Source organism: Quercus robur, chromosome 8, assembly GCF_932294415.1.
Source record: "Quercus robur chromosome 8, dhQueRobu3.1, whole genome shotgun sequence".
In the NCBI taxonomy this organism is placed as follows: Eukaryota; Viridiplantae; Streptophyta; class Magnoliopsida; order Fagales; family Fagaceae; genus Quercus; species Quercus robur.
Genome location: NC_065541.1, coordinates 3,281,897 through 3,353,985, shown reverse-complemented (window position 1 = coordinate 3,353,985; position 72,089 = coordinate 3,281,897). Strand labels below are relative to the sequence as shown.

Below are 72,089 nucleotides of genomic sequence, written 5' to 3'. Positions count from 1 at the left end.
ATTTATAAATGGTCCATTAAAAGTTCCTCAAGTCTTTTTTTTTTTTTTTTGAGAGAGAGTTTCAACCTATGGCGTCTGCTCCTGATGATAACTCTTTATCATCAGACCAGGACACCAATCAGTTTTTTGATGTAAACAGAAATTGAACTTTAGATCTCTTATTCAACCATAAAAGATTTTACCAGTTGAACTGGCTGGAACCCACTTCCTCAAGTCTTTTTAATATGATACATCTTAGGATTAATGAGGCACACACAGGACAGAAATTATATTTTGAAGATGGAGGCTTTCTAAAATTTATGTGCTTAGGCTTCAAAATTTGAGAGGGTTGAATATGTTGATAAGACTATTATCAATGTATGTACAGTTAAAACCCTTCAGCGATCAAGGTTTTTTTTTTTTTTTTTTTTTTGATAGGATCAGCGATTAAGTTTTACTTTTACACAATGCACAATTCTTTCGATTTTTAAAATTTGGTAATGCACATAATTTTTCTTTTATGTTGCAAGTGTTAGACTCCTATTAAGGATTTTCAAGTGCCAAATCAAGCAAGATTCAACATTTTTTTTTGTCAGTCATTCAGAACATTTGCGCTTAGAATTCTCCCCAGATTCACAATCTTGAGCATTCGAACCTAGGGATGCAAAAAAAAAAAAATCTATTTTACATCCTCAAAACCTACTTTATCTATTTTTTCATCTTATTTTACAACTTATCCAACATTTCATTTTCTATTTTTACATACAACTCATTAAAATAATATAAATTATACCAACAAATAATATATGTTTATTAATGGAATAAATGCACTTTCCGTTCCTACATTTTGGGTAATTTCTAAATGCACTTTTGGTCTCTACATATTGGGTCATTTCTCGATTTGGTCCCTAAATTGTTTTTGCTCCTAGGTCAATCCCTAAAATTAGAAAATCGATTCTATTTTAGTCCATACTGTCAATCCACTAACAGAAAATATATATGTGGCAGACAAAATACACTGTTGGCTGATGTGACTAATAAAATAAAAAATATATATATATTTAGCATTTTCTAAATGCCACGTCACATTTAAATTAATAAAAAAAATGCCAGCTCAGAAAATTAAAACCAAAAAAAAAATCTAATTTAAAGTAAAATCATTTCTTAAAAAACGAAAATCATTATCTTGGTCTTTTTCTTTTTCTTCTTATTTCTTTAACCTCATCAGCATTTATTAATATCAAATTCTCTCTTTTAAAAATTCTTTTTCTTTTTCTTCTTATTTCTTTAACCTTATCTTTTTAAGGGCGATTTTGGCCCATTAGCATTGATTTTTAAAATATTTAGGCCCGAAACACTGTTTGGAAAATATATAGCAATATACCACTTTTTTAGGTACTCGAGCTTGCCAAGCTCGAGTACCATGTTTTTTTAATCCACTATCGCCCCATATTCAAGGAGCCCTATAGTGGCGTTTTTAAGCCCTATAATGACGTTTTCGGGTCAAAAAACGCCACTATAGGGCCCCTTGAACCTGTTATGGGAACTTATAAAAAAATTTGCAGGAAAACGCCGCTATAGGGCCCAAAAACGTCACTATAGGGATTAAAAACGCCACTATAGGGCCCCTTGAACCTGTTATGGGGACTAAAAAATTTTGCAGGAAAACGCCGCTATAGGGCTCGAAAACGTCACTATAGGGATTAAAAACGCCACTATAGGGCCCCTTGAACCTGTTATGGGGATTAAAAAAAAATTTTGCAGAAAAACGCCGCTATAGGGCCCGAAAACATCACTATAGGGCTTAAAAACGCTACTATAGGGCTCCTTGAATATGGGGCGATTATGGATTAAAAAAACATGGTACTCGAGCTTGCCAAGCTCGAGTACCTAAAAAGTGGTATATTCCTATATATTTCCCAAACAGTGTTTCGGGCCTAAATATTTTAAAAATCAATGCTAATGGGCCAAAATCGCCCTTTTTAAGTCTATTTCTTTTTCTAATCTCAAATATTCTCTCTCTTCACTGTCCATGGACGGAATCTCTCTCCATTGTAACTCCATGGCTGGAGCTCACAAGCTTGATGCAGAGAAAACGATCTGCCATGGACAGTATCTTGATGCGGTCTCGGGTCTTGGTTCGGTGGAGTTTCCCTTGAGGGTTTTCACATGGGAGGCTCGTTGGTGGAGGTAGCAACACAGCTATTCCTGATCTGCCATGGACGAGGCACCCCAAGCCTTATCTCCTCCGCCTACGGCTTCACATGTGGTCCGATTTTCCTCTCATTTTTCAATTGCAAAACTTTGTTCCTCTTGTTCTAGGTTTGTTTTTGTTTTTTGGAGAGAATGTGGAGTAGTTTGATTTTATGGGTTTTTTGTGTGTTTTTTTCCCAAGAAAATTCCTGGGTTTATGGGTTGTTAGAGATTGGGTTGGTTACTGTGTTTATGGGTTTGTTTCTTGAGTTTATTTATGGTTTGGTTTCTTGGATTTTTTATTTTTATTTTTATTTTTTAATTTTTTTTTATGGAGATTGGATTTGGTTATTGGATTTGGATTTGGGGTTTGTTAGAGATAGGTTTGGTTGCTTCTTGGACTTGGGAAGAACACAAAGAATATTTCCTATGAGTATTTAATTTAATTTTTTCTTCTTTTCATTTGTGTTCTTCTGATATGGGTTTGAGTTCTTGGTAGCTGGGTTTGTGTTATTGTGATTTGCGTTCTTGTGATGGGTGAGTTCTTGGTTTGTGTTCTTGGTTGCTGGGTTTGGTTTGTGAAGAACAAGCTGAAGAACATGAACAATATTATGAAAAAAAAAATTTAATTAAAATTTTTTAATTAAATTAAATTTAAGGTTTTTCTTTTAAATTTTTTTAAAATTTTCTGAGTTGGTTTTTAAAAAAAATTAAAATGCTGATGTGGCATTTAAAAAAGGCCAAATAAAATATTTTATTATTATTTTAATAGTTAGGCCAGTATTTAATGTGCCAACAAGGCATTTCGTTTGTCACATCAGATTTTTCTGTTAGTAGGTTGACGGTAAGGACTAAAATAAAATCGATTTTCTGATTTCAGGAACTAGGAGCAAAATCAGTTTAGAAACCAATTTGAGAAATTGCCCAAAATGTAGGGATAAATAGTGCATTCAGGCTTTTATTAATTCTACAGTGATGTAACAAAAAAGAGAGGAGAGACAATATTTGAGAATAAAATTTTTTTACAACCTAGCTACAGTGAGTACTCACTGTAGCTAGGTTGTAAAAATTTTTGAGTTTACACAACTAGGTAAAGCATGTTTTTGGTGAGTGAGAGTATAAAATAGCAACTTAGGGGGTTTTACACCCCAATTCTAATGCTGGTATGTGATGGGAAGTACGTAGACAATTTTTTGTATGGTCTTAACGGAAAAGGTAAAAAGTAATTAGAAATCAAAGATTTTTTTTTCTTGGTCTCTCAAAAAAAAAAAAAAAAAAATTCTCCAGCAATGTGGCCCCTGAAACTCGAAAGCTGTTTGTGAGATATTGGGACTTGGTAAGTATTCAAGGTCTCTCATACTCTAGGCTGGGCAAAGTGTTGGATGTGATTAATAGACAGATTATGTGGGCTCTAATTGCGGGAAAAAATAACAATAATTGAGCAATACCCTCTCCATCTCCATTTCACTGGTGGAGATAATTCACTTTTATTTTTTTGAATTTGACCGTGTTGGGTAATTTAAAATTTTTAATGACATGAAAATTGATATATTTTTATATTTATAATATTTAATTTGAATAATAAAATGGATTCATTTCAAATTAATAAACTTACTTGGATGATATTAAAAGTTGATAGATCAAAGTAAAGAAGCCAGGCATGGGTCTTTATTTAGCTAAACCTAGAAAACTTCCTTCCATGTAGTGCTACAAATTTGCATACAGGCCCATTGTTTAGATTTAATGGGTTGCACTTCTGGATGGGCCTAAAAGATAATGGGTCCTTTTTAATAAGGGATATTAAATGGGCAATGAGGAAGGGCTTTTTAGTAAAATTTTGGGCTGACTTTTTGGGCCTTGGATTGGCCTATTAGGATTTATTTTGAACCTTGCCGCTGGTAGTGTTTTCACGTAGAAACTTCGTTGTTCTTTTTCTTATGGCTTTGTTGACTCAAACTCAATAATAGTATTCTAGTGAGAGATATTCTAAATAGTATGACCAAGCAACCAGCAGGTTCGGTTGGACTAGACGACAAGTGGCAATAGCCAATAGATTCTTGTGACTTCAATGGTGGCAGTGTTATTTTCTCTAGGCTAATAGGTTTAAGAGAAAGAGGCTGCGCCAATTTGCTTCATCACTACGTGTACTTCTACCATATGAATAAGAATATACACACCACCCAAAACACGAAGCCAAATACTCTTTGGTAACTCTTTGTTCAAAAAACATGGCAACTCTGTTGATATTTTTTGGGATATTTTTTGGATTCGATATAGTGCAAAAGATTTGAGCTTTATTAGACCCAACCAATGATCTGTTATGTTTCGCTCCCTTTAATGGTGCCTTTTTCTCCATTATGATGTGGTGTTGTGTTTGCTTCACCCCACCCTATATATATTGAAAAGGTTTGTGTTGAGTCGGTGGCTTGCTCGGGCAATTGATGTATGACACAATCCTAGTTAAACCAGGACTCTAGGAGATTGTTTTATCCTTGGTTTTGGTTTCGTGGACCGCAATATAGGAATCCAATTCCTATGTGGTTTTGACTTACGGGTAACAACACTTCGGTTGGATTATACAGCACTGAGGATGAGCGAATTGTCCATTGGGTAGAAATCTTTTCTAAACATTGCACCTCTTCAGCAATTATGTAACTAGTATTCCTTTTCCTAATTGGTAAATGTTGCTTCCAATTTTTGCACATGGAATTATTTTATTATTTTCCATAACCTAGACAATAATTAATTGAATGCACTTGAGGTAGATGCCACCACAGTTTTACATGGTTGATAGTTCCGTCCCTTTAGCACTTGAAAGAAAGTCATATAATTCCTAGCTATTTGGCCCAAAAATAGTGGGCATGATAAGTAATATAAGGTATGGTCATGTGCTAAAACTATGATGTAGCTAAGACAGTAGAGTTTAGATGATGAGAGATAGTAGAGTTTGAACTTTGAATCAAATTAGTGTCATAATTGTGAATTGTTCTCGAACATTCAAATTTAAAATTTACCCTATACAAAGACCCACACCATCGGTTTAGTGTATATGTAACAGGGACATCTATTTTTCCTTTATTTCTTCTTATGTCATGCCCTCCTAATAATACAATCTATTCGATCTTCACATCTTGTAGTTTCAAAAGGTGGAAGATGAAATAGACAATTGTATATAATCCAAGATAAATGGACAAAATATATGATGTATCCATGACTCCATGGTCCATACCAGTCCACTTTCTAGTGGAAAATACTTATAAATGTGTCCATCCCAAATTATTTCTTTAGTACATGAATTGGCAGTGGGGCATTACTTGATACAGATCTAAGATATTCTACAACAAACCAAATGAATTTCCCATTTGAAATAACAAATGTTGTCCATTCAAACTATATATGGGGAGGGGTGAAGATCCAAATACAATAATCAAATGTCAAAAAATAAAACTTCACTATTACCCACCAAAATATAACTTGCATGTACTTCACAAAAGAATTGAATACAAGTATTCAAAAAGAATACTTGAATATTACTTTCAACAGCTGCACCTCAAATACCAAAGGATCGTTTGCATGCGATAAAAGGCAACGTCAAGGACCAAACTGCAACCATGAACCAAAAATCATATATGTTTCAGTCTTAATTTAATCAATGTACAAAACAAACTCTCCCCTCTCCCCTCTCCCCATGTGTGTGTTAAAGTACTTTAGTAGTCTGAACAAAAAAAAAAAAAAAAAATGTACAACACAAACTCTTTATCCTAATTACTTTTTCATATTGTGAGTGAAAACTAAAAAATGCAATAGGGAGAGTGATTTCCATTAAAGAGATGGCAACAAATGATAAACAAAATAGTCATTTTAACAAAAAAAAAAAAAAAAGGTTATGAGAGTACAAATACTAGAATAATAAACAAACAAGTTAAAATGTAACCTCTTCAGGGATTGGCTATAAGTTTTCGTCTATGTATCCCAAAGAAAGAGGTTTTAAAGCTATTCTTTTTCCTGGAAATGTTAGCAATTTCTTTACGTTTACGGAATTGACAGCAATACACTACATCAAAAAATGTCTATTACATCAATTGTTAATACAACGAAATATGTATATAGTAGTTTTAGACAAAATATCGCATCTACAAGTTAAAATGGTTCCAATAGTAACTTAAAAGTGTTAAATTATTGCATCAACAATAATAAATTGTAATAACTTAAATTTTCAGTCGCAATAGAAGCTTTAATATATAAGGAAATTTTTTTGAAATAAATTAAAATAAAAGAATCGTTGCAATAAATTGATACCAATTGTTTTTGCAATCTATTGCAACGAAAATTCCGAATTAATAGCTATTGCATCGAAGTTAACATTGTAATAATTTGATATTAATTCTTCTACAATCTATTACAGTGACAAACACGTAACTGCAATGAATATATCATTGCAATAATTTGGTATCAATTATTTCATAGTCAATCGCTGTGACAAAATGAATTAATTATCTATTACAATGAAGATATAATTGCAATAATTTAATCCGACTTATTTTGTTCAATTATTTGCAATCTATTACAACAAGTTTCGTGAAATAATAGCCTATACTTACAAGATATTCAAAATAGTAAATTGTTTATTGCAACAATATATATATATATATATTTATATATATATCATTGCATCAAAGTTTTTATTAAAATATTTGGAGTTTATTGTACAAAAATTTTTGTTGCATAAACCTATTACCTTAAATTTTATTGCAACATCTTGTATGAACTATTGTAATGACTCTAATGTTATTGCAATGATTTTTTTTCATTGCAATAAACATTTTTTCTTGTAGTGTACTACAACAAAATGTATTTTTAGCAACGAAAATTAGTGAGGAAATATTTTTCATCACTAAAAATACAGCTTTAGCGACGAAATATGAATTTTGTCACTAATAATGAAAAAAATTATAACATTTAAAGACGAACAATAAATTTCGTCCCTATTGTGATTTGAAAAATGGGCGCCAACATAAAGAAACTTTGGCACGAGCTTAATTAATCTATAGCGACGAAATATTTCGTCGCTAAAAGTTGAAATTTTTAGTGATGTATTATTTTGTCACTATATATGTATGGATTTTCTTAAAAATAGTTTTAGTGACAAACTTTTTCTTAACTATATGTACCCGAACATAGTTTTAGTGACGAAATTATTTGTCACTAAATATGATTTAATAAACTAAAGTGTTTTTAGTGACGAAATATTTTCGTCACTGAATAGTGTTTTTAGCAAGGAAAATATTTAGCGACGAAATGTTTTTGTCGTTAAAATTAAAAAAAAAAAAAAATCAAATTGGACTTTTAGTGATGGGTAAAGTTTCAGGATGAGATTAAAGATTTTTCAGCCAAGGTTTCGGATCAGAAGAAGAAGAGGAAGGATGAGGATTATCTGAATTTGGAATTAGAGTTTAAAGAGGTGAAGTCATGTGCTGATGGTGAGGGATTGTTGGCTTTGGATTCAAAGAAGAATGTTGAGAAAATTAGTGATAGTAAGAAAGGGGTGATTGTGTTGGATGGGGACATGAATGGTGTTGGCGATGAGGATGAGAAAAAGGCATGTATTGATTTGAGTGAGTGTGTAGTGAATTTACAAGACAATGGAAAATTATTTGACAATGACGAGATTGAGGGCGTGGTGACGCATTTGGATGGAGGCAGTAAATGTGATGATGTAGTGATTTTGGACGCGACTAATGAGGAGGAGGAGAGTTTTTGTCGTAAGAGGAAGCGGGAGTCTTTATGTGGATTGCTAAACTGGGTTGTGGGGGTGGCAAAGGATCCTTGTGATCCAGTTGTTGGTTCAGTACCGGAATGGTCTGTGTGGAAGTCTCATGGGAAGGAGGAGATGTGGAAGCAGGTTTTGTTGGCTCGAGAGGCCATCTTCCTAAAAAGACAAGTGGAATCAAATGCCGACCAATGGCAGGTATATGCTACAACACATTGTGTGCTCTAAATAGGAAAATCAGTTGGAAGCATATTCTAGTCTTACATGTGTTAGATATTATATTCTAGTCTTACGTCGAAGTAGATGAGATAAACATCTCAAGGCATGACAAACAGCCTTCCACTACAAGAAAAAATGTTTATTGCAACGAAAAAAATCATTGCAATAACATTAGAGTCATTGCAATAGTTGATACAAGATGTTGCAATAAAATTTAAGGTAATAGGTTTATACAACAAAAATTTTTGTTGCAATAAACTCCAAATATTTTAATAAAAACTTTGATGCAATGACATATATATTGTTGTAATAAACAATTTACTATTTCGAATATCTTATAAGTATAGGCTATTACTTCACGAAACTTGTTGTAATAGTTTGTAAATAATTGAACAAAATAAGTCGAATTAAATTACTACAATTATATCTTCATTATAAAAGATAATTAATTCATTTTGTCATTGCGATTGACTATGAAATAATTGATACTAAGTTATTGCAACGATATATTCATTGCATTTACATGTTTGTCATTGCAATAGATTGTAAAAGAATTAATATCAAATTATTACAATGGTAACTTCAATGCAATAGCTATTAATTCGAAATTTTCGTTGCAATAGATTTTGGTAAAAGATAGCTAGGATGCACGAACACTTCAATTAAAGTTATTTTTATTCGATTTACTTTGCTAGAATAAAAAAAAAAAGAACAAAACCATATATTCTTGCACAATTTATGTTATGATATACACTTTTTTTTTTTAATCGAGACGTATCCATCTCATTTAAATAACTAAGAAAGCATTTTTTTTTAGTTATTTAAATAAATCCTCTTTCTCCAATCTCATTAGTCTCCTTGGCCAAAGCATGTCCAGATCCCACATATATATACATACACACTATTACTTATAGTCTAATCCATTAATACTTACACACTATTCCCCAAACCCCAATATAACTAAACACGTTTACAAAATACCCAAAACCCATAATTCAAAAAGGAAAAAAAAAAATCTCATAATTGAGAAATGAGAGGGATAGCTTATACACTGAAAGTTCCCGAAACGGTGTCGTTTGCGGACCTGACTGCAGATTCGAGATCGAAACCCAAACCCAAACTAGAGCTCTCCTTCGGAGATTGAGCAGCCACGTAAGAATTCCAATCTGCTAACAGAGATGAAGAAGGCTTTTGTTGCTGCTCTTCACTGTTACTATTGCTGCTGTTCCCAGATAACCATCCTTGCACCATTTTCTCCATTGGTCTCGGGTTTCTTTTTCTTTTCCCTTTTTTTTTTCTTTTTTTGGGATCCCAAACAAGTGTATAGCTTTTATGGGAAAGTTTTGGTTTTTTGAAATAAAAATGAAAACGTTTTTGTTTTGGTGTTTTAAAGCATCAAAATTGTGGTTTTCTGAGATTTTTGCTTTGAAAGCAAAATGATGTTGCGGGTGAGAATAATTGTTGTAACATTGTGTAATTTGACTTCGGAATTAAGCAAAAGCAATGTTGTTCTTACCTCAAACAACACCGTTTTGTTTGGGTGCAAATTTTTTTTCCTTTTTCGCTTATACTAGAAGATCCTGAATTTTATTTTTTTTAAATAAAAAAGATCCTTGATATATTAATATAACGAGTTTATACATAAAACTCCTTCATGGATGATGTTACTGATTTATTTATTTATTAATAAAAAAAGATCCTTGATATATTAATATAACACGTTTATACATAAAACTCCTTCATGGATGATGTTACAAAGAAATGGGAAAAGCTTTTCTTTTGATCCTTTCTCTCCCTCTGACTGATATTAAGGGCGATGAGTGTGCTCTTACGAATTGTGATAGATGACTCCTTTGCATTAGTGGCCAAGTTCTTTACATTAGGGCTTTTCGAAAAGTCCTTGTAAAGAAACTTGGCCACTAATGCAAAGAAGTTATCAATTATTACTTCAATTTCTCTCAAGTATGAGTGGTTTGAGTGTAGGGGTGGAAATAAGATGAAATTTTATTTACATGGAATAAAAGATATAATAGAGAAGTTGTTGGAACTGGTAAGATGTATTTGCAAAAACAGTTATTTAGAAGAACAACAATCACGTTCGGGACACATTTTTGCTTTACAACTTATAGGTGTCAAGTCATAAGTGATGCACCATCACTTTGACATGATTCTTACACAACATATGAGTAATCTAAAATTACTGGAAAAAAATTATCTGGCTTCAATAATCATGTTATAGGTTTAGTATTACCTAACTTAATAAGACTTTTTATGCGAAATGCATAAGCTAACAATGGGAATAATGAATTAATCTAAATTTACAAGTCTACAATAATATGCACCCAATCCATTATAGCCAACGCCCTGTCCAGCCTAAGTTGAGTCCTCCCCTCTCGGTTCTATGATTGCACCAAGTGGATGATGCATTTGGTTTGAGTAAGATGAAAAGAAACAATACAATTAGGCTTTTGGTTTCCTCCAATGTCTCACACTATAGTTTTCCTTTGTTATAAATTTCCTCAAGAGAAGAATTGTAATCATATTATCAATTATTACTTCAATTTCTCTCAAGTATGAGTGGTTTGAGTGTAGGGGATGGAAATAAGATGAAATTTTATTTACATGGAATGGAATAAAAGATATAATAGAAAAGTTGTTGGAACTGGTAAGATGCATTTGCAAAGGCGATTATTTAGAAGAACAACAATCACATTAGGGACACATTTTTGCTTCACAACTTATAGGTGTCAAGTCATAAGTAATGGACCATCACTTTTACATGATTCTAACACAACATACGATTTTTATTTATGCATTATTTACAGCATTTTACTTGAATTTGTTTGAGGAGAACCAAATTTATATTATTCAAAGTAATTTAAAATTACTAGAAGGAAATTATCTAGCTTCAAGGATCATGTTATAGGTTTAGTACTACCTAACTTAATAAGACTTTTTTATGCAAAGTGCATAAGCTAACAATGGGAATAATGAATTAATCTAAATTTACAAGTCTACAATAATATGCATGTCCGAAGTGAAACAACATACTTAGTGATAATAAACTATTAGGGACTTAACTTGGTTGACTCATATTCTTTTGGTAGTCTCACTTACTGTGTCATAGCTTGAGACTCCTAAGACCAATTATTCTATCCCAATGTTAGCTATCAAAGGATATTTCTCTACAAGCGGGAAGGTAGCAGAAATGAGGCATTTCTCTGTCATCTTGAGTTCTAGCTTCTTAGCCTAGAGATCTTGAGTGCAAAGATATAAATCCAGGTTGACTTTGGAAAACTTTTCTTCGGGTGAAAGGGATTTACAAGTGGTATGACTATTTTGACAGCGAAAGCAATACCTCTATCATTTCATATCCAATCAATTGAACTCGCACAATTTATTAATGAAACTTAAACTCTTGGTCACTTAGTAATTGAGGATCCAAAACACACTTGGGTAGGATGTTTTGTACGTGGTTGAGAATTATGCGCATGGTCATGTGTGGAAAAATGAATGCTTCAAGGGTTTGAAATTATTAGGGAAAATGTCTATATGTGATCCGCATGCCACTACTTTGTGAATGGTCACCTTACTTGGTCATCTCATTTTCTACAATTGGAGTCTTGGTATTGACTTGTCCCTCTTAGGAATGCATGATTTAAATAAATAAATAAAATGATTTCCATGATTTGGCTCTCTCTATTTTTTGAAAAAAAAAAAAAAAAATTCCCCCTTTTTTTATTATCAAAAAAATTTATTTGAAAATCTTTGACTAGGTTGCAACAAACCTACCTAATTTTGGAAGGAATGAAAATATGAAATTTTGAGAGGATAAAAAGGAATAAGTATTCTCTCCTACTCATTCCATTCTCTCATATTTAAACTCTCAAATAAGAGAATGAAAGGAATACTAAAAAACAATTCATTAAATTTCATTCATTTCCATTCTTTTCTCTCCTCCTAAATGGATTAGCTAGAGTTAGTTTTGATAGTATTTGTAATTTGTCATTTTAAATAAAATTTTTATTTAACCTTTGCATCTAGTGTACATACTGCTTATTTTATTCAAGGTACATAATCAATCCAAAAAAAAAAAAATATATATATATATATATAGAGGGAGTTCTTTTATACAAAACCTCTAATTTGTTTTTTTTAATTAATTAAAAATGGTATAATAATAGAGTTCTCATATGTCCTAACATTTAATAATAATAAAACTGTAACCAAAATAGTGTTTTAAATAATTTTAGTAATGGAGTTTTCGAAGCAAATTTTAGTAATGGAGTTTAATCTATAATAGAATTGGATAAATAAAATACATAGTTGTTTCAAATCACTACATAACTCTACAACAAATTGATACACCTTCATTAATGATTAATTACTATGATCATTTTATTTAGCCAAAAAACTTTATTAACTAAGTTTCAAGAAATTGAAATTTTATGACCAAAAATCTCAATAAATTTAATATTTATTTTAAAAAATTTAATCATCTATCACAATTTTATATTTTTAAATATATTTGCAAGCAACATATTGTCTCTACATGGCTCAATATATATATATGTGTGTGTGTGTGTTTTAAAGGACTCATGTATTATTATAACAATTACAAACTTACAATAATATTATAACTTTTTTTCCTTTGGCATAAAATTTTAAGTTAATCTATATCGCAAAGGCTAGTAGGTAATATTTTTGGGAGTCAAAATCAATAGGAAATATGTGTTGGTAGTATATCGATTTAGAACATAAAACTTCGAGCATTTCTAGAAAGTCTTCTTGACTGCTGCTACAAATCAAAATCAAATTCTCCAAATATGTGTGTCCAGGATACAACCAAGATGTTGGGTTGTATCCTGGAGACAAATTTGCGTTAACCCTTTAGCAACAAAAATGTGGGGGGCAAATGTTGTCTAAGGAAAACGATATAGTGCCTCCAAGTTATATATTTTTGTTTGTCTTTTGTGTTAACCTTATTCTTCCATTATTATTTTGTGTAATATCCCCAACAAAATACTATTTTCATTTTTTAACCAATCGCACATACTGCTGGCATCCAAAAGGTTGGAAATACAAATGGATATGTACTATTTTGTAGTAAAACATCTGTAATGATCATTTATGTCAATTAATTTGTTATTCTTGGGCAAATTGAATAACAATAGTATGTAGGTAGACCTATTCTTTAGATGCCATGTACAGTAAAGTTGGTTAGATTCTTCAAATATAATTACATAAAAAGCATAACAGGACTTGTCTTGATCAACTCGAAGACACAAACATCTCCGAAATATTGAGACCCTCATGAGCAAAACAGGACTATGCAGTCAATTAATTGTGTCTCCAGTCGAAGACATAAACATCTTCTTCTTCTAAATGATTTTCTGTTGAAAATGCAGCCCATCCTTTCCCCATTCTCATGGTTGAAGATGTACCAGAATGGCAAAAGCACCGGACACGCCATTGTTTTTCTCCACAAGTCTAAAGATCCACAAATTGATTCCAAGCAATATGCTTGTCAGCAAATTCCTTAGGCACATACTGCACAAGAAAGAACAATTACAATAGTCAAGCACATATATTTTCAAGGCCGTATTTAAAGAAATTCATAATGAAAATCATGTGTATATATACAAGACTTACCCTATATATTATACGATTGCATGACAGCCATGAAAGAACGATCTTTAGGCCCACATTTTGGATTTCGATTGCTCTCTCTCTTCCTCTTGAAGAAGTGTCTGAAGGCTGTTTGTCATGCCTTGAGATGTTTATCTCATCTAATTCGGTTTGGTTAAGTCCACAATATCTTTCAAATTAACATTATTGTCCGAAAACTACATCAAAAAATGTCTATTACATCAAGTGTTAATACAACGAAATATGTATATAATAGTTTTAAACAAAATATCGTATCTACAAGTTAAAATGGTTGCAATAGTAACTTAAAAGTGTTAAATTATTGCATCAACAATAATAAGTTGTAATAACTTATAATTTTCAGCTGCAATAGAAGTTTTAATATATAAGGAAAATTTTTTGAAATAACTTAAAATGAAAGAATTGTTGATACCAATTATTTTTGCAATCTATTGAATATTGGGATGTTACTGGAGATGATGTTATTAATATTATTTTAAATGTGCTAAATTCAAATGTATTAGTAGAAGCCCTTAACCAAACAAATATAGCCCTTATCCCAAAAACAAAATGCCAATCCAAGATGAGTGAATTCAGGCCTACAAGCCTTTTTAATGCGTCCTACAAAATCATATCCAAAGTTCTTCCAAATAGGCTAAAACCCATCCTCCCCACCATTATATCGGAAAACCAAAGTGCATTTCTTCCAAGATTCATAAGAGCATTCTCATCAAATGTGCTAAAAATGCTAAATGCTATTTTTTAGCATTTTTAATACCTCAAATCATAAAAACACACCTACATCAAAGATGCTAAATGTTAAAAATTTTAGCATTGAGCTACAGTGAGCTGTTATCAATAACAGCTCACTGTAGTTGGATTGTAAAAAAAAAAAAAAAATTGTATTTTATTCAGCCAATGTCTCTTTTTTCTCGCTATGTCTTCTCTTTCCTCTCTCACTTCTCATTTCTCTCTTCTCTTCTCTCTCCCGTGGTTCGGTGATTGTTGTCCACCGGTGGTCGTGGTTCGCCGATGGTCATGGTCCAGCGATTGTGGGTCGCCGATGGTTGTGGGTCACAGTTCCTGGTTGTGGGTCATCGTTGGTTGTGGTCGTGGGTCGCAGTTCCTGGGTCGCGGTTCCTGGTTGTGTTCCTAGGTCGTGTAGGTGGATTTGGCTGGTGGTTGGTGGCGGCGATGGTGGGTGGATGTGGTATGGGTGGATGTGGATGTGGTGGGTGGATGTGGAATTTTTTTTTTTCTCTACTGTTGTTTATGGTTGCGGTGGATCTGGCTGGTGGCGGCGATGGTGGGTGGATGTGATGGTTGTGGTATGGGTGGGTGGATGTGGTGGCCGGCGGTGTTGGGTTAAGAGAGAGAGAGAGAGAGAGAGAGAGAGAGAGAGAGAATAAATAATGAATAAAAAATGATAAAGAAAGAATATTTAAATGCTTTATATTTTTGTCTAAATATCTCATATTTTGTATTGGTATTTTAAATTTTTATACTACCTTTTCTTTTTACATTATCCTCTATTTTAAGTTGTACGAGAATAACTAGTAGGAAAGCCATTTTCGATTAGGATTATAAATCCATATTATCTATATCTATATTTATACTATATATAAGAGGATTCCTCTCTTTCAACTAGACTTTTATGTGGTTCAAAAATACCCTCATTAATGATGGGTAACTTAATTTAGAAATAGAATTATAAATGTCAAATAATAAATTCATTTTGAATTCAAAAAGAAAACTCCTAAAATTTAGGATTTTTTTACTTTCATGTTTAAAAAAGAAATTATAGTTACTGTATATCTCTAAAGTTTATCTTTTTTATTTATTTAAAAATAAATAAATAAATAAATATATATATATTTCTAAATTATAATAAATGTAAATTATTAACCTTTATCCAAAAAAATAGAAGAGCATCTTAGCATGAGCATGAGTACGTGTTTAGAGGCTAGTTATATATAATAGGTTTCCTCTCTTTCAATTGGACTTTTATGTGGTTCAAAAATACCCTCATTAATGAAGGGTAACTTCATATAGAAATAGGGTCATAAATGTCAAATAAAAATAAAAATTTTGAATTAAAAAAAAAAAAAGAATTCCTAAAATTTAGGATTTTTTTTTCCTTTCACGTTCAAAAAAGAAATTACAGTTATTGTTTATCTCTAAAGTTTATCATTTTTACTTGTTTGATATATATATATATATATATATATATATATCTAAATTATAATAGATGCAAATTATTAAATTTTACCCAAAAAAATAGAAGAGTCTTTGAGCACACACAACGTGCGTGCTTAGAGGCTAGTGTTATTATATGTGTAACATATAACTTATTAATTTATAAATATAAGTGAGTTTCAGTTAGCTCAAATGGTAAAAATTTTTATGGTTAAATAAGAGATTTGAGATTCAATTTCTACCTACATAAAAAACCGATTGGTGTCTTGATTTGATGATAATAATAATAAGTTATCATCAGGAGCAAACGCCTTAAGTCGAAATTATCTCCAAAAAAAAAAAAATTACAAACATAAAATCATTTAATTTTAAAGCTATAGTTACAAACATTATGTTAAGGTACGTTTCTATCTAGTAAAACCATTGGTTTCTGGAAATAACTAAAGGCAATAACGAATTAGTATATTATTTATATATTGTCTTCTAAATTTAGTATTTTTGTCACTCCATTTTGTACTTCTTTTAAAGATTTTAATTAAAAAGAGTGAAGTAATTGACTTTTCTTTTTTTATTCCTTAGAGCATTCACAGCAAAAGAATTAAAAAATTTAGCTTTTAGTATCTTACTTTACAATATACCCAATATCTAAGATTCTATTTTATAGAATATAATAGATTAAAATAATATAAACAATACAATAAAATAATCTCTTTACTACACTAACAATAAAAAATTAGGGACCGTAACATGTCCATGAACTCACGAATTTGGACTTCATATGTGCCAACCCTTGTATTTAGTACATGTAAGTTTTATTTAATTCAATAAAGTAATGTTCAAGAGTTATTATTATTATTTTTTAATTCGAAAGATAATGTATGCTCCTTGTTAACTTGTTTGTGATTGTGGAGCTAGAAATTGGTACTAAATTATAATCGATCCCATTAAAAAGTGAATTTGCTTTTGTAATAAGTATTGACTCTGTTGAGACGTATGCTATAACGAAATATATGGTTGATCTTGTAAAAAAAAAAAAAAAATTTACAAAGTAAATACGTATGATGATAAGAGCAATCATTATGAGGTATATTAATATTATTACATATATGATTGTTGTTGTAGTTTGGGCTTGGTTGTATCATTTTATGCAAATTTGGCTTTGTTCCCATCATTTAAAAAAAAAAAAAAAAAAACCAAAACTTGAATCTTCACAAAAGAATTGAATACAAGTATTCAAGAACTCATATTACTTTTAACAGTTGCACCTCAAATGACAAAGCTTTTTTTTTTTTGGTTTGAGAAAGTGATTCAAGTTTTGGTTTGATGGGTGATAATAAAGGTTTTTTTTCTGCACTTGATTATTGTATTTGGATCTCCTCCCTCCCATAAATAGTTTGAATTGACAACGTGTGTCATTTCAAATGGGAAATTTAATTGAAATGTTGTGTAATAATATCTTAGATTTGAATCTGAGTAAGATGCCACTGCCAATTCATGTACTTAAAAAATAATTTGGGACGGACACATTCATAGATAGGAATGGCATGGACTATAAGTCCTGGTAAAAGTAAATGGATTTCTGTAATGTAAAAGGTTGATTTTTATGCTAAAGCATGCATTAAAAACAAGGACCTTGCACTTCAAGACTTTAGGCAAAAGGGAGGTTTGGTATGTATAGATCGGTTTAGCTCCATGGCTGGAAGATGTCATTTAAATTCACTGGTCATTGAGTTTTAATTGTTGAAGTGATAGTTCAAAGATAATGACATACTTTTTTTTTTTTTTTTAGAAAGGATAATGACATACTTTGTAGTGTTTTAAATCTATGGTTTAAACTTGACATTTTCTTTGTTCACTATCTACTTATGGCTCGAGAAAAAAAAAGATCACTATTCATGATAGGATTGAGTTCAAAATAATTAATTAGTGTTTTTTTGATAAGCTTCACTTTTTTTTTTTTTTTGATAAGCACTAATTAATTATTGTTTGTAACTCTCTTTCTCTTACTAAATATATTCAATAGAATATCTCCCATATAGAAATCATCATTGTTAAATACATCTGGATTTGCTTAGTTAAATTTCATTAATATAAAAGGAGTTTTTTTTTTTTTTTTTGGGTGAGATAAATATAAAAGAGGAGTTTATCTATAAACTCGTTATATTAATATATCAAGGATCTTTCTTATTAAAAAATTAAAAAAAAAAAATTCAGGATCTTCTAATATAAGGAAAAAAAAAAAAAAAATTTACATCCAAACAAAACGGTGTCGTTTGAGGTAAGAACAACACTGCTTTTGCTTAATTCCGAAGTCAAATTACACAATGGAACAAACAAAAACAATTATTCTCAACCGCAGCATCATTTTGCTTTCAAAGCAATAATCTCAGAAAACCCACCAATTTTAATACTTAAAAAAACACCAAAACAAAAACGTTTTCATTTTTATTTCAAAAAACCAAAACTTTCCCATAAAAGCTATACACTTGTTTGGGATCCTAGAAAAACCAAAATGGAGAAAATGGCGCAAGGATGGTTCTCTGGGATCAGCAGCAGCAGTAACAGTGAAGAGCAGCAGCAAAAGCCTTCGTCGTCTCTGTTAGCAGATTGGAATTCTTACGCGGCTGCTCAATCTCCCGAGGAGAGCTCTAATTTGGGTTTGGGTTTCGATCTCGAATCTGCCGTCAGGTCCGCAAACGACACCGTTTCCGGAACTTTCAGTGTGTAAGCTATCCCTCTCATTTCTCAATTATGGGTTTTTTGTTTTTTTCCTTTTTGAATTATGGGTTTTTGGGTATTTTGTATTGGGGTTTGGGGAATAGTGTGTAAGTATGAATGGATTAGACTATGAGGAATAGTGTGTATGTAGGTGTGGGATCTGGATGTGGGTGTTTGGTTTTAGGATTTTGGTTGTGTAAGTATGAATGAATCAATACAAGATTTACCTGATTTTTTTGCATTGTGTTGAGTAAGTTTGAATGATTCAATATAAGAAAAAAGTACACATATATGGTGACTTGAATTTGTATTATGTTGAGTAAGCATGAATATATGTTGTACCTTGGTGTGATGGCAAGTGTCCTCTATCCAAGTGATGTGTAACAGATTTGAGTCTGAGAATCAGCTCTTTAGAAATTGGGGTTAGATTGTCTATCAAGTTACCTCTTTTAGACTATGTTTAAGTGGAGTCTTGTAGCATGAACGTAGATTACTTGATTTTGCAGATTTTGTGTGTAGGTGGATCTGGTTGCAGTTGTTTGGTTTTTAGCATTAGAAGGTGTAAGGCATAGTTGGGTTACCTGATTCTGCATTATGTTGCATAAGTGTGAGTGAATTAATATAAGAAAGAGTGTATGTGTGTGTGTGTGTGTGTGTGGATCTGGTGTGGTTGTTTGGTTTTAAGTATTGCCAAGTGCCTTGTAGCACAACTGGTTGGTACCTCCTGGTGTTTCCCATGGAGACATCCAAGTTCAAATCCCCCCACCCCTAATTAATAATAAAAAAAAAAGTATCAATATGGTGTAAGGCATAGCATGTTACAGTTGTTACCTGATTTTGCATTATGTTGTGTAAGTATGAATGGACTAATATAGGAAAGTTAACACACACATAGATATGTTTATGTGTATGTATAGGTGGATCTAGTTATGGGTGTTTGGTTTTAGGCATAAGTAGGTTACCTGATTTCTCATTATGTTGGTGCAAATATGAATGAATTCATATAAGGAAGTGTATATGTGGGTCACATTATCTTCTTATACCCTTCATGCTTTCAAAATTGAAGATAATCAGAGATCAACAACTTTTTCATATATAAATAATAATAAAAATTATATACTTCAAAACTATACACTAAACATGAGTTTATGGATTGGATTGTAAATAATATTTGATAACAAGAAATTTGGCATGTGTGTTAAGAATAAGATAACATATAATTCGATGGTGGGATTTCAAAATATTAATCCAATAAATTGTTGTAAGTTGTGTAACATTAACAAAATGTTACATTAGGTGTTACTTGATCCCGTGCCTATGTTTTAAATTCATAAGCTGCTTCGTGGCCTTTGCTGTAAATGGCCGAAAGAAAGCATGGGCATCTTAATTGGCACTGACTCACCAACTTAGAGATTTAATTCCTAAATTCACAGATTAACAGTAATTGCAAAGAAAGTATGTGCTACATATTGAAGGAGACAGTGTTGGTAGCAAGGCCAGCTCACGCACTTAGAAATTTAATTGTGATGTTGGATGAAAGATAGTGCCAACTTGTGGATTCTAAAGGGTATATGCCTTTAGCAATAAGGTGATTCATAAAATGTCAGAAGGCTTAAATTTAGACTAGGTTAGAAGTCTTAAATTTAGACTAGGTGCTCTGAGTCATTTTATGTTGTTGTTGAGGCATGCTCATCAATAAACTGCTCTCAAGAGATGCCCATGCTTATGTCTCATTTCTAATTTAGGCAGTAGCTGTGATATGTTTAGTTATTGAGCATCTATTACACCGTTATATGGAAGGTTTAAAATTTAAACAAAGCATTGTTTCTGGACATGGTGCACTTCTGAGAATTGGAAGTCAACTCAATGTGAATTTTTGGTGAAGGACTTCTGTTAGAAGTTTGAATTTTTCAGTTCTGGACCTATAGCGTTGCTCTATAATTATTAGTTAACAGGTAACATATTATAGCTTATCAAAAAAAGGTAACATATTATATTGCCACTAGCCCAGTACATAAAGTAATCATATAAACCCAGGTGGATGGTAATTTTATAACTGATGCAGTGAGGAGTATGTAAGGATGTCTACTTTCATGAACTCAAGAGGTTTGGTAGTTGTCTTTACCAAAGCTCTGGTGGAACTCCTTCAATTTGGAATCCTATTTTGGAAAAAATTGAGCGGAAGTTGGTTGGGTGGAAGAAGTTGTATTTGTCTAAGGGGGGTAGGTTGACGTTACTTAGTTGTCTTTACCAAAGCTCTGGTGGAACTCCTTCAATTTGGAATCCTATCTTGGAAAAAATTGAGCGGAAGTTGGTTGGGTGGAAGAAGTTGTATTTGTCTAAGGGGGGTAGATTGACGTTACTTAAGAGTACGCTTTCTAGTCTTCCTACCTATTTTCTATCGCTATTCACTATTCCTACTTATGTGGCTAATAGAATTGAAAGTTGCAAAGGGATTTTTTATGAAGTGATAGCAAGACTCATCTGGTAGGATGGGATAAAGTTTGTGCGCTCATAGCCAACGGTGGTTTAGGTATAAGGAAACTTACTACTTTCAATAAGGCATTATTGGCGAAATGGTTGTAGTGGTTTGTGAAAGAGGAGAATCGACTGTGGAGGAGGGTGGTAGCTTCAAAGTTTGGGGAAGAGTGGGCTAGGAGGATTTTAGCAAAAATTCTCAGTTTGTTGTTGGGTTGGGTAATAGAGTAAGATTTTGGCAGGATGGGTGGTATGGGGATCAACTTTTCCAAGTGGCTTTCGCGAGGCTGTATGGTATTGCTATTGATAGGGAGGCCTCTGTAGAAGCTTTTTCGTCAAGGCAAGGGGCGGAGGATAGAAGAATTTGGGATGTTCGTTTTATTCGGGAATTTAATGATTGGGAGATGGATGAAGGACTGCATTTTCTTCGTATCTTGGGAGCCAATATTCCTTCAATGGATGTTGGAGACCGGTTGAGATGGAAGTTGAAGCTTAATGAGGATTTTGACATCTGATTGTATTATAACAAGTTGCGGGATTCTCTCTCAGTTGTCTTTCCTTGGAAAGGTATATGGAGAGTTAAGGTCCCTAGACGTGTTTCTTTCTTCGTTTGGTGTGTAGCTTGGAATAAGATTCTAACGGTTGATAACCTGAGATTGAGGGGCTTGGATTTTGTGGACTGGTGCATTATCTGTCGACACTGCGGGGAGACGGTGGACCACTTACTTCTTCATTGCGAGATGGCTTATCAGTTATGGAGCTTTGGTTTTATAACTTTTGGAGTGTTGTGAGTCATACCTAGATTGATTCTAGATTTACTTTTTGGCTGGTGGAATTGGTTGGAGAAGCATTCGTCTCATATCTAGAATTTAGTTCCGTTGTGCATAGTATGGTGCCTTTGGAAATTGGAAGGAATGGAATTGACGGACTTTTGAGGATTTGGATAGTTCCGGTGATCCGATGCTTGCTTCTTTTAGTAGAACTCTTTTTGATTGGTCTCGGGCTTGGGGACTCATGACTAGTGATTCTCTCCCTTCTTTTCTTAGCTCTCTTTCTCTTTTGTAATTAATTTGTTGTTTGGTTTTCTATTATGTATTTTCTTTGTTTTCTTTTTTTCTTGTAATTTTCTGGTTTGCTCTATGTTTTTCTTGCATGGAGTAGCCTTTTGTATATATATATCATTCTTACTTATCAAAAAAAAAAACTCATTTTCTGTTGATCGGATCATAATTGGGCTTTGGTGAGTGATATCATGCTTTAGATTGAGATGGGTTTTCCTATTCTGTAATATATGTAGACTGCACTATTTATACATAGCCTGGATCATAATTGGGCTTTAGTGAATGATATCATGCTTTTAGCTTGAGATGGGTTTTCCAATTGTATAATATGCGGTGGCTACAAGTTATAATGGGGAATCTGTGGATCATCTCTTTCTTCATTGTCCTGCAGTACACTCTTTATGGGTGATTATGCTTTAGGTTTTTGGTATTCAATGGGTCATGCCAGGCTTTGTGGTGGGGTTGTTATTTTGTTGGAGTCATTGGCTTGGGAACCATAATTCAGATATTTGGAATTTGATTTCAGGTTGTTTGATGTGGATTGTACAAACGGAACGAAATGGTCGCTCCTTTGAGGAAATTGAGAAGACATTGGTTGAGTTAAAAGATTTGTGCTAGCGTAGTCTTTTTGTTTGGTCTTGGTGCTGGGGTTTTACGGATTGTTCTTCTCTTATAGAGTTCATTTCTTCTCTTAGAATAGCCTCTTGATTTCTTTTTTCTTTGTTTTCTGTTATTGCTTTTCTGTGTTCATCATCATGAACACCTCGTATTTTTTTTTTTTTTTTTTCCATCAAAAATATGCGGGGACTGCTCTATTTATATATAGTTCATAGTATATAGTCTATCATAAAATTTCTTTATGATATAGGATCCCAAATCCTGTAAACGACCATTCTTAAGTACGTACGTGAATTCCTTTTCATGTCAGTTACACGATGTAGCATGAAAAATTATAATTAGTGTAAAGGAGGGTCATCTCATTTTCTTTTTACTCAGTCTGAACTTCAGCAAAATAAGCCAGTACTATTCTGTCATAATTATAATAATTAGTGAACTTATCAAAAAAAAAAAAAATTGGTGAAGCAACTAAATCTTGAGCTTTGGATGGTGTGGCTACAAAATGGTGAAAGAAAAATTGGGCAGGATCTTGAATTAAGGGCTCATACTGATAGGTTTTCTTTAGCAGAAACATGGGAATATGTAAATTCTGTTATTTTTTAGTTATGCATTCGCTGTTTGATACTTGTTCAGGGTTTCTAAAGGAGTGAGAGAACTACCTGGGAACCTACAGTCTGCCACTAGTGCCGTCCCTTCTGGAAAAGCACTTATGTATTTTGGTTTGCTTCTGGCAACTGGGGTGTTCTTTGTTTTCATTTCATTTACCATGTTCCTTCCTGTCATGGTGCTAATGCCCCAGAAATTTGCCATATGCTTTACCCTTGGGTGTGGCTTTATTATTGGGTCATTCTTTGCATTAAGAGGCCCATCGAATCAGCTTGCACACATGTCATCAAAGGAGGTATATCTGCTATATTATATACCTATGATTTACTTTTCCACATGGTCTTTGATGGTTTGACAGACTATCAGCTTAATATTAATATGTTGTCTGATACTTTTTCTGTGTGGTATTTTTGTTATTTATCCAGAGACTTCCTTTGACATTGGGATTTATAGGCAGTATGGTGGCTACCATATATGTTTCCATGGTGCTTCACAGCTACATACTCTCTGTGCTCTTCTCTGTGATTCAGGTTTCTAATTTCATGACTCCCTTTTATATCTTTACTCTATAGACTATACTCCCTCATGCTGTTAGTCCTCTTTAGAAGATCTGAATTTTTATGGGAATATCATTTAATGTATTTTCTTTCAAATAGAAAAGTTAAGATTTCAAGTTAATAGATTTCCAAAACTACCCTGTTTAATTTGAGCTCAAATGAAAAAGGTATCCTATCAAAATAAAAATGAAAGGGTATCCTATCAAAAATTGAAAAAGTTATTTTGACTTTTCAAATAAAGTAAATGGAATTTGGGAAAGTCAAAAACCATATGGGACAGAGAGAATATATTTTGATTTACTGGGCCTTTGGACCTGGTTTTGTTGTTGTTCTTGCATTCCTGTAATTGTTGGTTATATTTTCACCATTGTTTTATTGAAGTAGTTGTGCATGTTCTGGTTGGTGTTGAATTAGTTGTAATATCTTCATCTTTTTTCTACCAAGACATAGTATATGTTGACTACTAATCGATAATCGATAATTAACTCTAAAAGTGAAGATATTAAGTTATCCAATTGAACAACAAAATTGATGTTCCCATGGAACTTGCAGGTTCTCGCACTCATGTACTATGCTATTTCATACTTCCCTGGTGGATCTGCAGGGATGAAATTCCTCTCATCTGCTCTTACCTCTTCAGTAATGAGATGTTTTGGAAGGTGACCTTGACCTTGCTCTGTTTATGGTTGCTGACTTGTATATCTCTTACTTTAATTTAGATCACTGTCAGTGTTAGTAGAAACTTTGGAATGGCATGAGAACTCAGCTGATTGATTGATGTACTTTGCCTGCAATGCATTTAATACGAAAATTTCAAAATTCCTGATAAAAGCAAAAGAACATGATCAAATTTTATTCTGTGCTGTCCTCACTCTATTGTTAGCTGTGAGATGTAGTGTGTTTTGTTTTAGCTACCCTGAACTAAACAGCCATCTGAATGGTAACATTTAAAAAAAATTCATTTTGGATACACTCCAAAAAATAACGTCAAAGAATTTTACATTTTAGTCTGTGCTTTGGATTAACTCGTTTGCCAAAAATTTATTAACTTATTTGCTGACAGTTGGTAAATGTACAATGTACCTAGAAGAATAAGTTCTAAAAACATGTATGTAAGCTAACCCTTAAAAGGACTGGAAGGCTTTTCTGTTCTGTTGCTCAACATTATTGGGGGGGGGGGGGGGGGGGGGGGGGTGGGATGTTTCTATTGCATATCTGTAGGATGGTCCAGGAGTATTCAGTATTAACAATAAAATTCAAATCATAGCAATGCTAGGTGTCTATGCTAAATGTTGCATTCTGACATTATCATGTACCATACCAGCTCATTTATTCTCAGTCCCCATGTCTTGAATCTTGATGTGCCCTCTATGGTACATCTAAAGCTAACTGGTGGTGATGCTAGTCCAGCATATAGATGTGGTCCTGGTGGTACTTGTTCATGGTTTTCACACCCAAGGACATGGTTTGGCGTTTCAGCAAGACCCTATTATAGGCACTGTTGGTAATATCAACCATCATTATCAGAAGGCTGTGCTTTGGCCCAACCTTGGTTCATAGGCATTCATAGTGCACATGACAACCCATTTAATGAGTGGGCTTCATTCTTATCCATTTGCATTCTTTTTAGACTTTATTTTCAATTATATCCAATGATGATTATAGCCTTGCTTTTTCTAAATTCTCCCGGATCCCATAAGTTGAACCAAGGAGTTTCCATTGTATAAGGAACTAGTCGTTAACCCGTGTTATGCACGGGAACCTACCTATTTGTGAGGTAGACTAAATTTTATAAAAATTTTAAGAAACTACACCATTGCATGATTTGCTTTTGTAGAACTTTAATTTGTGTTACAATTTGATGAAGAAGCTATTGTTTGAACGTGCAATAACATACAAAAAATTTGTCAGACAGTTTCAAATATTGCAAAAAAATAACTCAAAAATTCAGATATTAAAACTTCTGAAAGATCAAAAAATATTAAAGAATCAGATGGTTCATTGCTTAGAAATTATTGAAACAAAACAAAATATATATGACTAAACAATAGACAAATATAAGAGAAAGATGAGTTACATTCAAAAGAATGCAAATTTGGAGATAAATTATCAACTTTTAAGTTTAAGTTGGACTTATTAAAGAGATAGCATCTCAATTAATATAGATGTCTAAAAGCCTATGAATAATATAAAAACTAAAAAAGAGATTTGTTGAAACTAACTGCTCTACTTGAATACCGCAATATTATAACTTCATAAAGATGGTAGAAAAGAAGAACATCCCTGGGCACATCCCCATGCGCACCCATGGCTCATGTACTGTAACTCTTGTTGGCTATGTACAGTAAGTAGTAAGACTTTGCAAAGCCTATTTTATTGTTCAAAACCTAAATTAAAAAAAAAAAAAAAATTAAACCAACAATTCATTAAAAAATATGATAAACTTACAAAAGGAGGATGCGGAGGAGAGAGTAAGGGAAGCAAATTCAGTGAAGTGGGCAATCAAAGCAATCTATACATAAAAAATTCCAAGAAATATTAAACAAATAATTTCTAAAATTTAAACACCAAGAGAAGAAAAAAAAAAAAAAAAAAAGGGAGAGTGGAAAAACAACCTTCACCTAGGAGAGAGAGGCAGAGATACTAATGAGTTTTAATACATGTGTTGGTGGCTTGGTGTCGTACAGTGAGGTTTTTGTGACTTTGTGTGAAAGAAAGAAAACCTAAAAGGCTTTATGTTTGTGTTGGTGCCGTACAAAACAAATATGCATTATATAGTTAAAAAAAATGATAATGATGAGTTTGAGTTTAAGTTGGACTTATTAGAGAGATATAGTTTTACTTTTGGTTAAGTTTAGACTAAACAAAAATAATTTTATTTAAATATTGTGTTGACGTGGAAAATTGTGAGAGTTTCAAAAGTTTCGGTTATATATATATATAGATTACTTCGTAACTTGTACTCTTGTAGGGCAAAATATTTAGCACGAGTTATTTTACACCTTGAAGTTTAAAGTGATCGATTTTAGACTCTTACAAACTTAAATTGATCACTTTTGGTCCTTTTGTTAATATATGTCAAATCTCTATAATGGAACGATGATGTGGCTAAATTAAAAATCGACTCATCATCACTTTAAGTTTGATAGGAACTAGGAGTTATTATTTCAAATTTTAGGGACTAAAAGCAATTACTAAGCACTTGCATTAGATGTGCTAAAAAATATGCTATTTAGACACATAAAAAATTATTTTATCTATTTTAATACTTCACTTAGCAATATACCTTATATCACATATTCTATTTTTTTACCACTTTATTTAAATATTCTTTTTTTTTTGCCCCCAACAATCGTAGAAGAGATGAAGTTTGTATAATTCCCATAAAAGAGAGAAAATTTGAAAAAGAAATACCCAAATATTAGTAGCACATCTTGCCTTACATTGCTATTATTAGAATGTCATTGTAGGTCATACTAAATTCATTTGACATTTGACACATCTAACGGAGGTGATTTTTTATATTTGGTGTGCTATGTTAGTGACTAAAAGTGATTACTTCAAACTCCAAAGACTAAAATCACTAACAGGCTAAAGTTTAAAGACCAACAACGGGTTTCAGAAAAAAGAAAAATGAAAAAAAAGAAAAAAGAAAAAAAAAGACCAATAGTGTATTTTGGCTTGACAATGAAACAATTTTATAACTTTTTTTCATAAATGTAGAAGTAGTGTGTTGTGATTGATGTATAATAAAAGTGGTATTAGTGGTGGGTCCATGTAAAAATAATATTTGCACCAATCACAACTTGCCACCTCATTAAACTATGGAATTGTGTTTCTAACATTACTCAACTTAGGGTCTGTTTGGAATCTGTTTATTTTGCTGAAATTGAAATTTTTTTGCTAAAAGTACTGTAGATAAAAGTAAATGATAGTTGAATAATACAGTCGGATCTATGAATAGTATCAAAAAGTGTAGTGGGGCCATGGATAGTAGCAAAAATAAGTTAAATAGTAAAATAAGTTGGCAAAAAATAGGCTATCCAAACGCAACCTTCTTCTTCTAAAAAAAAAACCATTACTTAAAGTAGAAATTACTAATAACGCGTGTAGGATTTTGTGGGATTTTAATGATTGGCTAGCCATTTACCCCTTTTCATTTAAAAAATTAGGAAAGTTTGACAGTCAAAACTCAAAACCATTTATATTTAAAGGCTTTTGTTAATGAATGTCCTAAATACATTAGTTAAAGTGCATTTAATTCTTTATTAAATAATGTTTTTATAAATTTTTTCCAGAAAATAAAGTCAAACTATACACATATATGATATACCTAAAAAAGCACATACAAGACAAAGCCACGATAAATTTATGCTTGTAGACCAATGAATCATTAATGAGTGTATTAAAAAAAAAAAAAATTGCATTACAGCTCATAATTGAAAATTTATTAATTTTTAAATATGAGGCACTTGTTAACATTGAAAAAAAAGTTAAAGTCTAAAATTACAAAGATCATTTCATTAGAAAAAAAAAAAAAAAAAAGATCTAAAATACGAAAACTTCTGGCAAGGAAGAATAATAAACAACCCTAATTGCAATTGCTTCCCTTCTCATATGCTGAAATAATAATTGAACAAAGTTTGACTAAAACTCTAATCAATATCTTTTTATTTGATTTGAATTTTGACAAATTCACAATTAGATTACATTTTCTTATTATATTCTTTATGCTTGCAAATTTTTTAAAAGATCAAAGATCAATAGTTTTGTTATTAATAAATATTTAAATTTCAAATTTTTATAATCTAAAATTATGTCATTGGTTAAAGTGCATTTTTTTTTTTGAGAAAAAGGTAAGAGGGTTAAAATGCATTTAATTCTTTATTAAATAATGTTTTTATAATTTTTTCAGAAAGTAAAGTCAAACTATTCACATATATGATATACCTAAAAAACACACGTACAAGACAAAGCCATGATAAATTTATGCTTGTAGACCGATGAATCATTAATAAGTGTATTTAAAAAAAAAAAAAATTGTACATTACAACTCATAATTGAAAATTTATTAATTTTTAACTATAAGGCACTTGTTAACATTGAAAAAAAAGTTAAAGTCTAGAATGACAAAGATCATTTCATTTAAAAAAAAAAAAGATAAAAAATACTAAAACTTCCGGCAAGGAAGAACAATAAACAACCCTAATTACAATTGCTTCCCTTCTCATATACAGAAATAATAATTGAACAAAGTTTCACTATTAGATTACATTTTCTTATTATATTCTTCATGCTTGCAAATTTTTCAAAAGATCAAAGACCAATTATGTCATTAATAAATATTTAAATTTCAAATTTTTATAATCTAAAATTATGTATAAAAAGTTTATGAATTAAATAATAAATAAAATCCAATTAAAACGAAATTTGATGTGCCTGTTAAAAACATAAAAAAACATTAAATTTAATAGATAAATTTTCAAAATATGTATCAATATTAATTTTTTTAGTGAGAGTTGTAATCAAACTTTGTTCTAAAAATAAAAGGGTCAGGTAAGTTCGAGGAAAGGCTCTAAAACTCTAGCACACAGAAGTTGACTCTATGATTTTGAGAACGAATAGAAATGTTACAATTTTTGTGCTTTAGGTAAAGGAAAGGTTTTTATAAGCTAGTTTACAAGAGTTGAATCTCCCACCTTACATCCATTATCTATCTTTGAATAATTTATAGAGAAAAAAAAAAGGTATTTGAGAACAAAATCCTGAAATTAAGGAACGATTAGGATGGCAATATTGCGCTAGAGGACATTGATTTGACCTTTAAGATGGAGCTTGTGTATGACAAAGCTTTGTTTTCATCGAGCCCTGTTTTTAATAACAAAATTATTGAAACCAAAGGGCCATTTTTGCATTAAGAATATCAAAGCCAACCACAAATGGGTCACATGAAGGTAAAAAAAGAAGATATGTAATGGAAACGAGAGGAAAAGCCAAAACAAATTATATAAAAAATAGCAAACCTTAGCTTTATGTGACCTCTTTAAGGTGTTGCTTGGGCTTTTGACCCTCCATAAAGAAAAAGGAAAAAAGAAACAAAGAACGGTCTTCCTTATGCCTGCAACATAATATTCTGTTGGCATGGCCAAATATATGTGACGTGACCAAATATTGTGGTAACATATCAAATGGTGCATCCTAATCAAAAGAGACCAAAACGATAGAAAACTCACTTGGGAAAATAAAAAAAATAAAAGAAAAAAAGGGTGGGGAACATAGAATGATATGTAATAAGCCCAAGACCAAATCTTTTGTGCTCAAAGATTAGGCGGTGGATTCAAATTAAAAGAGTGATATTTGGATGTTTCCTTTAGTCTTTTTACTTGTATAATTCATACAAAAAGAGGCAAAGAATGGTCTAATCTTAACTCATAAGCCTATTACCAAAGCACTTAAAGATTAGAGGGTGGTTCCCAATTAAAAGTGCCCATGGTGATGCTTTCATACTTCTTTTGGTCACTTTTTTTTATACATAAATCTAGCTACAAATTGCCATTCAATTATGTGAGCTAATAGATTATTAAAAGTTGAGGGAATCTTGGAAAAAAGGTTTTGTTTCCATCAAAGTGTACCTTGTTATCAATGTTACATTGAGGCTGTCACATTTTCTGAAAAAGAGGCCCCTACCAATGGTTCCCAACTTTCTAAAGTTTTAGGTGTAATTTGAAAGATCAATCAGTGAGTTTTGGCTGGATGATTAGAAAGAATTATCTGTTTTATTGTATGGAAAATCACTTATGACAATCATGGACCCAATGGATTCAAATTGATTTGAACTTTATGCAATGACAAATCTTGTTTTGGATCCATCAAGGTGTATTATTAGGTTTTAAAAAGTCTAGGGAGCATATCTAATTGCCAACTCCATTGCACGTGTGCCAAGCATCAATCAAACTTATCTTTTTAGGGGGGTAAGTAAACGCTATAAAGTACCAATCACCAAGAGGTCTTGGTGATGGTATTACCGTGGACCATTCATAGGGTCCACCTCTCTCTCTCTCTCTCTCTCTCTCTCTCTCTCTCTGTGTGTCCTCTGTGTGTGTGTGTGTGTGTGTGTGTGGAGTCGCGAGACTCTTCGAGTGCTTGATTATTTTCTCTTGTTTCACATATCAGTCAAGATGCTAATAAGGTCTAAGGAGACTTAAACCTGAACTTTATGGATTACTAGTGAAAGTCCCATGCGTTGCGTTGCATTGCTTTAATCATAAATTTTCTTTATATATATTTTCTAAATGAGTTATTATTACATAATTTTAAAACTTATTTTTGACTAAATGAATGATTATTATTATATAAAATGCATAATTTTGTATATTTGTCTTTATATATAATATCTCTAATTAAAATTGTGGGGCCCGGCCCAAAAATGATGGGCTATTCCAAGCTCAGGCCCGTCCGAGGAGCGTCCTGTCCAACGAAAAGCCTCATATGAAGCGCTATTCAACCCCAATAGCGTCAAGGAAACCTGTCCGAGGAGTAACTCCTCCTCGGACATCGCGAAGCCCAGACGAGAAACTTGCCCCAGCCATTTCAGCTCGTCTTCCCAACATATAAAACGAATTAAATTCAAAATATCTCACGGAAGGCTACCACCACATTAATTGCGCCCCAACCACCCTCTTGGCCGCATTAATGAGGAAAAGACTCCTGAACAGTACCGCCTTGGCCTCTGCAACTCACAAAGGGTCTGATAAGGGCGTCTGATGGGACAGGTGCTCGAGTGGATGCTTGGATGATTAACAGGTGTAAGGCTGGGATGAAAAGAAGAAAAACATATAATGTAGTGGAGTCTCTAAAAGAAGGGGACGGGAGAACTGTATCAGAAACAAAAAAAGAAATAAAATCAGACTTGAGGAATCCTTCTTTAGGTTCTTATTTCTTTCTGCAAACAACACACTACATGCATTAGACCTGCTAGTTTCACTGAGGCCAAGTTCTTTAACCCATTCTCTACAAGTATTTATTGTGGGTTGTGCTTTGGGCCAAGGCCTGATCAGCAGAAGTTGGGCCAGGAAAATCGTGCAACCACAAAAATTATCAATAAAAATTTTCTATTTTTTTATTATTTTATAATTCCTTATTTATTAATGAAGATGGTGATTTGAACTCAATCAGTTAAATCTTTTCTAATACTTGCATATTATTGTTACTTGCATATGCATAAGTTGCAACTCGAAAAAAAAAAAAAGTGGGGTGCAAGAGAGATTCTGTGGAAAGACCATTGGTGAATATATATAAATTTTAAAATTTTGATAATAGATTTTTAGTTGGTGTAGGATTTAAATTTTTGAAACTTAGATGTATGTTGCATGTTTTGTTAAAACACTAAATTATTGTTACTTTATTTAAAGAAATTGATGAGAAAAAAATAAGTTGTTGCCTTTATCAATTAAACTTAGATACATGTTGCATGTTTTGTTAAAAAACTTATTGTTTCTTTATCTAACTAAATTGATAAGAACAAATAAGTGTTTTTTGTTGTTGATAAAAATACTGAAAATTTCATTAATTAGAAAAAGACAATACATCAAGTTGAAGAGCTTGCTCTAAGAAAAAAAAGATTTTTTTCCATCCAAACTGAAAAATCAACAATGCCAACTGCATGTTTAGTTAAAAGGTGTGCAAGTTTGTTCCCTTGCCTATGTACATGTGAAAATAAAACCTAGCGAAAATTATGTTGTATATATGTTTTGTTAAAACACTTATCGTTACTTTATTTAAAGAAATTGATAAAAAAAAAAAAAAGTTGTTGCCTCTATCAACTGAAACTTAGATACATGTTGCATGTTTTATTAAAAACTTATTATTATTATTATTTTATTTAAAGAAATTGATAAAAACATATTAGCTATTGTCTGTCTCTATCTAAAAAATTATTTTTATCCAAAATAATGTTACAATTTGATGAAGCCATTTGGCGTAATCACAGTTTTTAATTCCAATATTTACTATATAATATATGATATGACTTGAAAAAAAAAAAAAAAAAAAAAAAAAAAAAAACTAATAAACTTTAAAGGTTACCATGATTTTTGAGTAAAATTTGTAGTGTGTATTTGTGTTTGTTGTTCTCTCTTCCTGTGTGTGGTGTGTGGTTTGTTGGTCAATTCCTTTGTGTTTGTTTCTTAAAAATATAAAAATAAAGTAGCATATCAACTCGTAGAGTTTTTTCCCTCTCACCCTCTTGTGAGAACGTTTAATTGTTCATTTTTCCTTTGTTGGTGAACTTTCTGTCTTTGTTAAGATTCTTTTCCACATCCGTAGAAAATTTTATCAGTGCGCTTGCATATCCTTTATTTTCATGAAAAAGGGTTCATTCATTAACTAAAAAGCTTCTCATTCTTCTTCCAGTTCTCTCTCTGCTACTGACTCACATGTTCAACTCTCATGCAAAAACCAAAACTGACAACTTAACCATTTAAAAATTTGCACAAGGCTGTTTGTAACATGACAACTATGTGAAAACATGATGGTCATAAACAAAGCTTAAAACATAAGCTTTAATTACTCTTTGCACCATACAGCCACTACTTTTCCACTGTTTCTCAGTTAATTTTCTTTTAGTGCCATTGCAAAAACCAACAATGCTATGTCATGTCATGTGCCAGTCCGACCTTGTTTGCCATTAAACCATTGATAGTGATCTGATTCCTATCAATCATGGATGTGAAATAAAGAAAATAATGTACAAAATATGACATTCATGTGATGAGATCTACCATGTAGCACCAGAATGTGATTTAGATCCGAATCTCAACCCCTTCACATTGAGATAAACCATATTTGATTGTGACCAACATATCATGATTGGTGAATAAAGGCCAAATTTCTGAGGAAAAATAATGCAGCAGCTATAATAAATTTGACAGTGAGAAATAGTTTTAAAACTTTTAGAAATAAAATAAAAGTAATGCATTATCAAATCTCTCATAAGATTTAGAACAAGTCAAGATCCTTCAATTGTGACCTTAGCCCAAACTTATATGGCATCTTTCTTTAAGCCTTGCTATAGACACTGAAAATTTCATACACTCTTCACTTAGCCCACCACAGTACAAAAGTGAGAAAGACTTTTCGTTTTTTCCTTCAAACATTTTTCAGTAACTTGAATGGAAAAGAGGCTATGGAGGTGGCAAAATATACAGGAAAGGAAAAGAAAAAAGGAACCACACAGCAGATTGTGGTGCAAAACCAATTATGTCAAGTGACACAATTTTTTCACAAATAACTAATACAATGATTTGTTGTAATTTGTGTATAATAAAAAGTAGTATCAATGATTAGTGACTTAAGTCAATGTATAAAAGATGTTGCTCTAATTACAAATTATGGTTGTCAAGAGTCTTGTAATTCAATTAGTTGACATCTCTCAAGAGCAGAACCACATAAAAAAGATTCCAAATTTTCAAATCTTTAATTTTTACCCATAGATTTAACTAAAATTTTCTAAAGATATATGGCTCCCTCAAACTATTCAAATATTAGATTTTTACCCCGAAATTTACCTAACATTTACAAAAGATATATGATATTATGATTTCCCCCCTCTCAAAACTCTTCATGTTTCTTGTATTACACTTTAAAATTGGTTCATATTTTTATTTGTTATTATCTTGACCCCTTCTTCTTAAAATTCCAGTTCTATCTCTGACATTTCTTAATGTTTTCAATGGAAATATCCAAAATTCAAATTCTCCATTTTCCATTATAACCTCTTGATATTTTCAACCAAAATATTCAAGATTCAAATTCTCCATTCTTCATAATAATAATAATAATAATAATAATAATTAATTTTAGTTGGTGTAGAATGTTGGAAGAACTCAAAAAGAAGTACTCGAGCAGGCAATAGGAAAATCGCCATACTGTCTTGCTAGTACGTTACCACTACTGCATGTGGGAATTTAACTAATCATTATTGCTTGGTGAAAAAGACACCACGCACCCATTCGTGTAGTACTAGTATGTATGGCAAAATTCATATCTCGAAAGTTGAAAACCAATTCTTTTATTTTTATGATAGATAGGCAGAGGCAAGCCTATATTTATTTGAGTAGCCTTTCACCAAAAAAAACATTTAAAACGATATAAGGCATGTGGTTAGAGGAGGGACCATTTCAGATGAACTAATTTTTCTCATCCATATTTAGCTGGATCCTTGTCCGTTCTTTCAACCTTATATAATGCTATAATAAAAATTCTTTTTTTTTTTCCTTCAAAATTTATTGAGATGATAAATTATAATTGGTGTAATATCACTTTTATATAGACTCATCATCGATACTGCACCAATTATAATGTACAGATTCATAATTGATGAGATATATACTTTTTACTTTAGCCATTTTTTTTTAACTTGCAAATTGTGTTCATATTATAAGTTTGTTGGCAAATTCATGTCAAAGTACCCATCAATGTTGGCCAAATTGCACATGAGAAGTTATAAATAGTATAACGAGAAATTAAAGCATGGTGATGGAGATTGAAAGTCTCCTAAGCTAGCTACAAATGAATCACCATGGGGTCCATCAATCAATGATATTTGGTCATGTAAGATATATATATGCTACGTACCAAGAAGATAATGCATCAAATAATTTAAATTTATGGTCAGATTGTGCTTAAGGATCTTTAATCAAATCGGGGGTTCTCATCATTAGGATTCATTGGATCGAGTAAGGAAAAAGAAGTACTTCTTCAAGTTGTCTGCACTTTAGTGGTCTACATCAGTGAATATATTTTTCTGAGGCTATATGGTGAGGTTGCTACATTGTAATTATTGTCTACCAGATTTTTTTTTCACAATAAATATATGCTCATATACCTCTCAGTTTAGAGGAAACTTTGATACATAATTAATAATGGAAGTTATACCATTCTTTTTGTCCACCATGAGGCAAAAGATACATTAGTACTGTCTTTTAAGATGGCCAGTAGCCTTGTTTACTGTTAAGAATTATTTATTTATTGATAAACACTTGCAAGATTTATGGCAATTGATAATTAGATTTTTTTTTTTCCATAAGTTGATAATTACAAGGGAGAGGAATTTAAATCCTGAATATCATGGATACAAGAGATGTCAACTAGTTAAGCTATAGAGTAATATATAATATAATCTTATAATATAATATAACATATTATTATATACTATATTATAGATATGCATAACTATGGAAATGGTTTATTAGTTTATATAATTTTTGTTTAACTAAGGAGCATGTCTACACATTATTCTAGGGGAAATCCTCCCTTCAAAAAAATCCATAATTATATATGACAAAATAAAACCTACATTTTCAATTGTGTCAATTTAAATTCTACACAAAGAAAATCAAAATCTCCATCTCAGTTAGTTAAATTTAGCGTGAGAAATATAACACAAATACACACAAAAAGCATTGTCTTATTCAACCCTATTGATTTCCATTTTATTTCCTTACATTAAAGAGAGAGGGAAAAACCTCAACAACAAAAGAATGTGAGATTTACATTGACATAATTAAAAGTATAAAATTAATTTATCACATGTATAAAACTATACTTTCCCCCACTAAATCCTATTACCAAGCCACAATCACAAAGTGATTTTTATTTATTTTTTCATCATGCATTGTCATCAATAGAGAGACAAAGGAAGCATATTTGGACAATATTTCTTCAAAGAAACAAGCATTTGTGAATTTAAGAATTCATATTCGAAAATGTTGCCCGTGACCTCATTATGCCAACTGCAATACGGCATGAGACCTCATTTACCTAATATTTTACAACAATTATCCTTCTTAATTTTTAATTTTTTATGTTAGTCATTTGGGTTTGGTGCATTAATCTTAATTAAGAACTCTAAGTAAGTGTGATGTTGTCCCTTCCACTCAAGGACAATGAACCTTTGTTTGTTTTCTTAATCCTTTACAGCAAAGACCACCAGACAGCATGACGATATATGCAGCTTATAAAACTACATATATTATCATATTCCTCACTCCATGTGCACTTAACTTCTTCTCCATCAGATTCCACAAACTGCCTCGATTCTATAAAACAAAACCATATAGATCTCGATCAATGCCTTTCATAATGATTAAATATACTCATTGTCCTTCTATAGAATAAATGATTCAGTGACCTGAAATTCAAGTAAGTCACAGCAATATAATAAAGAAAACCTATTTTTGAGTATTGTTTCTTGACCAAAACCCAATTGAACCTTCCTAACACTATTTAATAATGCAACAAAACTAGTAGAAAAAAGAAGGAAAAAAAAAAAGCAAGACTGTCTACCAATCACCATTCACCGTTTTATTCAAATTTTGTAGAGGTGGAAGTTTTATGCGTTGGGTATGACTCTTATTCTCTTGCTCAAACATCAAAATTTGATAGAAATATGCGTACGGTGTACTTGTTTTTACCTCCTGAAAACACTGTGTAGTTACAGAAACACATTCAGTAACAACCACATGGCAGGCTCATCAACTATAAACCACATAAATTGATGGACCACCTCTGGACCTTGCTTATTAAAGAAGACATGACCATCTTAATTAACAAATCTGGGGCTAAAACATTCAAATGGGTCATTGTGTCTGTTGGTTTGATCATTAGCCCATCACTATCTTCAGGATAATCCACCAATCGAACGGCTCACAGTTTGATAAGAGATAAGGAAACTGTTACTCATTTTATCAGTTCCTGACCTCCTGTACAATTTAACCATGTCAATTTTATCTTCCAATTATAATAATTACATAGATTGGGATACAACCAGATAACCCAAAAAACAAGATGATGAAACAATCAAACTGAGCAATAAGAAAGGAAATTTTCTTTACACAGACATTCTTCACAACCATATTTATTTCTGACAGCTTACTCCTGGTAAAAGACTAACTTACAAAGTGAGTAACAAACAGAAATCCACTGTCAAAGTGAGCAATAAACAAAGGAAATTTTCTTTACACAAACATTCATCACCACCATTGTCATTTCTGACAGCTTACTCCTAGTAAAATACTAACTTACAAAGAGAGTAACAAACAGAAATCAAAATCATAAAGCTTTGTGCTCAGTAACTGAAAGGCTAAACAAATAATGCATTATAGAAAAAAACAGATACATAGATAAATCCAGAAAGCTATCCCCATCACTATCTCTAAACTAAAAAACAATACCAATTACAATAATAATAATATTATAATAAAGAAGGTGCTCTTGGATCCAGATCTTCTGCTTTTCTTCTATAAACAAAACATGGGGTTCCCCCCTCTACAATCCCAAAACAGATTACCTGTTCTCTTCTCTCAGCAATGCCTGCTAGTCTAAGGCATCCCGTGCTTTCTCCTAGAGTCTTCTCCTTCACCTTGCTTCTTTCAATAAACACACTTTTATTTACTTGTTGTTACTCTATTGATGAGCAAGGACAGGCTCTTTTAGCATGGAAGAACAGTTTAAACAGCTCCACAAATGCATTGAATTCATGGAATCCTTTGGACCCAAGTCCATGCAATTGGCTTGGGGTTCAATGCAACTCAAATGGCCAAGTGTTGGAGATAAGGTTGAAAGAAGTAGATTTGCAAGGCTCATTGCCTTCAAATTTACAACCTCTCAGGTCCTTGAAGATCATTGCCCTATTATCAACAAATATCACTGGAACAATTCCAAAAGAATTCGGAGACTATCATGAGCTCAGCATACTTGATCTCAGTGACAATTCTCTCTCAGGAGAAATCCCAGATGAACTTTGCAAGCTAAGCAAACTCCAAACTTTATCTCTCAATTCAAATTACCTTGAAGGTGTAATCCCTTCCAATATTGGAAACCTCTCAAGTCTTGTGTATCTGACTCTCATGGACAATCAACTCAGCAGTGAAATTCCAAAGAGTATTGGGGCATTAAGCAAGCTACAAGTCTTCCGAGCAGGTGGGAATAAAGATCTTAAGGGTGAGCTGCCTTGGGAGATTGGAAACTGCACCAACTTGGTTATGTTAGGCCTGGCTGAAACCAGCATTTCTGGAAACATCCCTTCATCAATTGGAATATTGAAAAAAATTCAAACCATAGCCATTTATTCGTCTCTATTGTCCGGTTCTATCCCAGAAGAGATTGCAAATTGCAGTGAGTTGCAGAATTTGTTCTTGTATCAAAATTCCCTCTCTGGTCAAATCCCAAGGAGAATTGGAGACCTTAAAAAGCTTCAGAAATTGTTGTTGTGGCAGAACAGCCTAGTTGGTACAATCCCAGATGAGATAGGAAGCTGCAGAGAGCTCAAAGTCATTGACTTATCAGAAAATCTTCTGACAGGTAGTATGCCAAAGAGTGTTGGAGAGCTTTCCAATCTTCAAGACCTTCAGCTGAGTGTTAATCAGTTATCAGGTACCATGCCTTCTGAAATCTCAAATTGCACGGCTCTTGTTAATCTGGAAATCGACAACAACAGCATTGTAGGCGATATTCCTGCTCTTATTGGCAATCTAAAGAGCTTAACAATATTTTTTGCCTGGCGGAATAGGCTATCTGGAAAAATTCCAGAGAGCCTCTCTGAGTGCCAGGAACTTCAGTCTCTTGATCTGTCTTATAACAATTTGTTTGGTCCAATACCGAAGCAGATATTTGCATTGAAAAATCTTACAAAGGTGCTGCTACTTTCTAATAATCTCTCTGGCTTTATACCTCCTGATATAGGAAACTGCACAAACTTGTACAGGTTAAGACTCAGTGGCAATAGGCTTGGGGGCACTATTCCATCGGAGATTGGAAACTTGAAAAGTTTGAATTTTGTCGACATTAGCAGCAACCGTCTTGTTGGAGCAATTCCTCCATCAATATCTGGCTGCCAAGGACTTGAGTTTCTTGATCTTCATTCTAATGGACTCACTGGTTTTGTGCCAGATACTTTCCCCAAAAGCCTGCAGTTTGTGGACATCTCAGACAATAGGCTTACAGGGCCACTGACTCATAGCATTGGGTCATTGACAGATTTAGCCAAACTCATTCTTGGCAAGAATCAGCTTTCTGGTAGCATTCCAGCTGAGATCCTGTCTTGTAGTAATCTACAATTATTAGACCTCAGCAGCAATAGTTTCTCTGGTGAGATTCCAAAGGAACTCGGTCAAATTCCAGCACTTGCAATCTCTCTCAATCTAAGCTGCAACCAACTTTCTGGTAAGATACCATCTGAATTCTCTGGTCTTAGCAAGCTGGGAGTCCTAGACCTTTCCCACAACAAGCTCAGTGGCAATCTGGACACTCTTGTAAACCTTCAAAACCTTGTCTCCCTCAATATCTCCTTCAATGACTTCTCAGGTGAATTGCCCAACACTCCATTCTTTAGGAAACTCCCTCTCAGTGACTTGGCTGCAAACAAAGGTCTCTACATCTCTAATGGGGTCGTAACTCCTGCGGGAAGCATGGGACCTGTTGGCCATGCCAGAACAGCTATGAAGCTAGTTATGTCCGTCCTCATTAGTACTAGTGTAGTACTGGTACTTCTCTCAATCTACATGTTAGTACGTGCCCGCTTGGCCAACAGCAAGCTCATGGAAGATGACAATTGGGAAATGACTTTATATCAAAAGCTCGACTTCTCCATTGATGACATAGTCCGGAATCTAACATCATCTAATGTGATTGGCACTGGGAGCTCTGGAGTTGTATACAGGGTGACAATTCCAAATGGAGAGACACTGGCAGTTAAGAAGATGTGGTCATCAGAAGAGTCAGGAGCATTCAACTCTGAAATTCAGACACTTGGTTCAATTCGACACAAGAATATCATCCGGCTACTGGGTTGGGGATCAAATCGGAACCTGAAGCTGCTGTTCTATGATTACCTACCAAATGGAAGCTTGAGCTCACTTCTTCATGGTGCTGGCAAGGGAGGTGCGGAGTGGGAGACTAGATATGATGTTCTTTTGGGTGTAGCACATGCACTTGCATACTTGCACCATGACTGTGTGCCTGCTATTTTGCATGGGGATGTGAAAGCTATGAATGTGTTGTTGGGTCCTAGCTATGAACCTTACCTTGCTGACTTTGGTTTGGCTAGGATTGTGAACAGCAATGGTGGTGATGATGCTACCAAACAAAGTCAAAAACCTCATCTTGCTGGTTCTTATGGATACATGGCTCCTGGTACTTTTCTTTTTCCTACCTAATTTCAATTAACTTAATTTTGTTCTTCAATAATTTCATTTCAATAACCCACTAATAAATCTTTATTATTATTATTTTGGTGTTCTTAGAGCATGCATCGATGCAGCCTATCACTGAGAAGAGTGATGTTTACAGTTTTGGTGTGGTTCTACTAGAGGTCTTGACTGGGAGGCACCCATTAGATCCAACATTGCCTGGGGGTGCAAACTTAGTTCGATGGGTGCGTGACCACTTAGCTACCAAGAGAGACCCAGTTGACATTCTTGATTCAAAGCTTAGGGGGAGGGCTGACCCTACAATGCATGAGATGCTCCAAACACTAGCAGTTTCATTTCTCTGTGTCAGTACGCGACCTGATGATCGTCCTATGATGAAAGATGTTGTTGCAATGCTCACAGAAATTCGACATGTCGAGGCCACAAGGCCAGAACCTGACATGTCAAAGGGAGGTTTGTCAGAAGCTATTCGTTCCTCACCTCCTGCTAGGAAAGTAATTTTACAAGGGTCTTCCAATTGTTCCTTTGCTTTCTCTGATGATTCAATCTAAAGATCAGAATCAAGATTTCAAGAGGCTATTTACTTTATGTTTTGTGCATATCCATTAGAGGAGGCAAGACAATACAGGAGGAGTTGTAGTGTAATTTTTGTTTGTAGTTTTTACTATATGTGGTTGTTGTAAATCAAAATAATTAATCTGTTTGCAAAATTCTCAATTTAGTAAATATAGCCTTAACATAGGCAACATAATTCTGAAGTTTAAAGATTGTAACTTCCTTGATGTCTCTGCTATAGAGGAGGATTATCTTGGGAACAGTGATGGCTTAACTGTCTCTTGAAGGTCAGAGAGAGACTGCAGGGTGTGTTGAAGCCAATACAATGATTGGAATTTTTGGATTGATGTAGTTAGAATTTATTGTAAGGGAATGAGATTCCTCTCTCTCTCTCTCTCTCTCTGTGATAGTCTTTCCAGCAGTACCCACATGGTCCCAGGATACATACATCACATGACCATGTGCAGTCTGAAAGAAACTTTATAGCAATAAAAAACTCTTCTGTAAGGATATTAGTCTTGGTTTATAAGACTCTCTGTCTTAATCGGAAGCACATGTGCCAGCAGGACCAGTAACTTGTAGACATACCAAAACAACATAACGATTCCAATTAAAGAATCGCTGCACATGGATTGTGATAATGTGAGCATAATAATAGCACTAATAGGATCATTGAGGATAACTTGATCTTTAAAAAAAAAAGTTACTGTCTCATTTATATTGTGCACCCAGGCTGTCTATAACATCCACAAGAATTAAATTGACCTAACAGTTTATATTGTGCATCCAGTATTTACAAGTTCATTTTTTCATATAAGCTTTCATACATATTATCAAAAAGAAGCAGCAGCAGTTTTCAAACATGAACTGTAGCAACATTTATATACAATGCAAGTAAGAAGGTAAATCCATCGCAGTTTATCTTCTTGAGTAATAGCTGCAAATCACTGACTAAACACATACACCATACAAACAACTGGATTTCGTTAAGATGGTTATTGTGGTACATGAGAACTTCTACACTTTGAAATAAGAATGTTGATCGCACCAAAAGAATCTCTGCATCGTCACTTAAGTAATTCTACCTAGATTAGATGGCTCTAGCGTAGGCTGATGTAGTAATTTTTCTGGACAGAGCATGTGTTCTAATGGAGAGCATAACCCTATCCAAATTACACAATTTACATGCGAAGTGATGAAAATGGCATAGCATCCCAATTCTTAGGAGCCACGAAAATAAAACAGCCCCATTGTTGCTTAGGGAGGATGCTGAGATTCTAATTTCTTTAATATGATGCTGATAACACCCCAATTGAACCCTCGGTATTGAAGCCAGCGAATTATCCTTGATTTCCTTTTCTCTTTTGGCACATCCTGACCTCGGAGCCACTGCTTTGAGGCCTGGATAAATAAACGATCCACAGAAGTCTTTGACAACCCAAGACTTGACTCATGATCACTGGATTCACCTTTCTCAAAAACCAGTTTTACCGCATTCTCTGCATCAACTTCACTTACTCCTTTTCTCAAGAGTGCCTGATCCAACAACAATGCTCACATAAAGAAATATATTTCCCCTAAGAATAACATAAAGAAAATGAAAGCAATAGGTCCCATTCTTTACCTTTACAGATTTTCATGCAATCTATCCTCAATTTTTTTACTTTTAGATACCACACACAAATATCGCATTATTTTAGAAGGTTACAAAATTAAGACTATATTCCGACTTAAGTTGACGATAAGAAAACAAAAGATTTTGGGGTAAATCATTTAGAAGAAAATAATAATGGATAACTAAATAGTTCTCTCCTAAAGTTTTATTAAAAGAAATTCCACAAAAGTAATATCTGAACTCAAGAAGAAGCAGCAGCTGACCAGAAACAGCTACCAAATAACATTGAAAAGAGAAAGAAGGCCCATGGCTAGAAAGGCAGCTGAGCTCTCAGAGATTTATTTAATAACATGTTGTGATATTTGGTAGGACACAATAGTTATTATTATTTTTTTAAAGTGTTTGGTAGGATAAACAGGAGAGCTTACCTGCTTGATACGCCTTGGTCCCCAACTTGAACTAGACCATCTAGACTGAGAAAATGTTTCCGCATACAAGCTATCATTTATAAACCCTCTACAATAAACAAAAAGGGTCAAACTTGCAAACAGAATCTATACGGATGAGTGAAAATATTAGGATACAATGATATTCATAGTAAAAAAAAAAAAGTGCTAGAAATAGTAATAAATGCTGAAAAATGAGAAATGGATTGAATACACTTGAAAGCCTTCTTTTTTTTTTTTTTTTTTTTTTTTTTTTTTTTTTTTTTTTTTTTAAATCGGTAAGTTTACACACACACCCAATGGGTTTTGAACCCACAACCTTACCCTCCACCTTTTCTAATGGGGGAGGAGGTGCTGTCTGAGCTAGAACTTATTGGCAAGAATACGTTGAAAGCTTACTAAACAAGTTCAAATTGACGAAGGTTGTAATAGAAAATCAGTTAAAACTACAGATCTGATAGAAAGTGCCTGGAGTCCTTTAAAAGATAACTCAGATCCACAGGAAAGAAGAGAAGGGGGAAAAAATCCCAGTTTCAAAATTTTGACCTCTAGGCATCAGGTAACAAGAATACAACATCCTACAATAATCAAGAATAGAAATCGTGCAACTGCAGCTGTAATCTAAATTTATAAGCCACAGTCCATTGTTAGCAGCATCTGACTTATAAGAAAAAAGAGTGATAGCTTCAAAAATGGGAATCCCAAAATTAAACATTAACCCGAAGATTTGATAATGCTATTTCTAGTTCTTTTTTAGTCCATAATTCTATTGTTGATGCGAATGGAAATTGATAAGACTTAAGAGACACAAGAAGAGAAAATATTCTTGCCCAGTTGCAATATAAAGAAGAACAAATAATCAAGAAAGTTGTGGACCCAATCAAGTCAGTGACCATTTTAAAAAGTTGCCAATGAACACCTTAAGCATAATGGATCTTAACTAATTACTTTTGCACCTTCTCTGGAAATCATCTATCACTGACTCAACAGTATCAGGTGAAAATCCCTTGCCATGCAGTTTTTTTCTCATTTCAACAGCTGTGAATGCTCTGCAAAGAAAGAAAACAAACTCAAAAAACAGATTGCCCTTATCTTCTTCTGCTCGCAGAAGCAGACACAAATGCTTGATACATCCTGAAGCTATGATTTTGCAGAAAGTAATATTCTAACCTTGTTGCAAGTAATTCAATTGCCAATTTTTCTGCATCTTGCTTAGTTTCAAAAGCACATGATACATCTTGCTTGGAATCCTTCCTTTGATGGATACTGGACTTTTCAATAACCTCCTCAGTCTCTTCCATGAATTCATAGTCTACAAATGCCACATCATGAAGAATTTCTTTTTTCAGCCATAGAAATGCCTTAATGTCTTATGCATATTGCTAGAATTTTGCATACATAGAGAGCCCAGTTAACAACACGAGAACAATATGCTAAAGTTACATCAAATAGCAATGCAACATCTATAGATTAATCTATATCCATTTTCTTTGTACATAACAAACAAATACACAAAGGGAACACATGGTTTTAAGAATGTCATTCTTCATTTTTATCTAACCATCTGCATGGCCACTTTATTTTCAACTTAAAACATATAACATATTGTCTCCCCATTTGTGAATAGAATGAATGAATCTCATAGCTCGGACCTCTTACTTAAAAGCTCATGCATTACATAACCACGAGGTTTCAATATCACCACCACCAACAGATTAAAATGCTATAACATAACATTGCACCATCAAAACATTACTCATAGTTTACCTATCATTCAATGTAGAAACTAATCTCAATTTTCTTTCACCACTTTGAATAAACTAAAAATACATTACATACCTTGCTCAAAATCATCCAACAACACATTATCCTTGAACATCTGATTGTGATTTCGAGATTTATCCTCATCAAAAACTATACTTCTCTGCATTGTATCGGAACGGTTACTGGGTTCTTTAGAACCCTTTATAGGCAGAGGACTTTCAGGTTTGTTAACCTTAGAAGATTTCTTAGGAATGTACCTAACTGGAACCGATGAACTATAGTCCCTACTCTGCAAACAAGTGATTGCAGTGGCATTGTTCTTCTTCACCCTATAAATGAAAATAAAATTACTATTGGAAACTACCTCAAGATTGCATGTCCACAAATTTTCAACTTTCAGTGAAATAATTCTGTAAATTATTAATCTTTTGTTTGGTTGCTGAGAAATTGTATGAAAAGAAAATAAAAATTGAAGCATTAGACTTGAGAGATTTCATTGATTGGGAAGTGAGTTTTAATTTTTTTTTTTTTTTAAAAACATTTTCTGAACTAAGAGAATAATACCCAATTCCAGAAAATCCAAAAAGATTATATGTATATGATTTAATTTCCATTTCCTTCTTTTTATAGGCAGCCAAACAGAGGGTACAAAAGTTATGAAGCAGAATTCAGAGAAATTTCTCACCAGGGAATGAAGAAGACTCGATATTGAAGTTGGGATGAGATTCTGGAGCTGAGATTTCCCGCCAAAGCCGCCATTTTTTGAGTTTTTAGAGACAAATCATAAACCCTAATTTCGGATGGGTCAGGGTTTTGTAAATTTGTTTTCAGGGGCGCGTGTTTTACAATGTTCTAGTAGGAGCGTGAATATTCTGTTTCTGTAATTTTCTGGGCCATGATGAATAAGTTTTGGGCCCACCCATGTACTCAGGCCTCAGGCCCAAATAATTGTTTGGTATTGTTTGGGATTTGATTTTGAGAAAGAAATAGAGCCTAAATTAATGTTTCGTGGGAAATGAAGGATTAATGGTTTATGTATATCTCATTGTTAACAATTTTTTTTTTTTTTTTTTTAGATTAAGTTAGAATAGAATTTTTATTTTATATAAAAAAAATTCATTATGAATTTTTTTAATATTTTATATTTGTATAATTATTATTATTTTTTCGTGGGTAGAGAAAAAAATGCATTAACAAAAATTAGAGAAGAACACAAAGTTGAGGACAACATTTGAAGAATAATAGATTATTCAAGTCCGAATAAAAAAAATACAGGTATCTAACAAGTCCATAGGTTGACTATTATACAACATAGAAAGATTGGATTGATTGTCACCTATTCTGGTTAACCCATCAGCACATCTATTAGCTTCATGAAAGCAATGAATATGTTGAAGCAAAAAAGTTAATGAGCCGTTGATAATTAATTAGCACTTTATTTCACCTTAGCTCAACCCAATTGTTGGACGACTATGAGCCATATGTGGAGAGGTGGCTCATGTATGGAGACAATGCAATTATATCTAATCTTGGAATGGGCAATTTTGGGAAAAAAGGGTAAAAGAATATGGAATTTTATGTATAGTATTTGTTAAATATTTTATAGGGTTGTGTTAACAGGCACGGTAAAGTGCTCGTTACCATACCACTTTATGTCAGAATTTTTGTTAGTCATTCAGTTTTATGTAAGTATTTTGTCAACTTTATTGGTTTTAAGATCAGCTTTATATAATTTTTCCTATTTATATAATTTTTTTATTAAATAAGACTCACATTATTTTAACCTTAACAAGTACCCTACAATGCTTATTAACATTTGCCTATTTTATATTATACTATGTAAAATTTTCATGGTGAGGACTACTATTCCAAAAATGATAGGGGCTAATAATAAGTAACTTATATATGATCCAGCCACAGGAAATGAAAGTGATTCTTGAGTCCAAACTGGAATATTTGAAGGATGAAAATTTATTACAAGGACCATACTACACACAACGAATAATATGGAATGGAGATTTCGAAGGTAGGCGTACATCCATACGTTGTTTGGTTCAATAGTGAAAAGTAAAAACATACATAGGTGGATCTTGACTCTTGATTATGCTTTGGGATCTCCTTTGCAAATTCCCATACTTAAAAAAGAGCGCTTGTGTAAGTGTTTGCCTAATAGAAAAAGTATCACATTTTAGTTAAGTCCAAAATTTATCATCAAGCTATGTAAAGTTGTGTAAAAATATATAATTGTTACAGGAATCCTGTAAATTTACACTGACACTATTTATTTTGTATTTAATTTTTTATTCTTTCTTTACGTATCCTAAAGATAAAAGAAGACAATGGATTATGGTTGTCGAGTGCGAAAAAACAGAAAAAATTTAAAAAAAAATCAAGGAAAAACAAATGATATTTTAAGGAAGTGTAGTGTAAAATAGATAATTTAATGTAAGATATTTTGAAAAGTGAGTATGTTAAAAAAAAGGGTAAGTTTTTATGTTAAAATAGACAGAAATCTTTACACAAATTGATACGAATGCTCTAATACAATCCAGCGATAGATAATGTCGAAATCAGCCCTAACTAGTAAAGGCAATATTTGTATATGCCCCCTTTTTCAGATATTGAGTTGGAACGGGTTCCTCCTTATCACGCTAGCCAGATAAAAGGAATAAACTAATGGTAGAGACTAGAGACGGACTTATGAGATTGAGTCCACACGTTTATATATTTACATGCAATCTTCCAAAATCATTAAATTGATCTTATGGTTCTGTATTTACAATTATATTTTTTCATTGAAGCTTTCAAATATGAAATATAGAAAGAAACATTAAAATATATTTAAGTTCTATTATAATTTTTCTTCATAGTTAACTATAAATCAACAAGTAAATATGATCATTTTTATATTATGAAAAAAAATGTTCATCCTGCCAAAAGTATATTGCCACTAAAGTAGTTGATTAAAATACACTTTTAAAGCTCTAAAATTTAGGGTTTTCTTCGTTTTGGCCATTTATGATTTAAATATTTCATTTTGGCTCTTCATATTTGATTTGATTTTTATGTTGATCTTATTGTTTATTTCTATTATTAATTTGACTATTCATAATATATTTTTCTTCCTACAATGATGAAATTTGTAGCATTTAAGAACTAGTATTTCATAAAATAGTTAAACATAAAGGACATTTAACAATTATTCTAATTTGTTAATAATTTGTTAAGGTGGTAAATAATAATTAGAGCAATATCGTTTTTACATAGTTTCACCATTTTTATTACACACCAATCATAACATCACCTCAACAATTGTGAAAATTTTTGTGTCACCAAAGTTATTGATAATAGAGATTTGTTTGCTACCTAATTCAAATTTTTATAACAATAAGGACAAAATTTAGTTATAAAATTAGTTGTAACTTTTTTTTTTATGAGAAAGAAAATTGGTTGTAACTTAAGATTACAACTTTCTTTAAAAAAAAATATTACTACATATTTTGAAAATCTAACCATTGGATTGAATGTTCTTTACATTTTTAATACACATGTCAAATTTTGTACCAATTGAATATTATTTACTATATGATCTATAAGTTTATATTTTATACATAATTTTAAATTACAAAAACTTGCAATTTAAACAATTTATTGATGATATAACTATTGATCTTTAATGTTTTAGAAATTTTGCAAGTATGGAGAATATAAAAAAAAATTGTAATTTAATGGTGAATTTGTCAAAATTTACCTCCAATAAGAAGATACTCAGTAAAGTTGTAACCTAAAGTTATAACCAATTTTGTAACTAAATTTTGTCCAAACAATAGGATGGCTGGACGGGTACTAACAAATTATACAACAATTTAGTTCTTGGATCCATTATTAATCTATAAAGAGATTCATAGGTGAGCATAAAATTTGAGACCAAGAGGGAACAACCTATTTTAAAGGAAGAAGGAACCACTTAGTCATGATGGTTCACTATTGTTTTTCTATTAATAAACTTTTTTAACTGCTACAGAAACTCTGTACTATTTTAAAAAATGCAACTTTTGGGATAGAGCCAGTTTGGAATTTTGGTTTGACTTGTTCAACTATTTCCTAAATTCCAATCTACTAAATCCAATTTATGAGCCAAAATAATTGTTAAAATAGATAACATTCTGCAAGAAAGTGAAATGCCCAAAAGTTCAAGTTAAACTCATAATTTACCATTTTCTGGTGCCAAAAAAGAAAAAAAAAAAAAAAAAAGACTACATTCAAATCTCATGTCAATAAAACTTTATCTAAAGTTTCACAGTTTGTGGTAACTAAATGTAAAAAATGCAAAAACGATGAATATAAATGAAGTGGACAATTAAGGCTCTAATAATGTTACATTGAAATATTAACCATGTATAACATAATAGATAATGTTGTGAATCACTGGACACAACTAGTCTCACACTCTTACTCAGTTCTCCAAGCATATAAAAAATGGCAAAAAGTTGTTTCTGATGAAGGGCTTGCAGGTGCTGAGGCTACTGAGTCGATTATGCTGTCACTATCATTTCCATTGCTGCTGTTACTACCATTAGGATCACCATCTGCTTCACATTCTAGTGTGCCATTAGGATCACTAGTTGCTTCACATTCTAGTGTGCCTGGCTTGAATATGAACAAGCCAGGGCCTGACCCGTGGATAGTGTGCAACCAATCATGCACATCCCATAGAAGTTGTACTGGCAAATTGTTCAGCATCACGGTCTCATTACCTCTAAATCTCCAATTCAAATTCATAATGCGAATCATCATTTCCCCGTCGATTCTAATTGACATTTCAGGATCACCAGGCCCGGATAGAGAAGTGTCAATGACAATGTCATGTTCTCTTTTACCATCAACTAACATGGATCTTGTACAAAACAATCTTTTTCCATACACAATCTCTTTCTTGTACAACAAGATAGCGTCTTCTAAGGTTGGTCTTGACCTCGTTCTTTTATAAGCCTCTTTCTTTAAATCCCCTAGCAATAACACCACCTCTTGACCACAAACCATGGCAACATAATAATTAGACCAGGGATCCGGGTTGCCAGAAAATTTTGTCTGTCTAAAATCCCAGAAAATATCCACTCGTTTCTTGTCTAATTCAAAAGATTTGAGACCTTTTCTACCCCAAAACTGCCAAGTCCTCAAATCAATTTTGCAAGTATATTGATCTTGATTATGAGGAGTTTCCACCGTGATGCTAAGGGAATGGTGGATCAGGTTCTTGCACCATGTCACTGTTACATTCCGCCACAATTCTGCTATAATGGTTTGGTAAACAAAGGTGACAGAGGCCTGAGGGACTGTTTTATTCGTTGCCTGATGCTCATGTACTTTCTCCTTGGCTGGTGGTTGATGCGGGACTGGTTTTGGATTGGGAAAAGGTGCAGCACCCAGAATATAATTAGACATTTTATAGAACTTTTACTAGGACAAGATTGGATTGAGCCTGCAAATGTGATGTTGATACAGGATTGTCATTTGAAGCTCTTTGATCCCTGGTCACCAAATCCATATAAACTCCAATGCTACCAAGAATGATAGAACTGCATAACAATATAGAAAATCTTCTTCAACCTTCACTTAGTTTGGAACATCAGCATCATAAGATATTGTCTATTTGAAGTAGAGACATTAGATCAAAGATATGGGACGAATCAAAATTTCATTGCTATTATTATCAAAGCAAAGAAAATCTTTGAAGATGTTTGAATGCCTAAATTATGTTTATAGAAGAAATGAAGGAAACAGCTGTACCAAATTTGCAGGCGCCGAGTTGAATGGGGAGGGAGGCTCAAACTACAGGTCAAAGAACTGCCAAAATGTTATGTTAGGAAATGGTGAAACTGTGGGAGGTTTTGGAAAAACTGACATGAAAAGGTTAGTTTGAGGAATGAAATCTACGCTGAGGCTGTCCTTGAAGTGTAAAAAGCATAAATATTTTTCCTATTAATAGATTAATATCTCTCTGATTTTATACTGATGCCATGAAGGTGGGTGGCTACTAACCAAGGGAAAAGGATCAAGAGTTCATTTAAAATTTTATTTTCTGTATCTATAGTGTATTGTATTATCTCTAAATATTAAGAGGATTTAGAAAGTTAGTTATGGTTTTAGAAAATGTCAAAATTACTCTTAATCTAATTAGATAATCCTTATTCTAAAAAAAAAAAAAAATCTACCAGAGAAACTTTTTTCCTAAAAATTAGCATACTCTTTATTTAAATATAATATGAGAGTTGCTACGGCTATAACATTTTCACAACAAATTATAGATGGTTAGTTGCTATTGGTTCTAATTTGAACTTGAACCTACCATTAAAATTATTTTTTTACCCCACTAATAACAATCTGTAATAACCTGTCACATAAGATTTGTTGTGAAAATGTTGTAAAAAAGTTGTGAACATAGCATTTCTCTTTAAGTATATTTTACACATATTTAATACATTTTTTTTTCTTAAAAACTAGCACACACTAAACTCAGTAGTTTGCTCCATTTCAAATCTTAAATTTTAATTTTTTAAAAATTTCTTTCTATGTAGCCTCGCTAACAATAGATAAATTCAAATTGAAAAATTATATTAAACTCAAAATTTAAATAATAAAAAAAGCCTTATTGCACATGTAATGAGGCTAGTGTCATTTAAAATTTAAAAAAACGTGGTATTTGATACACCTTTAGATTTCCTAATATTTTATTTGAACAATGAAATAAATTAATTTCAAATGTCAAGAATCATTTTTCCTAACTTAGGTGCTCCTTTGATCACCTTGTCCATTTTCTTGGAACTAATCAATCAATCTATATCTATATCTATATATATCTAAAGGGCAATACTTAGGTACAGTATTTAGATGCTATTCCTTAGGTTCCCTTTTTAAGATTTTGTCATGTGGATTTTTTCTCATGGAATGAAAGTGTATTTTTTAATTAAGTAGCCACATGACTGTATCTTAAGAGGAGAACTTAAGAAACAGCACCAAAGGTACTGTACCTAAATTTTGTCCATATCTAAAAGTTGAAGCGTAGCATTTATTATTATTACGCTCCTATTAAGTTACATCAGCAACCATGTCATTATCATTATTTTTCTAATTTTTCCTATAATTTTTTTTTTAACATCTACGTATTTAAAGTGAAAAAAAAACTCTATTATTTAACAATCAAAATATCATCTCTCTCTTATTTTTAACTATTCTTCTTATATTAATTTTCCAACTTATTGTTACACTTTCTCTAACTCTTCTCCACACTACTCTCTACTTTAATGTCACTCTTTTTCCATCTTTTCATCTTCCTTTATTTTGGTTCTTATTATTCTCATCCTTTTAAGATAACATTCTTATTATCTCTTTCATTCTATATATAGTTTTCCTACGCAAAAAAAAAGGCTCTCTCTCTCTCTAATTTTTTTTTTTCATTTTTTGGTGGATTTTTATTTTTATTTTTCTTGCATCTCCACTTTAGGTTGATGAATTTTTGTGTTCTTTAGAAGTCTACTTTAGGTTGATGCAATTTAGTTTTGTGTTTTTAAGTTGTTGTCTTTTTTCTTTTCTTTAATTGTTAGATGTTATCCTATAATCCTATCGAATTATGAAAATAGTATATAAGAATATAATCTCTATATATTAAGAGGATTCGGAAAGTTAGTTATGACTTCAACAAATGTCAAAAATACCTCTAATCTAATTAGATAATTTTTATTTCTAAAAAATAAAAAAAAATGGGGTTAAAATTGTAATTCAACCAAAAAAAAAAAAAAAAAAACTACCAGAGAAACTTTTTTCTTAGAAATTAGCACACTCTTTATTTAAATATATCTCCCGCATGCTTGATACATTTTTTTCCTAAAAACTAATACACACTAAACCCGACAGTTACTTCATTTCAAATCCTAAATTTTAGTTTCTTAAAAATTCCTTTATGTGTAACCTCACTAACAATAGATAAATTCAAATTGAAAAATTACATTAAATTCAAAAAAAAAAAAAAAAAGCCTCATCGCACATGTGGAGCGCGTGTGATGAGGCTAGTGTTATTTTATTTATATAACATGGCTTGGATAATTTTGTGTTTTTTACTATATCTTTATTTTGTTATTCCTCACATATTGTCTCCTGAAAAAGTAATTATTCTCTTTCTCGATTTTTTATTCTTTCTTGGAACTCTATTTTAGGTAGATGAATAATTATTTATTTCCACGCATCACATGGGTCTACAAATAATATATATATAAAATCAGAGACCTTATACAGACAGCATAAGGTTCTGCCATGTAATGCACTCTTTAAAAAGATAATTGAAATACTCTTAAACCACATTAAAGATAAGAACAAATTTAAAAATAGGGACTCTTTATTTCCTTTGATTCAATGTTTCAAGATCTTTCCTCTCTCTCTCAAAAACACATAACTCTTTACATTTTCATTCACAATTTTCACTTCTACTCCTTTATATACTATACTCACAACTCTGCATGCATCTCATTTCAAATACACCCAAGCCAAAAACAATCATTTATCTTCAACCTTTCAACGTCACCAACATAACTCTAACATTGTCATACCATTTGATCCTAACTCGTATGTGTAGATTGTGCCCAAGGAAAGGGGCTTACATTTTTTATTAAGTGACAATAGCTTACGGTTTTGATATTGAAGTTAAATGTTGTGAATTTTTTGAAGGCTATGATTGGCTTTAAGTCTTTGAGTGTTTGAGATTTTGGTGTTGGAAAGTTATAAATGTATTTTGTTTTAGAACCAAAGAGAAAAAAAGAGAAGCATTCTAATTGATTATTTATGAAGTTGGGTTTTTTTTTTTTTTTTAATAACTCATAATTTGTAGGTTTCTTTGTATGTTTTTTAATTGCGATTTTTTGTTGTATGAACCATAGTGATAAAAATAAAAAGTGACAATGATTTCAAAGTGATTTTGGTTTTTTTTTTTTTTTTTTTTTTAAAAAGGATACAAAAGTCCAACTAAAGACAATTAAATTTTGATAAAAGAATGTGTTTTTACTCAATTTTTCTTTGTTTAATTGCATTCTCTTTATGTTGATACTTACAAATGATTTCCTTAATTTCATTAAGAAAATGAATTGGGTGTTTGAGATTAGGGTCTCCATATATGGTTGTGAGAATGGAGTGGTTACTTAAATTTATGTAATTTTAGGATATAAAAATATTTTATTCCTTAAATTCTTATTTATCGATTTCAAAATCATTTAATCATTTTAAAAAATAAAGTCTACTTTTAACAACACATATTATAATATGTTTTGGTCTTATAGTGTTATACAATTTTTTTTTAAAATAAAATATGAATTAAGAAAACCAAGTTTTAGAGCATTCAACAATATTGTAACAATCATAAATATTATATAACAAAATAAGTGTTATATATAGGTATTAATATACATAAAAATGATTTCAAATGAAATTGTAAAGTATTCGCGCATTACGCTGGGCAACATCTAGTTTTAGTAAATAAGAAATTTCATCAAAATGCCGGTAAAAAGAGTGTTTAATGACAACTAACAAAAATCCAAGCATGGTTGAGATGGTTTTATGCTCCTTTGGACATATGAATTCCTGTCGGGGAATTGAGTTTTTCTTTCATTTTAATACAGCCATGAAATCAAAGTTTTCAAGCTATAATAAGTAGTAAATTAACTGAAGTAGTTGTGAGCTCCATTTCATTCCCAATGTGTCTGTTGACGTAGAATTTTTCCCTAAAAGAAACTAAATAAAATGGAACCTATACGAACAGTTTTTCCACTATAAATAAAGTTTTCCAGTATTATAGGTTGAACAATACATATTCTTAAGTTTACAAAATAGATATGGTATCAAAAGCTGCTTCAGGTACACAAAGAACACAAGTAATACAACCAGAAAATATAAAGCTAATTTGATTTGAATTACATAAATATATTCCCAGAATATTTATCAGCAAAAGAGAAAGAGGCTCCACCATAATCACCGCCAAAACATCATCAGAATCCTCATAGAAGAAGTAAGCAATTTGGAACTTGAACACTAATAGTAGTCACTGTACAAAATTTGGAAGGAAAAGAAATTAGTGGCAATAAAATTCAATGCTGTATATTGTGAAATCCTCAAGGTAGAATTAAAAATTTCCCGCGAGGTGAGGAGCGACTCCTTCTGAATTCAGGCATTGATGTGTTGCTGCCTTCCTTTGGAAAGCGAATTAGACCATTTGGAACCCTGTTGTCGAGCTTCCCAGCCAATATGGGTTCAACAATTCCTCTGAAAGAAATGGGGAATGCCATTTTAATTATCAATGACCATATGGAATTACTAATATTTCACATAACTGAAAAAATAGAAAGAGCAATTCAACTTTTTTCCCCCTTGTACAACCACCCAGTATATAAGTCTTTTAAGAGAAGTTTTTCATTATACCTTGGTTCAAGATTTTGGGAGTTCCTTGAGAAGTTCTGTCGAAGCTTTTTCATCTTCAAAGCATGCAGTGGTGACTCAACAAGGCCATGCTCATTTTCTAGCTCAGAGAAGTCACTCTTTCGAGGTGCTTCCTCCATCTTTTCACCAGGAACATCCATGTCAGATAGCAATGTTGTCACCACATCAGACTTCTGATTCCTAGCAGGCATTTGATGAGTCCTTGCCTTGGCCTTGCTGTCAACTTTGCTTTTCCTAATGCCACCTTGCCTGATATTAAGAGCTTGCTTAAACTGCTCCTCTTCATGTTCTGGGTAAACTTTCCTGGTGCTTACCCTCTGGAGGCCACAGAATGCATCATAAATGTTATCCTGCTTTGCTGGTTCATGTGAACCAATATGTGCTCTTGAATTGCTATCTGTGGAAGGGATCATTGACATTGCTGCAACAGATTTATTAACCGAAACTCTAGCCGGGAATGGTACTTTTGCAATGGGTTGGTTGTCAAGTGTATCAGATTTGATCCTGCTTCTAAAGACAGATCCTCTATCGGTGGACAATGATCTCCTAATAGGAGGGGATGGTGACCTTGGCTTTCCAGAGCTTGCTAATCTTTCATCTGATGGGAAAGGTACCTTTGGCGTCTCCTTGTCAGCAAATGCAGAGGGAAACCTTGACCTTCTCTGCTTACCAGAAGAGCAACTCCTAGCCTGAAATCAAAGTTCATCACAAGATAGAGATTATCCATTTCTGTTTATTCCTAACTTGTCAAGTTTTTTTTTCATATAAATTTCAAGTAGTATATATGATATATCACAAAACAAACATTCTAATGTATTCAATTAAACAAATTTGTGATGGCTATTGACTTACTTCAAAGCTTTTAGTATCATCAATGGGTCGCTGACTAGTTTCAGGCTTCAGGCCAGCACTAGTACCACATCTTGGCATTCTGTAGGGCGAAACAGCTCTTGGTCTTTGGGATTCAATAGTGCTTCGAGTATTCCCAGCTTTCATTTGCTCTAGTTCTGTCTCCTTCCTCTCCACTGCCAGTTTAAGGTTTGATATCTATATAGATAGAAAAAAGTTAGAAAGCTTTCATGTAAAATATTCAAAATGTAGAATTGAACAGGAGAATAACTGAAAACTAACCTCCTCTTTAAGGTCTCGGATTTCACCAGTTTCTTTATTAGATCGGGCTGCCCCAAGTTCTATGGAGGCAACTCTTTCAGCAAACTTGAGTGTGCTAATTGTCTCCCCAAGAGCATTAACTTCAGGGTTTATATGTACAAACATCAATGTTTTTGCTTGCCCACCTATTTAAGATGGAAAAATGGTTAGAACAGTGAAAGAGATAAAGACATTTGGAGGGATTTTGGCTTAATATGTTACCTAATGAATCCTGCAATACTTGAGTAAGTTTGCTATTCCTATAAGGAATGTGTGAACTCTTTTGTGCAAGAGCAGATATGACATCACCGAGTGCAGATAGTGATCTATTTATATGTTGGGCCTCCTTCAGTCTCTCACCAACAGCCTCAGATTTATCAACTCTCTCACTTCCAGCCAAATCCACTAGGTGGAGGCAACCCTTAAGAATGGAATTAGAAACTAACTCTTTTCCATGAACATGGACAGTCAAAACACTGCAAAAGGATAGCCAGAACCAAAAACCATTAGTTAAAATAATAGGTATTAATAATAACGCTCAAAAGAATCCCAAACTTCAATTAACAAAAGCACCTACCTATGGGAACGGCTACTTCGCTCATTTAGAGCTGTAGCACCCACGGCACGATTCTTTTGGCCAATCCTCATCAAGTCAAGAACATCTCGAGTACATGTAACCCGAACCAAACTTGCATCAGGTACATTAAGACCATTCAATTGAGAGTTGTTTCGTATATCTAATGTGCATGGAGTTAAGGTACTGAACTAACAATATAGTTAATAAATTTAGTAAATCCTCAATTCAAAATTTTCAAACCCAAATGGAAATAATGTACACAAATGCTTATCATGTTATTTAAATAAAGAAAGTAAATCTTGGAAAGGATATCTTCTGTTAGATCCATCACTGACTAATAGATCTCTAACTTGTTCATTGTAAATTTCAATCATTTGGACTCCAACTTCATATTTTATGAATTCTGCCCTTTCCTTTGATATTTGAAACAAGTCGCGAAGAGCTCGATAGTTTACACCCCATGTCTCCTCAGATGTCAAATCTGGGCCACTCTGTAAAAGAAGATAAAGTAACATTATAATTTAGATCGTACAAAAATAATGCTGAGACACTAGTGACATTGATTATCTTATAGCTTTTCCTTATACTTTCTTCAATGGCTAGAGAAGGTTCTGAGTTCACAAAACAATTGAGTGCTTTCACTTTTAAAAACTCCATGAAAAACACACCATCCAATTAAAATTCAAAAGGTTATAAATCTAAGAAGGATCCCATAATATTAAATGGCATTATGATGATGATAAAATATGCAATTATGACACTGGGATGAGCATTATGCCAAAGTTTTAGGGACAGCCTGATACTCATGATCTTATAGAATATGTATCAGATTCATTGAATGGTGTGAAATCTACAAACAAGAATTACAATGTTTGGAATCTTACCATTGTATATGTCTTCCCTGAGCCCGTCTGTCCATATGCAAAGATGCAAACATTAAATCCATCTAGAACAGACCTGATCAATGGTTGAGTGTCAACATATATTTGCTCTGCACATGATAGTGATAGTGATCATCAGTAGTTTCCAAAAATATATCAATGTACAGACTAAATGTGACATATTAGATTCATTGTGTTTTAATTTCACTCAGTTCTGCCTTTCTGACATAACATCAATATGTTTTGCTTATAAAGGAACTAGGTAACTAGATCCTTATCTCTCAGTCCTCCAAAAAAAAACCCATATAACCATCATCATTTTATTGTTAACATTACTAACAGTAGTTAAAAAGAATAATCTTTAGTTCATGATATCCATTCTGAGTTTTTTAATCTAAAGTTACTTTCAATATCTCCATCTTTGGGTTATTTACCCTTTCGTTACTTTCAATAAAGCTATGCAACAGGTTCAGATAAAAAAATGTTTAAACCAATCCCATAACTTGCAATGTAGTTTATGAGCTTCACTGAGAACCCTGCTTTGGATAGGAAAACTACCTTGTGTGACATTAGTGCTAAACACTTTATTGAATGAAAATACCCTCCTTGCATCTTTGCCCTGCTTAAGGGGATTGACAATCATGATATTTCCATTTTCTCCTATGTAGTCCACAGTAGTCTGCCCATTTGATTGCCCAGGTAAGAAAGGCCTCACTCTACAATATACCCTAATGGTTCCTGTAAGAAAGTAAATTTATTAGTTAAGCTTCATATGTAGTAGCATATACAAATGATCAAGTTGAAAACTTTAGTTTCAGATGAACACCTTTGAGGTCTTGGACTAGATTGTAGAGTTGGCGGTTTTCCTCTAAAACCTTGTGATAGGATGAGGAGGCCACTTCAAGCCCCTTAATATGATGCTCTGAGGCAACAAAAATTGTAATTTACCAAATATTTATAGATAAACTTAATAATACAAGTGACTGAGGCCTTTTATTTAACCACAGGAATATTCTCAAAGAAGATCAAGTCTCTAGGTTCTCACCAAGCCTCGTAAGTTGTTGCTCATATTTTGAGTGAACCTGCTTCACCTCTGATTTCGTCTCTTCAAAAGATAATTTTAGGTCCTAGTTATCAAAGAAGGAAAACATCACTATAGTATTGATGAAAGACATGTCAAAGATTAAAGTTTCAGTTTGGCATAGAAAGCCATGCAAGAATGAATATCCAAGAGTTACCCTACATTTAGCTTGAGGGAAGAATCTGCTAATGTAAAATTGAAACATTGGAGCATCTCTGTCTGTGAACAAATATTCATACCTCAAGCTGTTTCTGTTGAATATCAATAACTTCTGTGTTGTCAGCAGGGAGATAGACAATTGGCTGAACCCCCTCACGTTTCCCACCACAAATGCAAAATTTTGACAAATCACTTGACGCCAAACTAGTTCTTTGATTAAGATATTGTGAAATGGCTTCAATAAATTCATCTTTTGATAGGAAACCAGTATCACCTTTCAATATTTTCTTCAAAAACAATCCAAGCTATGGAAAATAGTGGAAAGAAAATTATAGATTAGTTACTGTAGTGAGGAAAATATAAGGATGGTACACATATTGAAAAATCGGTCCGGAAATACTTTTGGATAGAAGTATTAACAACAGATTCAATGACACTCCAAATTCTTAATTACCTGAGTGCCTTGAGAAACTAGCAGTGCTGAGAAATCTTTGACTACCTTACTGAGCAAAGTATCGATTACCTACAAATTTTACAATGCAAAGATCTTCAGTTTTAGGTCAAAAGAAAAAGATAATTGTAATTTCTCACTATCATAACCTTTTATAAATTCCTTATGGGTAAACTTGATATTCATAATCATATTGGCTTGAGATGGAATAAGTTTTTTTTGCAGCTAGCAAATGATATTTGTATGCCATATGCATGAAGATAACAAAAATCTTTGTTGCTAGATTGCTAGTGTTTGATCTTATATCATGTGTATTAGAGAAAGCTGTGTCTGCAGAAAACCAAAAATAACCTGCAATGCACAACAAATTGGGAAGGATCTTACCTACCATTGCATTCAAAGGCAAGTCCTCAATCCCATTACTCTCTCTAAGGTAAGCCTGTAGGAGTCCAAGTCCAAAATGATCGAAGAGGAAAGCCAGTGCATTGGCAGTTCTGGATTCTTCAATTGAGACCTCATTAGAAAGATGAAGAAATTCTAACAGCTGTTCATATTGTGATGACTCGGATTCATCTATTGACTCATCAGCACTTTCACTGCTTAGAATGGAGGATGGAGATCCCTTTGGAAAGGATGTGATCCTCACAGTGCCTCCATACCTCCAAACCCCAACTCCACCCGCTAGCTTCCACTCATAAAATCCTTTCAGACACAGAATGCAGTCCACAACTTTACTTGACGAACCCCCCTGGATATCCAAGTTACTCAATTAAAGACTGGTAAAGTACACACACATACACACACTCTTTCTCTCTCTTTCAGGAAAAGAAAATCAAATGTACTAGTCATATATTTGAAATAATAGGTTGTAACATGCATGATTAATAGCAAATGCAGGAATTGAAAGATAAGCAAAACCTTTTCCAAGTCGGATGCTTCAAATGTCAAGAGCTTCATTTCTTTAACAGCCTCCAAGAAATTCCTCATGTTCTCAAAATATTGAATTGCAGACTGTGCTGCTCCCTCTGTAGACTGAACTGCAATCACTGAATTGTCCACCACCTATATAAATTCCGAAACAGAAACAAACCCCAATCTCTAAATCAAAAGAGACCATGAAGTTTAGAATAAACCATGCTTGTAGGTACGATTTCTTAAGTTTCTCAATTAAATTCAACCATACAATTGTATTGGCTAATAAGCCGCATAGTTAAATTTAATTGATGTTAGGTGAAGATAGCATCTTTTGTGCTACATTGGTTAATGCAACCACATGGATGGATTTAATTTGAGAACCTAAGGTGCAATACCTTAAGTACTATACTAGAAAGAAAAAAAAAAAACCAAAATAATTATAGATAATTTTAACAAATTCTAAAATTTTAAGCAGATTTTCTTATAATAAAACATTTTGAATTCCATGCATGCATATTAAAATTAACATGAAGGAAAAAATGGTTAGAAAGAAAAACCCAACTCGGACTATTAGTCAAGTTCTTTATTAGTTTATTATAAGAATTGAATACGTGATTGTTCAGCACAGTTTTGCTTGTAATGAAACATGGACATGATACAAAGGTAGGGGTATGTATATATATAACCTTGAGAACAGCACCAGGGTTGACTTTGTTGAGGACATTGCAGAGAATGAGACCATTGCGAAGTGCAAGGCAGAAGTCTTCCTCGGAGGGTTCTTTGGGCAGTGCTGATGATGCGCCATGGTCCATTTGACGTAGCCATTCTGATGCTTGGTACCTCCTTGAAGCTGAAAAACACACACACACTTGTTAGTTAAGGTTGGACTTCAAACTAACCGTGTTCTTGACAGTTGAGACACCCAAGGAAAAATAATAATAATAAATAGGAAAAATTACAATTTAGTTCATAATTCGACATTATCATAATTTAGTCTACAAACTTTCAATTTCTTTCTTCTAAAAAAAAAAAAAACTTTCAATTGCAATATTTGAATCCTAAGATTTGTATTAAATTAAACTCGTTAGGGTTCAATTCAAAAAACTCCTAACCATAAAACTTGTAGGACTAAATTATGATTTGGTTAAACCATAAAGGGTAAATTATTTGTCATTTTTTTTTTTTTTTGGTTGTTAACTTGGACAGAAGTCTAATATTTTAATTTCAATTAAAGGAATCAAATATAATAAAATTTTTTTTTTTTTGGTAAACCGGAGATTTATTCATCTAAAAAGAGTAATCAAATATAATTATCGAAAGCTTATGAATCAAATCGTGAAAGGGACAAATAGAGGCAGATAATGTACTCTAAAATAGGTAATTAAATTAGCTTTTAAACCTATATTTAAAGGATGGTTTCAAATTAAATCCTAAATTTTAAGTCTATTATAAATTAAATTTTACGGCTTCTTCAAATCTTCAAATCAAACCTTGGTTTTTATAAATCATATCAATTTAAACCTTGGACTTTCGGGTTTAATTTTTTTATTTTGATAAGGGGTATAAATTGTTCTGATTTTAAAAGTCTAAGATTCAATTTGAAATTAACAAAACTATGCAGTTTAATTTGTAATAATCTTTCAAGATTTAATTTTCTATAGGATTTAAAATACATTTTGTTCTAAAGAAATATACTAAATATTGTTACAAAATTAGATATTCTTTTCCCTGCCGAACTATACGATAATCCATCAGTATTCTCTAAGAATAGTGTCACGGTGAAAGCAGACTAAAATGATGCCAAAATGTATTATTAGTCAGCATGGTGAAGTACACGTGAACATTTTAAATTTTTGTTACAGGTTGGGTAGGTGCAACTGAGCAAGTGCAACAACCAATTTAAGTATGCCAAAAACTTTTTTCCCTTTTTATTGAATTTGAAATACGTAGGTATGTTTTACAGTTTTAAGTCTGCCAATGTGACTCTGGGCACGAATCCATGAAGTACTTTTTCCATCTTTCTTCAGCATAAATTTTCAAAGAAAAAAAGAAAAAGAAAAAGTACTTGTTAATGCATGAAATTCTGTCATCAAGTAGAGCACACAACCATTTCTATCAAGACCTCCATAATTTTTTCAAGTTGGACACAACCATTTATAGATCATCAATGTGATTGCGCAGTGAAATTTGTGTCTTCCAAACTCTGTTTGGTTAGGCATGTTGGGAGATTAAACGGATGTATTTAAAACTCAAAACTTTATTTTGCAATCATAAATCTTCATAGTTTTTCTTACAAATGCTCATTTTAAAATGAAAATACAGTTTTCCAATAGCTGCAAACGCACCGATTAAATTATGTCACCTTTTATCATCTACATATAAAAATTGAGACACTCGTACATCTTCTTAGTTGTAATGTTTCCTTCGCTTACCAAAAATTTGATGATCGTAAAGGACGGCTAATTCTAAATCCATGTAGCCAAGAAGTATGCTACAAATAAAACATTAATGTAAACCTTCTTTCGGCTAGAAAGAACACCATAAAAGGGGGGGCCTAATATATTTGGACCCACAGTACAAACTTATTATTAATTGGATCACCGCATTTTGCGCAACATTATGATGTGCTGCATAATCTTTTTATTTTAGCTTTCTCAATGTTTGATGATTATGCGACCACCAAGCCAAACCCACCCACACCCACTTTGATCTCAGCCCAAAAAAGAAAAAGGCAAGTTTGAGTATTTGAAGTTTGACCCCTCCAAGAAAAATGACCACCAAAGAAAAAATAAAATTACATTTTAAATATTACATCTTAAAGGTGGTTTCAAATTAATCCTAAACTTTTAAACTTGTATAATGTAAAATCCCTAATCAAACCTAAAAAGTTCAATGTTTGAATTGATATGATGTTATTAGTTTTGGATTTTATTTGAAACAATATAAAATTTTAGGGTAAATTTGAAAATTTTTGGAATTATATGATTTAATTTGAAACCACAGCTAAACACAGGATTTTAAAAGGTAAGTTACTAAAAAATGGAAAAAAAAAAATTAAAAAAAATAAAGAGGAGGACCAAAAAAAAAAAATTATCCAAGAACTGTGCAGCTACAATAACCAGTATCTCGGAAAAAGAGACTAATGAATTTATATTCTATTTTATATTTCTCCATGAGCTTACTCTAATTTTGTAGTCATTATATATAATAATTATAATTTTCCCATAAAGTAAGAGGATTCTAAATTACTCATAGTGGCGGTGGTAGAAATAGTACCTGCTTCTTCAGCTTTTCTGTGAGCTAATTCATGGTCATTAATAATCTCCTCAGTGTATGAAGCCTCATTGTTAGCAATCAAAGCCTTTAATCCTCTTAAGTTCTTGCAAGGAGAGGTTAACATTGGATTGGTATAGCTTTCTTGTGGCATATTTGCCTCTCTCTCTCTCTCTCTCCCTCTCTCCCTTACAAATATATATTCTTTTAGCCTGCAGGGATATTGTATTAAACAATGTTCACTGCAAAACAACCACAGAAAGTTCAGTTATAAATACTCCAGAGTCCACACTATCCAAAGCTGAGAATATCTAAGGTAAAAAGTTGGAAACAAAAATTATATTATTATAATATTTTAATAATAATAATAATTAATATGCACTGAACCTTATGCCTAGGTACAATATAAAGAAATGGACAACACAAAAATTAAGTGAGAGAGTGATAAATATGAAAGCATGAACCACTACTGCTAAAACCTCCTTAAAACTCTCTAAAACAATCACATTTTGACTTGAGGAAAATGAAAACACAATGGTTTTTTCAAACACGAAGTAAGAAAACAAGGACAGAAAAGTTTAAGAAAAGACTCTACCTCTAAAGGGTGTTGATCCAAAGTTCTGGGAAAGGCCAGGAAAACTGAGCAAGAAAATTGAGTTTCAGTGGCAGTGAGAAGTTAAAGTAGAAGAACTAGATCTGATCTGACTCCAGAAAAAAAATGGGATTTGAAACAAGTTTCTCGTGAGTTCTGAAGGAGCATTCAAATACAAGCGGCTTAATAAATGCTCCAATGTGAAGTTGAACAGAGAGAGAGAGTTGAGTTTTGTGTGTAAGCAAAGGAGAAGAGAAATAAAAAGACCCCGAAATTGAAACGTTGGTGGTTTGGCCTGGAACTAGGACCCAAATAAAAGAATTCAAAGCCACGACACAGTGCATTAACGGAGTTATACTTATATCAAGTCGTTACAACTTCTATACAATATAAATATATATATATATATATATATATATTTATAAAGAACTTTTATACAATTTATATTGAATATAGAGAACAGCTAGAGGAGGAGGAGGAATTTTAGTTCGTTTGATAATAGATTTTTAGTAACATTGTTTAAGTATTGTGGAAATGTGTATGGGTTAAAAAGTGTGATAAAAATATTTGTTTGTGATGTTTAAACATTGAAAATTGTTGTTTAAACAACAGTACCAAACGGGCCATTGTCTTTCTTCTCCCAAAAAAAAAATGACAACTTTTATCTAATTTTTCTTTTTCCATTCTAAATTAATTGGTAGAATTTTTTTTTTTTTTTTTTTAATTTGATACATTGATAGTTAGAAGTGGAGGAATTTAAATTTTGTATGTCTCTATTAGAAATACAAGGATATTCTAGTTGAGCCATATGGCTTTTGGCGAAAAAAAGTATTTATTAAAGTGTCTTTTTTCATAAACTTGCTTTAAGTTTGATTTTTTTTTTCTCAATTCTTAACTTATAACTTTTAAGGTCTCTTATTTTCACTTACAACTATATTTTTACTCATTTCCAACAAATCAAAATTTTAATAAATCAATAAAAGGTTAATTAATATGCACTTAGTGCCAAAAAGTACCTGCCTAAGTCCTTTCCCCCTTTTTTTTCATGGATTTAGTGTTTGTTTGATACAATATTCTTTTGGTTAAAATAGTAAAATACATTTTACACCTTCTAAATTTAGGGTTACAATGTGTTATCTAAGACACTATTGTCAATGTGTCCCATTCCTTTTAGATTCACACATTTTTATCGCAACCCTACCCAAAAACATTGATAATTTTTTCTTATATTTTTCTATCAATTAATGACATCAAATAACAATAAAATGGGCACATTGATACTGTAGTAATACTTGAGAGGGTACATTACAAGATTTCAGATTTAAAATACAGTAATTGATATAGAAGTGATCCAAAACTTATAGGATATAAAGTCCATTTTAGCTCTTATTTTTGTAACTTTCTAATTTCTTAGAAATATATATTAGTTTCAAAAGAAAAGGTGGACGGCGTTAAACTTTGGGTTGAGGGTGTGGTTTGACTTAAGATGGACATTCCACGTGGCAACTTGGGTGATGACAAGTGTGGTCTACATTGGGACCCTTGGATCGCTGGACTGGACGGCAGGATCTGGCCTAAATGATGAGCACAAGGTGCTTTATAAATCTTTGGACTATAATGTTTTTTTATTTTTTATTTATTTATATTTATATAAATAAATAGCCCTTCTTATAAAAAAATAATAATAATAATAAATAAATAAATAGCCCTTTTATGCTAGGCTAACGTTGTTTACCAAATACATGTTCCTTAATGCTATGTGTTTGCCACGCTGCATTTCCTCTTTTATGATGAATAAGATGTTCCAATCTATTCCTTAATTGACCTTCGTGCTGATTTGATTGCAGAACAAAGTTGGACTATTGCTTTGATTTAGGACAATTTATATAAATATTTACTAAAAAAATTGATTTTTTCTTCATGCTACAAAAATACTTATTTTTTTATTAATTTAATTTTTAAGTAATTTTAAAAAAGTAATTAAGCTCTCTCTAATCAAACAAAATCAACCATAGGCCAATCTCCATGGTTTACAACTTGAAATTCATCTTATCTTTGTTTTTTTTTTTACTTATCCGAAAAATATAATGAAATCAAAAAGGAAAAACTGAGAATAGAGCACAAAATTATGGTATTTCAAAGTTTTGATGCATTTTTTACAATTTTCCCCCTTTCTTTTGTGGATCCATATTTTTAATTTTTCTAATTTTTTTTTAAAACAAAAATGTCTCAATTGGATAATCAAGCTAGTTTTCTCTATCTGTAAATTACTATAACCTTATAAACTAAACCTTGATTCTAGTAAAAAAGAAAAGGACATGTTTAATTTCTATTAGTCAATTCTTTTTGACTTTTGAATATCTTTGTCAAATAGTTTTGCGTTTCTCTAATAAAATAAAATGGGCATCCAATGGTGCTTAAGAGCTAGCCATTTAAGCCACTATCTATTGCAAATTTGCAACTTATTTAAACTATTTTCATATCATTGATATGTTAATCAGCATTTGGTCTTACATATTGACTCAACCTTCAAGATTCATATTTCGACATAGGCTAGCTTTTTCTCACCATACCATTTAAAGAAGCCAAACTAGAAAGTTACAAGAATAGTTATTTTCTCCCTAATTCCTCTTTTTGACTTGGGAAGCGCAAATGACAATATATATTTTCCCCCTAATCCTTCTTTTTAACTTGGGAAACACAAATGAAGATATTTGTGCATCACTTTGGAGAACTGGTTAATTCTTGACAGCTATGGCGTATTCTTGGATAATGAAGCAACACATATCAGTCACTAAATTGATTGATTGATCCTATTCTCAAGCTCAAGGTCATATTATTAAGGGTTAATAAAAAAAAATTAGTGTAGGTTCGAATTTTGGTCCCTCAATTTTAAAATTTTGGATTTAATTTCTAAATTTTTTAAAAATAAATAATTTAATCATCTAATTTTTACTTTTTTTTTTCTTTTTATGTCATTAAGGGGATGCTAAACATCATATCTTTAGAAATCATATTGAAACTGACTACATATTTAAAGAACCAAAATTGAACTAAGCCCATATTTAAGGGACCAAAATCACACCAACCGATTATTTAAGGGATTAAAGTTGGACTACCCTATCTTTAAGGGACTAAAATTGAACCGATCCCATTGCTAGAGGAAGAAATTATTTTCTTTTAAAAACTTTAAGGAAAAAATTTAATTTAAAAAAAAAATAATTAAGATCAAATTTATCTCAAATTTTATGAACCAAAAATATAATTTACTCTATTATTAAGGTTGTAGTAAAATGTTGCCAGATAAAGCTCACCTATGCACAAGAGGTTCCCACTATTATTCTCCCTCCCATGACCTAGTGTTTGGTGAAGAATAAGATGGTGGGTGAGAAATTAATGGCAGTACATTAACCTCATAACCAGACACAGTAAAAAGGCATTTCTTTTTACCTTTTTTTTTTCACACTGTGAACCATTTTCATCACAGACAAACATGAATCCAAAATCACCCACTAGACATGAAATTGGAGTGGGTGTCAATCAAATATAGAATAGAACGAGCTTGATACTGCTTTTAATATTTTCTTCTAGTGCTTAGTGGTGGCCGGGTCAAATCCAGTGATGGAATAAAGGCAAAATTGAAAGTATACGTTAGGTGTTTTTTTTGAAATGAACAAAGAGCGAAAGTGAATCCATTGAAGAACGTTGGATCCCCCACATTTTAAATCATTGCAGAGGGAAGCTTTTTCATGTGTCTTTAACATTGTGTACCCCATTTAATGGACCACTTAAGAGAAGGTTCTGTTTTTCTCTTTCTCTTTCTCTATCAAATTATAGTCTCTAATACTTTATTAGCTTTTTCTTTGGATTAGTTAAAGGGTATGGTGGAGGAGACTTCTAACATAAGCATGTAATTTTTGGTCAAATTTGTTACAGTTAAAAATACAAATAGTATCTGGTCAAAGACCCCATGAACAGTAACTTCTTTCTTGCAAGTATATATATATTTTCTTCTGATGTTTTTGTATATAAGTTTTCAGGTTCATCATATAACTTTCTTATTTTAAATTCTTTTGTAGTCTAATAAGTGTATCCTTTTCAAATAATAAATAAATATATAGAATGAGTATATCTTTTGATTCTTTTCATTGGATCAGGACACTTAATATTAGATCATAGTTAGTTTTTTTCTTTTCTTTTTCCCTGTTAAAAGAATAGACACTGAATCTATAATTTTTAAGCCTAATGAGTTGTGTCATGGTATGAGATAAGTTTGTGTATCCTTTCAAGGGAACAATCAAAAGATAGTTCATTCAATAGCATGCTTTGTTAAAATAATAATGGAAGAAAGTATGAAACAATTGATTGTATAATTGACTTGGATATATAATGGGTACCTCTAATTTCATAAAGCAAAGATGTGGTATTGTAAAGATTTCTAGTACATACGTAGATTGTCAAGGTAAATCACATGAATCTCTCTCTTAAATACTTCTAATATAGCATAAGAGTCAATCCTCATATATAGGAGTAAATCCACCCTTGACTCAATTGTCGACCAACCAACAATAACGAGGTCTATTGATGTCATCATTCCAATTATCAATATTTCTATCGTCTAGCCACCCACAATTTTTTCATTCATCAATGTAATCATTCCAATCTCCATTGTTGATCTTTGTTGTTTGGCGTTATCGATATATGTCTCGCGTGTTCCATTTCACATCTTACACTCTAGATTTAAGATGTCTTTAAACTTTTACCTTATGTTTGAGAGAATGTTAAAAATATCAATTAATACTCAATTTACCTACACAACTTGTACTGCACCTTCACCTCATATTTTAATCATTGCAACACATCAATTTTATATTTATATAGTAAAGATTTAGTTTCTTAAAACTATCTATTTTTGGATGTCATTCATCAAATCAAACCACGTTAATATTTCTCTCTTTTTCACATTCTCAACCCTATAAATAATTATAATATGGAAATTAGAGTTAAGATGACTATTATCATCTCACCGCAACATTTAAATGACTTGTATTTTCTTTTTCTCTTTTTGCTAATAGCATTTAAAAGAGTTGAAGTAGAGAGTTTGGGGGGATTTTCATTTTTCAATTCTTGATTTAAACTAAGAAAGCACAAAAAAGCATTATGGCCCCTATGTCTCACTTAAGGAAAAATAGTTAATTTTTTATACCCATGACACACTCACCCCTCCATCTTTGTTGCCTCAATAGAACTGCTTTCTCTTCTGCCAAACATTTAGTAAAATATAAGAAGGAATAGTATTAATATATGAATGCTGCTCTTTACAATGTGGGCATCTTTGCCTTTCCAGAATTTCTTATATTGCCTAGATCAAGGGGTAAAAAAATCAGTGCTAGACATTACGTACAAAAGTTGTGATGAATGAGCAATACAGAACTAATTACTTTCCATTGTTGACGGAAAGATTTATGCTGTGCATGAGAGGAGAAGTGATTATTTGGGTCCCCTACACATATCATTCACGCATGCAAATACTCTTTTAGTATGTGTGGATTTGGTTCTTATTAATTAAAGCAGAACTGTATAATACACAGAAGAAAAGATTTGCATGAGCTTAACTAGTGCCGGTCCTTGTTGTTGGCGTGAATGCCGTGTAATCAACTACTACTGCTGGTTTCAAAGTCTTCTGGGACCTTTAATTTCTTTATCTTCTACATAATTTCAAAGACACAGAATTCCCACACACCAAGTCTTGGTGAACCTTTTGTTGCTTTTGTGTTTTGTTAATAACTCCATGTCTAACTTTGTGTGAATTGTGATACGTGGGCGTGTTTAAGAGATCAATGCATTCAAAAAGGAAAGTCTTGGTATAAGGAAAAAAAAAAGGAAAACTAACAATACCTGAAAAACAGTAGAACTATAGTACTATCAGTCTTCATTGATTGATTTTAATGAAATTCCTCTTTCTCTTGTCAAATAAAAAAATAAAGGTCTTCAACCTTTCCTGAGATAGTAGGCTCACAGCTCGATTACCCTATCTTTAAAGTCATACTTTCCATTTATATTTATTGGATTTTATTAAGCACCGCAATTAAGAAGTGTTATATTTACAACGTTTTCACAATAAATTTTAAGTGACGTATTGTTATTAGCAGGTAACTAGTGGATTAAAAAATCATTTTAGTGATAAATTTAAATTAGAACCAATAACAATTTCACACTTATGATTTATTATGAAAATGTTATGAATATAGCATTAGGTTCTCCATACAATTTGTTAATTATCAATAAATGAGAGGAAATATTGATCCATTTAAAAGTTTGGTAGAGGATTGAAATGGACCTCATAATTAAGGGGAAAATACAATTAAACCTAAAAGGAATGGTGACTACTTTATTACACATTCCTTTTTATTTTATTGTACATGTTCTTTTTTTTTTCCCCCTGGATCATTGGGCTTCACAATAAGAGAACTAGAGAAATGCTCTTCTTCAATACCTCTCAAACCTCTCCATGCCCATTACTATCTGAACTCAAACCTAACTTGAGATTTGAGACTTGATGGTGTGCCATTAGACCTAGGCCCGTCTTTTTTCTTTCTGTTTTTTCTTTAGTAATAGTAGGGGAGTGCTTAATTTAATTTTTTTTCCCGCAAATCATTGAGATAATATGATGTGATAACTTTTTTCAGCAAAAGAAACATTGTGATTAAATTTGAGTAACATAATTTTCATATATATATATATATATATCATTAACAATATTTTTATTATTTCCAATTATAACAGGGAATGCCAGTAGTACTGTGATTAGAGTGATATTTTTTCGCATGTTAATTTTATTTTTTTTATTCTTATTATTTTTATGGAATCGCATTCCAATAGATATGATAATAAATGAAAA

At 32.3% G+C, this 72,089-nt stretch overlaps 5 protein-coding genes across 5 annotated transcripts; 2 read left to right on the top strand and 3 right to left on the bottom strand.

The window, feature by feature from the left end:
* The first annotated feature begins 18,330 nt into the window (after nt 1-18,330).
* LOC126694220 (protein transport protein SFT2) lies at nt 18,331-24,902 on the top strand. Its single transcript, XM_050390308.1, has 4 exons — nt 18,331-18,730; nt 23,515-23,782; nt 23,913-24,017; nt 24,597-24,902. Exons 1-4 carry the CDS (start codon nt 18,519-18,521, stop codon nt 24,705-24,707), a joined length of 696 nt encoding a protein of 231 aa, XP_050246265.1. The 5' UTR covers nt 18,331-18,518; the 3' UTR covers nt 24,708-24,902.
* A 13,404-nt stretch (nt 24,903-38,306) lies between these two features.
* On the top strand, nt 38,307-42,192 carry LOC126694218 (leucine-rich repeat receptor-like serine/threonine-protein kinase RGI4). The gene is made up of 2 exons (XM_050390306.1): nt 38,307-41,234; nt 41,345-42,192. The coding sequence occupies exons 1-2, from the start codon at nt 38,411-38,413 to the stop codon at nt 41,800-41,802; spliced, it is 3,282 nt and encodes a 1,093-aa protein (XP_050246263.1). The 5' UTR covers nt 38,307-38,410; the 3' UTR covers nt 41,803-42,192.
* Nucleotides 42,193-42,701: 509 nt separating this feature from the next.
* Nucleotides 42,702-46,482, bottom strand: LOC126694219 (uncharacterized). Its single transcript, XM_050390307.1, has 6 exons — nt 46,317-46,482; nt 45,707-45,960; nt 45,038-45,179; nt 44,824-44,916; nt 43,850-43,937; nt 42,702-43,342 (listed from the first exon to the last, which is right to left on the bottom strand). The coding sequence occupies exons 1-6, from the start codon at nt 46,388-46,390 to the stop codon at nt 43,064-43,066; spliced, it is 930 nt and encodes a 309-aa protein (XP_050246264.1). The 5' UTR covers nt 46,391-46,482; the 3' UTR covers nt 42,702-43,063.
* A 3,601-nt stretch (nt 46,483-50,083) lies between these two features.
* Nucleotides 50,084-51,076, bottom strand: LOC126694147 (uncharacterized). Its single transcript, XM_050390229.1, has one exon. It carries the CDS (start codon nt 51,074-51,076, stop codon nt 50,084-50,086), a length of 993 nt encoding a protein of 330 aa, XP_050246186.1.
* Nucleotides 51,077-55,425: 4,349 nt separating this feature from the next.
* On the bottom strand, nt 55,426-65,479 carry LOC126694217 (kinesin-like protein KIN-14F). Its single transcript, XM_050390305.1, has 18 exons — nt 65,192-65,479; nt 64,600-64,838; nt 62,010-62,173; nt 61,327-61,470; nt 60,797-61,156; nt 60,412-60,480; nt 60,038-60,262; nt 59,763-59,844; nt 59,544-59,639; nt 59,276-59,455; nt 58,721-58,827; nt 58,149-58,327; nt 57,837-58,001; nt 57,482-57,735; nt 57,242-57,405; nt 56,963-57,157; nt 56,093-56,799; nt 55,426-55,936 (listed from the first exon to the last, which is right to left on the bottom strand). The coding sequence occupies exons 2-18, from the start codon at nt 64,748-64,750 to the stop codon at nt 55,786-55,788; spliced, it is 3,393 nt and encodes a 1,130-aa protein (XP_050246262.1). The 5' UTR covers nt 64,751-64,838; nt 65,192-65,479; the 3' UTR covers nt 55,426-55,785.
* Between the last annotated feature and the right edge of the window lie 6,610 nt (nt 65,480-72,089).

Coding starts and splice junctions, on each gene's coding strand:
- LOC126694220 (XM_050390308.1), top strand. CDS start 18,519: ATGGAGAAAATGGCGCAAGGATGGTTCTCTGGGATCAGCAGCAGCAGT. Junction 18,731..23,514: donor GTTTCCGGAACTTTCAGTGT/GTAAGCTATCCC, acceptor ATACTTGTTCAG/GGTTTCTAAAGGAGTGAGAG. Junction 24,018..24,596: donor TGCTCTTCTCTGTGATTCAG/GTTTCTAATTTC, acceptor TGGAACTTGCAG/GTTCTCGCACTCATGTACTA.
- LOC126694218 (XM_050390306.1), top strand. CDS start 38,411: ATGCCTGCTAGTCTAAGGCATCCCGTGCTTTCTCCTAGAGTCTTCTCC. Junction 41,235..41,344: donor TTATGGATACATGGCTCCTG/GTACTTTTCTTT, acceptor TGGTGTTCTTAG/AGCATGCATCGATGCAGCCT.
- LOC126694219 (XM_050390307.1), bottom strand. CDS start 46,390: ATGGCGGCTTTGGCGGGAAATCTCAGCTCCAGAATCTCATCCCAACTT. Junction 44,917..45,037: donor ATTGAATTACTTGCAACAAG/GTTAGAATATTA, acceptor CTTTCTTTGCAG/AGCATTCACAGCTGTTGAAA. Junction 43,343..43,849: donor GACCAAGGCGTATCAAGCAG/GTAAGCTCTCCT, acceptor TTGTTGGATCAG/GCACTCTTGAGAAAAGGAGT.
- LOC126694147 (XM_050390229.1), bottom strand. CDS start 51,076: ATGTCTAATTATATTCTGGGTGCTGCACCTTTTCCCAATCCAAAACCA.
- LOC126694217 (XM_050390305.1), bottom strand. CDS start 64,750: ATGCCACAAGAAAGCTATACCAATCCAATGTTAACCTCTCCTTGCAAG. Junction 60,481..60,796: donor ACTTGCCTTTGAATGCAATG/GTAGGTAAGATC, acceptor TAAAATTTGTAG/GTAATCGATACTTTGCTCAG. Junction 58,002..58,148: donor AGTGATGGATCTAACAGAAG/ATATCCTTTCCA, acceptor AACTCCATGCAC/ATTAGATATACGAAACAACT.